This window comes from Bufo bufo, chromosome 6 (assembly GCF_905171765.1).
Source record: "Bufo bufo chromosome 6, aBufBuf1.1, whole genome shotgun sequence".
NCBI classification, from domain to species: Eukaryota; Metazoa; Chordata; class Amphibia; order Anura; family Bufonidae; genus Bufo; species Bufo bufo.
Window position 1 is genome coordinate 159,728,784 of NC_053394.1, and position 72,089 is coordinate 159,800,872.

The following is a 72,089-nucleotide window of genomic DNA, read 5'->3' on the forward strand; positions in this document are numbered from 1 at the left end:
GGCTGTGACAGGCTAGAGCCTAACCAAGGATATAATAGACACGTGAGAGACCTGTCCGACAGACAGACTTGCTATAACCAACTTTGTAAGCGGAATGTAATTACGCACATACAACGCTACTGTACCTGGCAACTGCTACCTTGCTGATGAAATGACTGAACGTAGCTGAACATGTTAAAAATGGAGTATTAGCAACTGTACCGACCCCTAGTCTTAAATCTACTCCCGTGATGCACAATAGCTTACTTTGACCCTGATGCTAAATGTGTCTACTAAGAATAGCTGCGTCTGCTGGTACGAAGCCGTCCATCGGGTGGATAGAAGGAGCCACGAACCTATGGATGAATATATAAAAGAAAAACCTGTAGACAATTGACCCAATAATTGATAAGTAACACACTGCTTGAGATGACCCCACTAGAGAAGATGATGGGCAATCAACTTGCGACACACGCTGCGGAACCTTAGAGTCCCCTTGTATTTGATTTTATTTTATTATTTTTTTATTCTCAACCCAAACTCCCACATTTTTTTTTTTTTAACCACTAACATCTGCTGCCTGGAGGCTGCAGCAGACCAGATTAATCAAGAGCCTACCAGAAGCAAAACAGCCTTGCATGCGCCCCTGCCTCACTACGAGCACGAGAGCGGAGTCGCGCTGACTCCTGCAACCTGAGAGTCTGCCACATGGGGAGCCGATTTTTATTATTTTCTTTTTTTTTTTTTTTCTCAACCCACACCCAATTATTATATATTTTTTTCCTTTGAACCACTATCACCTGCTTCCTGGAGGCTCCAGCAGACCAGATGAATCAAGAACCTACCAGAAGCAAAACAGCCTTGCATGCACCCCTGCCTCACTACGAGCACGGCGGCCTGTACTATACATTACAATGTGTCGAGAGTGGAGTCTCGCTGACCCCTGCAACCTGAGAGACTGCCGCGTGGGGAGCCGATGCTGCCAGGCAGAAACGTTCAGGTGCGGTGGTGCTCCCTTACCTAAAGGAGCCGACACACCGCCGGCCAGACTGAGAGGATGAAAGACCGCAGAAAGTCACTTACATTCATGAATCAGGAAAAGCAATGCAACCAAGGTCCCTGTGCAGACGTAAGCCTGATGGGACTGAATATAGCCTATGTATTGCCCCGTCCTATGATGTAACAATACCGGATATACATATAAAAAACTCCTCATCATTTTTAACCCCTTTAATTTATTAGTATTTTTTTTTTTTCTGTAACACACCTTTTTCCCTTCTTTTTTTTTACCACTGTAATACTACACAACCATAACCAGAATGTATCAAGACATGACAGGCAAATGTAAGCTGTAATAACACCGCCGACCAGCAGATGGCATGCTGGGACAACCTAAGGCAGCAGAGCGCGGCTCTGAACACATGGAAGCCGGCTCTGCCGCCCGCCGAGAAGTGCAGGTAACAACGTGCGGCGTGTCGGTGCCAATCCCTCCCCCCCTGCCCAGGAATGAAACCGCAAGGCCCCGATCTTACCGCTGTAAGACGTGAACGCTGGGATGTAGACATCGATGCCGATGAGAGGCAGAGACCGTATACTCACGTGCGTACAGGCGCCTGGAAGTGACGCAGAAATGAGCCGCCGTTAAGGTGAGGAGGAGGCTGCGGCTTATAAGCAGTATAACCCCGCCTCCCATCACACAAATGCGGCAAATAGCCATTTGCCTATAACTTATTCACTGTATATTCACATTTAGTGGTTTTTCGGGAAAATTGATGGTAATACTTCCTCTACATGTGCCACATTGGAAAAACCCTGCATGCCCACCCACGATTATAGTGACATGGGAGGGGGTGGGGCTCTAACTGTAGGGGCTTTTTGAATAGACAAATTGGGTGCTTTTGTACAGTTGTGGCCAAAAGTTTTCAGAATGACACAAATATTAGTTTTCACAAAGTTTGCTGCTAAACTGCTTTTAGATCTTTGTTTCAGTTGTTTCTGTGATGTAGTGAAATATAATTACACGCACTTCATACATTTCAAAGGCTTTTATCGACAATTACATGACATTTATGCAAAGAGTCAGTATTTGCAATGTTGGCCCTTCTTTTTCAGGACCTCTGCAATTCGACTGGGCATGCTCTCAATCCAATTCTTTCATAATCACTTCTTGGAGTTTGTCAGAATTAGTGGGTTCTTGTTTGTCCACCCGCCTCTTGAGGATTGACCACAAGTTCTCAATGGGATTAAGATCTGGGGAGTTTCCAGGCCATGGACCCAAAATGTCAACGTTTTGGTCCCCGAGCCACCTAGTTATCACTTTTGCCTTATGGCACGGTGCTCCATCGTGCTGGAGAATGCATTGTTCTTCACCAAACTGTTGTTGTATTGTTGGAAGAAGTTGCTGTTGGAGGGTTTTTTGGTACCATTCTTTATTCATGGCTGTGTTTTTGGGCAAAATTGTCAGTGAGCCCTCTCCCTTGGATGAGAAGCAACCCCACACATGAATGGTCTCAGGATGCTTTACTGTTGGCATGACACAGGACTGATGAAGCGCTCACCTTTTCTTCTCCGGACAAGCCTTTTTCCAGATGCCCCAAACAATCGGAAAGAGGCTTCATCGGAGAATATGACTTTGCCCCAGTCCTCAGCAGTCCATTCTCCATACTTTCTGCAGAAGATCAATCTGTCCCTGATGTTTTTTTTGGAGAGAAGTGGCTTCTTTGCTGGCCTTCTTGACACCAGGCCATCTTCTAAAAGTCTTCGCCTCACTGTGCGTGCAGATGCGCTCACACCTGCCTGCTGCCATTCCTGAGCAAGCTCTGCACTGGTGGCACTCCAATCCTGCAGCTGAATCCTCTTTAGGAGACGATCCTGGCGCTTGCTGGACTTTCTTGAATGCCCTGAAGCCTTCTTAACAAGAATTTAACCTCTTTCCTTGAAGTTCTTGATGATCCTATAAATTGTTGATTGAGGTGCAATCTTAGTAGCCACAATATCCTTGCCTGTGAAGCCATTTTTATGCAACGCAATGATGGCTACACGCGTTTCTTTGCAGATCACCATGGTTAACAATGGAAAAACAATGATTTTAAGCATCACCCTCCTTTTAACATGTCAAGTCTGCCATTTTAACCCAATCAGCCTGACATAATGATCTCCAGCCTTGTGCTCGTCAACATTCTCACCTGAGTTAACAAGACGATTACTGAAATGATCTCAGCAGGTCCTTTAATGACAGCAATAAAATGCAATGGATAGGTTTTTTGGGGATTAAGTTAATTTTCATGGCAAAGAAGGTCTATGCAATTCATCTGATCACTCTTCATAACATTCTGGAGTATATGCAAATTGCTATTATAAAAACTTAAGCAGCAACTTTTCCAATTTCCAATATTTATGTAATTCTCAAAACTTTTGGCCACGACTGTACACAATTGGTGATTTAGCAGGTAAATCCATCCCTATTGTTTTATCATCCCTATTAAGTGCTGATGTATATGAATAATCTTTGCAATTTCTTTATATCCCGTACTAAATGGTAGTATAAGTTTGGGTCCTATATCTTTTGTTTGTGGCCTAACTATATCTGCTGTTTTTTCTTCAGAGACCTTACTTTTTCTAATGACCTATGAAGGCCTTGGATGGGATATTTTTTATCAAAAAACTGGGTGAGAACTTGTACTTCCTCTTCAAACTCCCTGGTAAAATGTAGAAGAAGATGTCCTCACACATCTTCAAAGATTAAATCTAGATGTTGTCTTCTTAAAGAAGACTCACTGGAAATAAGGGGATGCATGTATTTTAAAGGGTTTTACCAAGAAATTCAATTTGTTACGAATCACTATAAATTAGGTATACCCGTACTGAGGGAATGTATGCAGCAGGCTGCTGCAGTGAGCCTGCTCCATACGCGGAGGGTGATCCCTCTGAACCCTGTCATTTAACCCCTCAGATGCCAGGATTATAACTGATCACGGCATCTGTGAGATAAGGCAGAGGGATGCGCTCCATCTGCCTTCCAATCAGGGCCCCCGCAGTGAAATCGCCACTAGAGGCTGACTTATTGCTGGAACGTAAACAATGCAGCTTCTCTAGAACATTGCAGCTCGATTTGCAAAAGGGACACTGTACCCAGACCACATCAATGAGCTGAAGTGGTCTGGGTGCCTTTTGTGTCGCTTTAACTTTGAAATCTTATTAAAGATTGTGTAGGGTGTGGCTGGAGGCGGGGCATGGATGCGGGACAAGGGTGGGGCTTGCAGCAGAATATGGGTGGGGCCTGTAAGGGGGCCCTTTATTTATTTTGCCCGGGGGCCCTGAGGGTTCTCAGTCCGCCCCTGACTGCTAGTGTGTTCCTCACAGGTAGTCTCCTCAGTAGCAGACAGTGTACCCCAGCAAAAATGCATACAATGGAGGATGTCTGCAGCGGACCACATGCACCACAAAAGCATCCTACACAAGATGGAATAATGTGTGGATGCGAATATAAAAATACATAAATCACTGCAAAAGGTGCACCTTTCGCAGTGATTTATATATTTTTATATTCGCATCCACACATTATTCCATCTTGTGTAGGATGCTATAGTGGTGCATGTGGTCCGCTGCCGACATCCTCCATTGTATTGCCGTTAGCAATGGATCACATGCGGAGGAATTGCTCCCCCGGTTATAAAAACGCCACAGTGTTTGGGGTTTTTGAGCATTTCCTCCCATTTAGGCCACTTTATTTCAGTTATTTTTCTTGATATGTTTAGAATGTGCCATTGCGTACTGCTGGTAGCATTCTGTTGCACCTGGTAGCCTGTGTCACATGGCCTGTTATAGGTGGGGCTTACAGCCTTATCATCTCTCCCACTACCTGAGTGATTTCACTGTGGAGGTATATGGCAGCTTGGCTGTAAGTTGTATCTTAGCACCTCTCAGACCGTGTTCACACATCGTAGGTAGTCTAGTGGTAGGAACCCATGCCACACTGAGATACCTTGACAGTGGTGCAAAAGGGCTCTGATGTGTTCCTGACTGGAATGCATTGGCTAAAGTCTCAGTTGTTAACATCAGCTTGAGGAATTAGCCAGTGTTGTCAGTTGCATATCATTGTGGTGCACCTTTCGCAGTGATTTAGGGTTTCACTTACTTGCACAACCAAAGTTTAATGGAGGCATACAGTTTCCAGACATTAAAGTGTAACTGTCAGATTTTTTTTGTTATTTGCTAGTTTATTACAGCTAGGCATGAACACCTGAGTTAGTCTGTCAATGATTATCAAAAGATCAGAAATTACCTTATAATAACAACTCTTATTAATGTCCCCTATGCCTTTCATTTGGTCCCTTAATAGAGCATTGCTAGGTCTTCCTGGTCTTCAGCTCAGTGTATACAGAACACAGGGGGGCAGTCCTTCTCACTGCATGCCTGCATTAGGCTTCAGAGTGAAGAGGCGTGTCTCTTAGGAATCCAATCTGATTGGCTGGCAGGAAGCTGGTGGCAAAAGCAAGTTTATAAGTGAGGGAAAGCAGTTTTGGCCGCAGAGAACTGGCAGAGGAGCCATCTGGAGAAGATCCTCATATTGTAGGGGTTAAAACAGCCGTTACTAAGGGAAAAACTCAAGGAAAACAGAGGTATGTGAAGAAACTAAACATTGCTTTATGCATAATGCTACAGCAGCAGTGACATTTGATAAAATAGATTGTTTAGATAAAAACATCTTAATGGACTGGTTAGAAAATATATTTCACTTCTCCCTTGTTGCCCTTGAGACATACCTAATTAATGGTTGTTCACTGCAGAGCCATTGTCTCTTCCTTTTTAGCACTACTACAGCCACGCAAGACAATCTTGCAAACATGACTAGTGTCTAATAGGACAACCCATTATTAATTCTGGAAAAAGCTCACTTATATACTGAAGATGGACTGGATTAATGCATCTCTACAAAAAGAGACCAAGGTTCATTCTTTAAAACTGGTCGCCAGTCATACGACTGCTAAACTTCCACATTGGAAAAACAAAGAAAATAAAAAAGTCAGGTTGAAACCCCAGATGAGATCAGGGGCGGCACCACTGTGAAGGGTAGTATGGTATAAATTGAACTGTAGTGATTGTGAAAAACTAACAAGAGAAAAAAATACAAGTGCTTCTAAAAGAACAAGGATAGCTCACAGTAATTACCCCTCCTGATGGTGTGTATACAGCTGCTCTCGATAAAAATTACCGGTCTCCGCAAGATGTCGAGGGACTGTGTTACATAAGCAGGGAGAAGACAGCGCTCGTATTCATCAACAGATATGGACAATGTAGTAGAGCATGTAGTGTGCCCGCTCTACTCGAGAGGGGGATAAACAAGATGAGCTCAAGACACTCTCGTGCCGGGTTTGCATAGACAAGATAGATCCCTCTGCAGTCCAGGAATGCAACCAGGACAAGAAACAGGATTTTATTCAAACTGAATGCATTTCAGGGTTATGGGAGAATCCCTTCATTAAAGCTCACATAGCAGCTGAACACAAATGTCCTCATATACAGATAGCTATCGTAGTAATGCCATCATTAGGAAACCAGTCCCGACAAGCGCAGGGGCTCCGTGATGTCAGTTCCGGTCATACAACATCCTCTGGCTGAGCTCCTGCACTTGGTGGGACTGGTTTCCTCTTTCCTCTCTCTCCCCTTCCCACCCACACTTTACAGCTTAGCTAACTCACCTGATGGTTTGATCTTCAGACGTTCACCTTCTACAAAAAGGACCCTGTCTATATGAGAGATATGACCCCAACGCTCAAGCTACATCCCCTCATGGGAGACCCAATTTTGAACCACACAAGTGCAACAATAACTTAGTAATAGTGCCGGCTGAGCCCATGCTGTGTACCGCAAATTGCATAAACCATGTGCCCACTGGCGGATGCAGACCCCATTCAAGTGATCCGCATTTAACGGTCCACACCGCAAAAAAGCAGTGCATGCACTATTTTTATGCGGTGTGGAGCCACGGACAGAAAACCCATGGAAGCACTCTGTAGGCTTCTGATCCGTGCCTCTGTTCCGTACCGCACCGTATCATCCAGATTGCAGACCCATTCAAATGAATGGGTCCACATCCGTGATACGCTCTATACATGGCCAGCGCTCATATATTGTGCACCCGCTGTTTGCGGGCCACAATACGGGCACAGCCATGTGCATGAGGCCTTAAACCTAACACTTGTCTAGAAAAGCATCTCCAGTTTTATTATCCACCCTCTTACTGGAGTGAGACTAACTATTTTTTTTTTTTTATAGTTAAGTGTTAAATCTAGAGGGAAACTAATTAACAGAGCCAACCACACCCACTTCCCCAACCATATTTCAAAACTGCAGTGAGTAGTGTAAAAATGCAAAAAGTTGCAAAATTTAGGTCCAAAAAAGTCACAAAAGCCCCATTTGCAACTTTGTAAAGCCAGAATTCTGGAGTGAAGGCATGATAAATCAGGGCCAAAGTGTGAGTTAGTGTCTGAACAGCAAAGGGAGCAGATGCAAAATGTAGACACATAAACCGTCCCTGGACCTAGGTACGTACCAGCCAGTGGAAGGCCAGAAAGAACTTTACCTGGAAAAACAGGGCAGAAGAGAGAGAGAGAGAGAGAGAGGTGTAGCGTAGAAGCTCTGTAGAGATAAGGGGGGGGGGGGGGGGTCATTTACTATCCAGAAATATGCCTACAATAACAAAGTTATTTGCGCCACAATCTGCGACTTTTCCCTGCTCAGGAAATGTCTAAAAAAGTGGGCATGGCATGGGCAGGGAAGTGGACAAGCCATCTCCTTCATCATTCTCTGCGTTTAGGCCTCTTTCACACGGGCGTTGCAGGAAAAGGTGCGGGTGCGTTGCAGGAACATGCGCGATTTTTCCACGAGAGTGCAAAACATTGTAATGCGTTTTGCACTCACGTGAGAAAAATCGGCATGTTTGGTACCCAAACCCAAACTTCTTCACATAAGTTCGAGTTTGGGTTAGGTGCTGGGTAGATTGGATTATTTTCCCTTGTAACATGGTTATAAGGGAAAATAATAGCATTCATAATACAGAATGCATAGTACAATAGCGCTGGAGGGGTTAAAAAAATAATAATAATAATTAAACTCCCCTTAATTCACTTGATCGCGCAGCCCGGCTTCTCTTCTGTCTTTTTTTTTGATGTGCAGGAAAAGGACCTGTGGTGACGTCACTCCGGTCATCACATGATCCATCACCATGGTAAAAGATCATGTGACGGACCATGTGATGACCGGAGTGACGTCACCACAGGTCCTTTTCCTGCGCACAGCAAAAAAGAAGACAAAAGAGAAGCCGGGCTGCGCGAGCAAGTGGATTAAGGTGAGTTTAATATTTTTTTTTTAACCCCTCCATCCCTATTGTACTATGCATTCTGTATTCAGAATGCTATTATTTTCCCTTATAACCATGTTATAAGGGAAAATAATAATGATCGAGTCTCCATCCCGATGGTCTCATAGCAACCGTGCGTGAAAATCGCACAGCATCCGCACTTGCTTGCGGATGCTTGCGATTTTCACGCAGCCCCATTCACTTCTATGGGGCCTGCGTTGCGTGATAAACGCACAATATAGAGCATGCTGCGATTTTCACGCAACGCATAAGTGATGCGTGAAAATCACCTCTCATGTGCACAGCCCCATAGAAATGAATGGGTCAGGATTCAGTGCGGGTGCAATGCGTTCACCTCACGCATTGCACCCGAGCGGAATACTCGCCCGTGTGAAAGGGACCTTAAGGAGCAGAAAATTGTATAAATGTAAGCCAGCAAGGAAGCTAGCTTACATTTAGACTAGTACTGTATACGCTGGCGCCTCATCATAACTTCGGCGGATCCACCACCAGCTATAGGGGTTATTAAGGCCGGCGTCTAAAATGCCGGTCTTAATAAAGGACCCCCAAGGTTTCTAAAGAGGACCTATTGCGTCTACAATATATTTGTTCAGGAGTTTTCTCCCAGTGCCTGAACAAATATTGGAGCAAATTGGCCATCGGCATAAAAGGTTACTGTAGAAGTGTACTGTAAGTAGAGCAACCTGTTAAAAAAAAGTGCAGAGCATAATCTGACATTTAGGGTCCAACCTGTGGTTGTCAGAGTTATTTTTTTGTTCTTTCTATGTTCCTACCTGGGCAAATATAATAGCTTTCCAATTAACTCACTTTAACTCCAGTGGCTGGTTTCTCAGATATAACTGAGGGTCACATGACCTGTGATGTCAGCTTCTCTCCCTGCTCTGATAAACTTAGTTTACAAGCCTGTAAAGGAGAAGTCACTGTGCTGGCCACGCCCCCCTTCACTGCAGTCTGCTCTCTCCTAGCATTCTTAACCCCTTCAGCTGCACATACTGGCTAGCTGCAGCAGTGATAATTCTGGGCACAGGAGCTTAAGGACTAGAGAGAGCATTGCACAAGAAGGTAGGGGGAAGATCCTGTGTGTATTAGCAGTGTCATTATACAGCTGGGACTTGTAGTTCTACACATACAACATGCTGCAGAGTCTCCCAGCAGGCAGACATGTCACTCAGGGCAGCTCTTGTATTCACTCCCTTAGCAGTGTCATTATACAGCTGGGACTTGTAGTACTACACATACAACATGCTGCAGAGTCTCCCAGAAGGCAGACATGTCACTCAGGGCAGCTCTTGTATTCACTCCCTTAGCAGTGTCATTATACAGCTGGGACTTGTAGTTCTACACATACAACATGCTGCAGAGTCTCCCAGCAGGCAGACATGTCACTCAGGGCAGCTCTTGTATTCACTCCCTTAGCAGTGTCATTATACAGCTGGGACTTGTAGTTCTACACATACAACATGCTGCAGAGTCTCCCAGCACGCATACATGTCACTCAGGGCAGCACTTGTATTCAATCCCTTAGCAGTGTCATTATACAGCTGGGATTTGTAGTCCTACACATACAACATGCTGCAGAGTCTCCCAGCAGGCAGACATGTCACTCAGGGCAGCTCTTGTATTCACTCCCTTAGCAGTGTCATTATACAGCTGGGACTTGTAGTTCTACACATACAACATGCTGCAGAGTCTCACAGCAGGCAGAAATGTCACTCAGGGCAGCACTTGTATTCACTCCCTTAGCAGAGCAGGGGGAGGGGCAGAGAGTGTTTTTATTGCATGTAAACAAAGGGCCAGAAGAGAACCAGGGAAATGAGGAAATATATATATTTTTGCATAAAACTTGCTTAGCGAAGTTATATATTGCTGCCTATCAGATTTTCAGTGCTATATATATTTTTTTTTCATAACTCGGACAACCCCTTTAATCCTTCAGTAAAGAATAATTTGTTGTTAACCTGACTTAATTATTCCCTGCACTGCTACACTGCACCAACATCTACAGCTGCACCAAGGAACTCTGCCTTTCACCTCAACCAACATCAGGCAGGAGGACCCAAAACCAGAGTGCCCTGAAAGGAACAACAGGTGTGCCCATCACTACATGGCCCAGGGGAGCAACAGAGTCGGCCACTCCTATCCTCTCCCCTCTCCTGGGCCCACTGCATTCTCTAATCATGGGCTTTTCTGCTTCTTTTGATGCACCAATTATTCTGCTTGCTTTGGAATCATGAGACACCCTACAAAGTAATGAGGTTGACTACGTTCAGTTTACTAAGCTAATAATGTTATGCATTAACTTGTGCTTCTTTCCATTTTAGGTTGAACTGGTTGGGTGAAAAAGAGTTAATTGTATCTCTGTAGTTTAGGGATATTTTTAATGTGCAATGTGATGCAGATGTGTGTTAAAGGTTCAGTGTCAGGATATTGATAGGATATGTCATCAATATCAGATACCTACCCCAATCGGCTCTTGTGAGCACTGCATCCTCTCCAAAATTTACCAGCACGCCATCTCCCTGGTAGCGATGGGACACTTTTCTCTACTGCACTCTTGAATGGGAGAGGAAGGGGGTTAATTACACCTCCTCACCGCTACAAGAGAGATGGCATGCAAGTGAACACTGAAGAGGATGCAGCACTCACACAAGCGCAGTAGCCTCTTCTACCAGCTGATCGGGAGGGGAGTCAGGTCAGACCCCCGCCCCTCTGATATTGGTGAAGTATCCAGTTTGCTTTTCACAAATATCTCAGTCCTTTTAAATGTTGATTTTACCCAGTGGGGCACATTTACTAAAGTGTCTGCGCCATTTTTTGTCATATTCTTTCCTTGATACCCTTGTTTATTTGTGTCTGCACAATTTATTAACAATGTTGCTGCCGTTTTGTTGTGTTTTTGCGACGCCTGCGCCATTTTCTGATTTTACGACAAATTCTTATGGTGCACTTAGGTACGCTAGTTCTGGGGACACATACATGTGTGCATATTTCTTTGTCATTTTTTGGCATACAAAGTGGCTTAAAACTATGACACTCTTGGGGTGGCGTATTTTTTGTCCACATGTATATGATTTTGTTTCGCAATTGCGATTTTTTTTTTACACACTTTTTTTTAGCTGTGTTCTACAATGTAATCTTTGACCTTTTCCAAAGAGCTTTTTGTCTCATAAGCTTAAGGTTGTTAGGCCTCTTTCAGACGGGCGTTGCGGGAAAAGGTGCGGGTGCGTTACAGGAACACCCGCGATTTTTCCGGCGAGTGCAAAAGATTGTAATGCGTTTTGCACTCGCGTGAGAAAAATCGCGCATGTTTGGTACCCAAACCCGAACTTCTTCACAGAAGTTCGGGCTTGGGATCGGTGTTGTGTAGATTGTATTATTTTCCCTTATAACATGGTTATAAGGGAAAATAATAGCATTCTGAATACAGAATGCATAGTACAATAGCGCTGGAGGGGTTAAATAAAAATAAATTATTTAACTCACCTTAGTCCACTTGCTCGCGCAGCCGAGCATCTCCTTCTGTCTCCTTTGCTGAACAGGACCTGTGGTGACGTCACTCCGGTCATCACATGATCTTTTACCATGGTGATGGATCATGTGATGACCGGAGTGACGTCACCACAGGTCCTGTTAAGCAAAGGAGACAGAAGGAGATGCCGGGCTGCACGAGCAAGTGGACTAAGGTGAGTTAAATAATTTTTTATTTATTTTTTTTTAACCCCTCCAGCGCTATTTTACTTTGCATTCTGTATTCAGAATGCCATTTTCCCTTATAACCATGTTATAAGGGGAAATAATAATGATCGGGTCCCCATTCCGATCGTCTCCTAGCAACAGTGCGTGAAAATCGCACCGCATCCGCACTTGCTTGCGATTTTCACGCAACCCCATTCACTTCTATGGGGCCTGCGTTGCGTGAAAAACACAGAATATAGAGCGTGATGCGTGAAAATCACCGCTCATGTGAAAAGCCCCATAGAAGTGAATGGGTCGGTATTCAGTCCGGGTGCAATGCGTTCAACTCACGCATCGCATCCGTGCGGAATACTCGCCCGTGTGAAAGGGGCCTTAGTCATATTTTTTTTTTTTTTTTTTTTGTAGGGATAGGAAACATTTTTCTAATATACTTTATTTAGGCAGAACCTTTATTTTTAGGAGAAAACTAGGGCTGAGATGCCCCTAAGGCCTCATGCACACGACCGTCGTTTTGGTCCGCATCCAAGCCGCAGTATTTGTGGCTCAGATGCATACCCATTCTCTTCAATGGGGCCACAAAAGATGCGGACAGCACTCAGTGTTGCCCCGTTCCGTGGTCCGCAAAAAAAAAATATAACCTGTCCTATTCTTGTCCGTTTTGCGGATCTGCAATTTGCAGACCCATTCACTTTAATGGGTCCGCGATCCGCCCATTCCGCAAAAAAGATAGGACATGTTTTATCTTTTTGCAGGACGGAAGTACAGGATGAAACCCCACGGAAGCACACCGTCGTACTTCCGTAGGGTACCGTTCCGTGCTTCCGTTCCGGATCTCCAGATTCGCAGACCAATTGAAGTGAATGCGGTCCGCAATACGACAACAGGACACCTACGGTCGGGTGCAGGAGGCCTAAGGGACATCCATCTTTCGAACAGGGAAGTGCTGCACTGACTAGGATGACAGACTGGGATCTGGCAGGCATCTGCATATAGTAGCGGGGCAATTCAGTTATTATAGAAGAAATATATATTAATACAGAAAAAATTTCCTTTCTTCGTGGCCAGTGCTGTCCATGAGCCCGCCCCCCCCTGGACTGGTGATTTCAAATGGAGTGTTGTGGGCCAAATGTATCCCATAAATGATGGAATTACGACAGTTCCTCTGGAGACAGTACTTCATAAAGGATTCACCTCTCAATAGCAATGGGGAAGGGAACCAACCTGAGCAGGGTCCCCTCTCTCTGTAAAGGCCCTATAGCAGCTGTAACTGCTGCATGTATACTACATTTGTCCTCGACTCCACCCATCATTAATTAAGAGTTGAACTCCTGGTTCCTGAGATGGGCCTTTTGCAGTGGGAAGTTTTCTACAGAAGGTGCCGTTGTATTACAATGAGGGAACAACCAAAATCTTTTCACTCCAGAAGAAAACCCTCACATTCCTCCAAACAAGATTGGGTGTAGGGGTGGGTAAATCATTGTATTATTTTTCATTTTGGCCATAGTTTGTTGACTAATGTTCCTCTACTTGTGGCAGAGAAGACAGCGTATGCCATCCCTGCACTGTTTTCTGTGGAGCTCCTACACAGGTTCCAGGGAACGCCAGTAGAAAAATCACTGAAATAGACTATTATAATCAAGGCTTCAATAGCCAGTTCTATAACGTATGAAGGCAATGTTTCAGTCCAGAATGCTACTGTTTTAAGTGGGCTCCCCTGCTGTTGGCCCTTCTCAGCATTTTTTCCCTCCTGGCATCAGCTTTCCATTGCCCTTTTCCTCTGTTTGGGTCATTAACACATTATAGGAACTTAGATGCCGGTCTTAATTAAAATCGCCAAATAAAACGTAAAAATGTACTTAAGTACGTGTACATGGGACACCATTCTATAACGGCGAGTAAGAGGACGACGAGGCACTAGAGGTCCAGTCAATTCACATGGACCCCCCACTTCTACAGCGTATGAAATTCACAGCGCTGTATCATGAGGTCCCATAGCAACCAGCTGCTTTCTCTCTATTGTATCATAAGTGTATCAGGGGTCTGTTACCTCCCTCAAGCTAAGGAGCAGTAATACATGAACAGTACTATGCCTGCCGTGTCCAGATCACACATTTTTACGTGTCTACTCCTCCTGCTATGTGTCAATAAACCAGTGCTGTAATACATTGAGAGGACTGTCAAGCTCATGCTCAGGAGTCCTCTCCACTATCGGTGTGCGTAGCAGAAGTCCTAGCAATGCATTACAGCACATCAGGGAAATGGGAGGGAGTACCCACATAACATATTCATGTAGTACTACATCTAATAGTGTTTGAGGGAGGTGACAGACTTCAACATGGAGATCTCTGTCAGAAATGATTAGAAGCTCGTGAAAAGAATGAAAGCTGTAATAAAGGGAACGAATGGAAGTATGAAAGTGTGTGTATAGATGATGGAAGAGTTCAGCTTCAGCGGACACACGGTGGCAGTTGATGGTCAATTCATTTTATCCCACCTGCCATCCAAGCTCCATAGAGATGTAGCAATAAACCAGTCCTTCCCAGTTCTCATGCAAAGAAGAATAAGGTCCAGACATTTCTCCCATTATACAGCACTGGAAATTATTTTTGAGGTGTAAAAAAAATAGTAATGAAACTGCTCAGTTAAAGTGGATGCATGTTTTTTTATTGTTCCAATGTATCCAAAGTGGAAATGAGGCAACTCTGCAATAGGCCTTGATATAAAACAATTCTACTACAGTATTCTGTGTACACAGCTTCCACTCAGCCCTATGCATCTCCATAGTAACAAACAACCCTGGTATTAGTCTGATACTGCAGTCATACTTCCGTATATCTGCCGCCTACATACAGCTGGTATATTAGTAAGAACTAGGGGACAGAATACTACAAGAACACCTGTTAGAGTAGCGACTAGACTGGGGATTTCTATAGAATATTTAGGGGCTGTGACTGAGGTACTACGGTTGCAAATATTTACTATTCTCTTATTTTTTTTCCTTATTTACTAGGTCGGTTGTTTCGAGCGTCAGATTTCAGGTATTCGCTTAGTTTAGGACGGGCAGTGATGCGATCAATATATGCATTAATGAGGGGATATGATGAAAAGCATGAAGGGAATACTTCAAGGTGTGACTGCAGGAGGTCCAGGAAGTTGTAATCCGCATAGGAGATCTGTAGGGATAAGAAGAACAAGTCAATAAACCAACAGTCAGGCAGCCAATGCCCACACTTTCATGTAAAGGGTTACTATCATTTCAAAACCTCTTTGACGTATCAGTGATTTCTGTCGATCACTGGAAAGAAGGGGAAAGCTAAGTGTTAGGTTTCTTCGGCTGGCTTTAAGTTGCTCTGATAGAGCTGGGTTTATCGGTGTAAGGGGCATTTCTATGAGCTCCTACTCTACACATCTCCCCTAGGAGCAGGCCCATAGTATGCCATATAGATCATGCAGCTACTATGGGGAGGCCTGGGCTTAGTTTTTGGCTACTGTGCTCCACAAAGCATCTTACACTTCATCTGGAGGATTCTTGGAGTCTTCTTACAAGTTGTATTTCCTGGGTGAATTTAGGTGGAACTCAGTCCCCAAGAAAGCATGTCCTTAATGAAACTGGTGCACACTTTACCCATGTGGCTATACCAATGCCAGTCCCATTCCCTTTGTTAGCGTCTAACAAAAAAACCTGTGAAGTACTCACCTCAGAGGAACTGCAGTTTTAGCAAACAAGTCAGAAAAATTGGTCCAAGGGTATATAAAGGGTGTGGAGAGAGAAACCTGGGCCTAGTTTGACATTTATTATTGTGCTTAATATTTTTTATAGAAGTTACTGGCCAGAACAACCAAAATAAATCTGATGACGAATGAAGGGGCATAGTACTTAGTTGTGAGCCTCTACTCTTTAGATCCTCATTGTTGGATAAAAAATTTGATTCGCACCGAATCCGAATTTCCTCACGCTTTGTGGTAACAAATCTCATTTTTTGCTAAAGTGGCTGCTGCACGAGTGAGCACATGGAGCAAGGAACTCTGGGAAGGCAGGGTCACCCATAATGCCATGCATGCAGCCAATCAGCAGCCAGCCCTGTGATGTCACAGCCCTATAAATAGCCTCAGCCACCTTGGATTTTGACAGTTTCCAGTGTACTTAGTGCAGGGAGAGACATCAGCAGGCGCTAGGGACAGTGCTAGAAAAAAAATTCATTGTACTAAAAAAAAAAAAAAACTATTCACAAGTTCAGGGAAAGATTATTCAAGTTGTAGGGAAAGGATAGGGAGGAATCATTCCACAGCATTTATGTTGAACAGGGTTCAGTAGGGGTGTGTACAGCCTGGGCAATAGGCATTAACAGGGTTTATTACAAGGAAATATTTCTACGTCTTATTTGCCCTTGTGCGGTGCAGTTATATGTTCTAAAGAATTTTTTGGCTTGTATTAGTGGGGAAAAGGGGCTTATTAGCCGTTGTGTGGTGAAGTGCGAAAATTACAGCCCTTTTTGCCGTGTATTAGTGGCAAAAGTAAAATATATTTGCCGTTCAGCCGTATTTATCTGATCTAACAGTATGTCAGACAAAGAAGTGGCAGGCCCTGCACAGGGGAGTGGCAGAGGCCTAAATGTTTCTGGTGCAGGCACAGGTCACAGAAGAGTAAGGGGGCGTGGCAGCAGGAGTCGCAGCGGTTCTTGAATGGTTGACTGTCATCTCTGTTTTGGATCCACTCCTGTTTTTTTTTGGCATTAGCAATACTGATGGATTTCTGACCAAATGCTGACCGAATGAAGGCAGATGCTCAACAGACAGGATCCATTTTTTGGGGGTTATTGTTCTGACGGATCAGAGGAAGGGCAAAATAATCAGTGACGTCAACACAAACTTACTGCTGGCACCCTCTCCACTCTGTCGGAGGGGCTCTACTTGTATAAGTGTTTATTAGAACTGGTTCTGTAGACAGCTATGTGAAATCCGCTGACTAAAGTGTAAAAGGAGTGCGCTTCTTCTTGGCGCTAACATCGACCTGTAAGGCTGAGTTCATACTTGAGTTATTTGGTCAGTTTTGGCCTCGTGACTGCCCAAATAAGTGAAGTGTGCATCTAAGAGACGCCGGTCATCTGCATGTCATACGGACTCACAGTATTATTTCACTACCACGGCAGACTCCCTATGCGTGTTACTGCAAGGCACAGTGTTCTACACCACTATAGAGGCTCTCTGCAGCCAGGAAATAGGCGTTTTTTAAAGTGATTCGCCGCAAACAAATTCAGATCGAACAGTTTTCAAACAATTTGGCGAACCAGCCGAATCAAATCTTTGACAAATTCGCTCATCTCTAATACTAGCCCAAAGAACCTGTTTTAGAGACTTTCTGACAAACTCTCCAAGCAAGTGCCAATTACCTTATCTCCAACCAGATATTTGGTTCCATTAGAATTCCGGGAAAGAATCCTCTCGAATGCTGCCACTTGGTTGGGAAGCTCATTTTCATACTTCTCTTTACCAGTCTCCTGTGAAATAAAAATTATTCTTAAGCAAATGATAGATATTTGTCCATCTTAGTGTATATCTGTCTATGTGAAGCTATACACAGGGGTAAATGTACAACTGCATCCTCTAAAGCATGAATTAAAGTAAACCTGCCACACTGCACAGGAGCAGATTGAAATACTGTATTGTCTTGTTGAAAAAGATTCAATAATTTTTATTTTAACCACTTAATGACCAGACCCTCACCACCTCCCCCCAGGGGCAGGGCTAGAAGCTGTGGTTTGGTTTGCAGTAGCTCTATTAGGCTGGGTTCACATCAGGTTTTTCCCATCCGTTTAATGTATACAAAAAACATACGTTAAACGAAAGCCTCAGACTGATGCCATACAGTGGCATCCGTTCACCATAGAGTTCCATTGTAAAAAAATGTTTAAAAAAAAGAAATTTAAAAAAGTTTTACCGGACTCTGCAGGATACAAGAACGTGGTGTGTGCTGCGTTTTTGTATCTTTTTTTTCTAACGTGATGTGAACCCAGCCTTACTTTGCCCCTTTTTTTATTTTACACATTGTGTCCTCCATGTGGAGCCATGCGGTCATCATCCCAGCAGCTGCGTGATTAGCATGCTGCTCCTGTCTCTGCAAAGATGTTTTAAAGCATCCATGCAAAGCCGCCCAGATGTATGTAGCCCAGCGGTCTCCCATGACTGGGCCGTGGAAGATCGTTTGCCGGGCCGTGGCGATCAGGGCAGTCTAACGCGGTACTAATGAAGCGCTTCCATTATGGAAGCGCTTCATTACTACAGGAGGACAAGGAAGCAGTGAAGGATCTGTACTCACCGCTTCCTGGATCTCGGCTCAGCTATCCGCTGTGCACAGGGTAAGGTCACTCTGACCTCACACTGTGCGACGCGATAGACAGCAGGATGAAGAGGATCGTGATGGTGACCAGGAGCAGGAGAGGTAAGTGTTTTTTTTTTATTGGGGCTGACATATGGCTGACATGGGGGGCTGATAGAGGGCTAAAGGTTGGGGGGGTTGATCTGAGGCATTGGGGTACTGATCTGAGGTCTGATCAACATTGGGGGTCTGATTGCTGGTCTGACCTGAGGTGTAATGAAAAATATTTTTTCCTTATTGTTCTACTCTAAAACCTAGGTGCATTTTATAGGGCGAAAAATACGGTACAGTGCAGCAGAGACGAGTGCAGCAGAGACCCTAGTCAGTTTATATAGTGCTGCACCTGAGGGGTTAACTGCTGCCGCTGATCGCAGCTCCCTTTGAGACAGGGTGCCGGTTATTTGATTTTGCGCCGACACACCCGCCTCCTGTATTAAATGTTAATTATCACCCCCCCAGTATTAAAGCCATTGGTGGCAGTGGCCACAGGGTCCCCTCTTCATTGGTGGCAGTAACAGCTTCTGATCGGAGCCCCAGCAGTGTAATCCTGGTGCTCCGATCGGTTACCATGGCAGCCAGGATGCTACAGAAGCCCTGGCTGCCATGGTAATCTCTCTGCTGCTGTGTATACTATGCACAGGGCAGCAGGGAGAGTGTGAAGTCCTATTCACCCTAATAGAGCTCTATCAGGGTGAATAGGACAAGGGATTAAAAGATCCCAGGTTCTAGCCCCTAAGGGGGGGAAAATAGTTATTAAATATAAAGTAAAAAATATAAATAAATAATATTAAAGGGGTTCTGTAGTTTGTTTAAACTGATGATGTATCCTCGCTGCCTTCTCAAACAGCTAATCGGCGGGGGTCCCGGGTGTCGGACCCCTGCCGATCAGATGCTGATTATCTATCCTCTGGAGAACCCCTTTAATTTTTTTATTTTCACTTTTTATTTAATAGAAACCTGGGATCTTTTAACCCCTTCCAGATACATGATGTACTAGTAAGTCATGAAAGTCGGTGACTTACCGCATCGTGACGTAATAGTACGTCATGGATAACTCCAGTCACCGCGGCGAATCGTGCAGTGACCGGAGTAAGCTGACTGCACTAATCAGCAGTCAGCCATCTTAGATGAAGGCGAGGAGGAGTTTTTCCACCCCCTGCAGCCCGATCGCTGCGATGGGCTGGTCTTCACTAGCCAGCCAATCGCAGTGCTGGCAATGAATGGAGCTGCAGGGGAGCTTGGCTAGAGGTGGGAGGGGCTGACGACATCAGCCCATGTCTCCTCCTAGGTCAGGGAGGGGACACCAGACACAGGTGTCCCATCCCAGCGCTGCGATTGGCTGGAGCAACGCTCCAGCCTATGGCAGCGCTATACAAGTATTAGCCAATCTGTGGTGCTGCTGGTGGCTGGGACGGAGGTGATTGGGGCTGATTACACTGATGTCCCCTCCCAGCGCTGCAATTGGCTGGAACAACGCTCCAGCCAATGGCAGCGCTATGCAGCAGAAAGAACAGTTGGTGCCTCTCTGCAGGCAGCCATTCTAGCTTGGTGACTGCTTGCAGAGAGGACCTGTGCCCTTCTGTGCTGCTCGTTGTCGGCTGGGACTTGTGGTACTACCACATAAATCAGTGCTTTCCATTCAGTGCTTTGAAGAATAATAAGAAAAAGAACATCTGGAACAGCTGTAGTGATCTTTGGCTCATCTGCAGCCGTTTCAGATCCCCATTCCCTGTCCCCCCCCTCCCCGGTCCTTTTTTTGGGGGGTTTTGGGCATTTTTTGGCTTTTTGGGCTCTGCACCACTTTTTCAGTGTGCGAGCTGTGACTGGCAAGTGCTGATCAGCATTTGGTTTTTTTTTGGAAATAGATGGAGATAGATAGATATTTAGTTAGTACTAGTTTAGATTTTTGAACCCACATGGCACATCTGCATGCGTGGGTCCTGCTGAGCGCCGTCAGTACTGTCAATTACTGACTGCGTCTGCTCAGGTTTAGTGCCTTTTTTTCAAAATTTTTATCTAATTCTTTCATTTATCTTTTTCTCTTATCTTTCTTTATCATAAATTTTATTTTAATTAATTCATTACAAGTCCCCTCACGTGTTAAATCACTACATACACCCCCCTGACACTTTTCACTTTACATACACCAATAAAAATAAAAATGTCCAATTCATCCCAGAGAATGTACTCCGCTGAAGAGGCATACGCCATCCTTGCCTCTGAAACGGAGTCTGCAAGTGAGGGAGAAGAGGATGCCACATTCCTCTACTCCATCATCATCATATGATGAGGGACCCTCAAGGAGACGCCCCAGGAGAGATGAAGTAGCCCCCCCCCCCCCCCCCAAGTGATCCCCTATGGTCCACAACGCCTGAGGATTATGAGCCCCAATTTGCAGAGTTTGTGGGAAAATCTGGAATCCAGATTGACTGCACGGGCTTCTCAGAAATAGATTTTCTCAAAATCTATTTCTCTGACGATCTCATCAATTTGATCGTGACCCAAACAAATTTGTACGCCCAGCAGTTTATTTCTCAAAACCCAACATCCTCATATGCTAGACCCCTAGGTTGGACCCCTGTAAATGCAGCAGACATTATGAAGTTTTGGGGGCTGATGCTGCATATGGGCCTTGTACAAAAAAAACTGAAATGAGACAATATTGGAGTTCAGATGTCTTGTACAACACTCCAATTTACAATATGATCATGTCCCCGCTCAAGATTTGAATCCATTTTGAAATTCCTACATTACAATGATAATGCACAGTGACCCCCCCCCCCCCCCCAGCCCTCCCAAATTTTGACCGTCTATTCAAAATAAGACCCCTTCTGGAGCACCTCAACTCAAAATTTACATAGGTGTTCACCCCAGCAAAAGAAATGAGCATAGACGAGTCCCTTGTACATTTTAAAAGAAAGGGTTAAATTTCGCCAGTACCTGCCCAGAAAGCGGGCATGGTACGGAATAAAAATGTACAAGCTGTGCGAGAATACCTCTGGGTATACCTACAGGTTCCGGGTTTATGAGGGGAAAGATTCCCGGATACAACCCCCTGAATGCTGCCCCCCCCTGTCCCCGTCCTAGTAGTTACTGGCAAGATTGTGTGGGACTTACTGAACCCACTGCTGGATGATGGTTATCACCTCTATGTAGATTACTATTACACCAGCATACCCCTATTTATGTCCATAAAAACCCGAGGTACTGTGGCTTGCGGCACAGTGCGAAAAAAAAAAAAATCAGAGAGGGCTCCCTAGATCCCTGGTAGGGCAACTACTCCGAAAAGGCGACAGTACGGCTGTCCGCCATGAGAACATGCTGGCCGTTAAGTACAAGGACAAGGAGGGATGTCCTTGTACTAACCACCATTCACACCAACACCAGTTCTCCTGCCCAAGTGCGAGGTACCACTACCGCTGTCAACAAGCCAGACTGCATCCTTGATTACAACAGGCACATGGGAGGGGTTTATCTGTCCGATCAAGTTCTGAAGCCCTACAGTGCCATGCGTAAAACTAACGTGTGGTACAAAAAGCTTGCCGTATACACTGTACAGATGGCAATGTACAATGCATACATTTTACATAGAACTGCCCGAGAACTTCAGGAGGTCATGGTGCCCGTGTTGTACCAGGACAAAATTTTCCTGGTGAAGTCCCACAAGAGCTGCTGCTCATTACCAAATCCCCACCCTCCTCTCTGTACTTCATGTCTCCGTTCCTACAGAGATTCAGCTGAAGATTTTATCATCTGTATTCAGGATCATAATCCTGACAAGTAGACAGTAGGATGAGGCAGCTCTTTACCTCAGTGTTGTGAAGTAACGTGTCCTTCTGTGTAACTAGGACATGTTTTGTGTGTACTAGTTGTATGGGGGCCATTTTATTTCTCCTAATGATTGCTTCCTAGGCAAAATGAGCCATTATAACTAATGAAAAGTATTCATACTATTTCTAGACCGGGGCAACCCCTTTAGTTAGAATTTGAGTTTTTCTTACAATTTTTTTCTATACTTACAAACTCATAGAAGAACATAATGCTGAACTTCAGTCTTAGGTCCTCCACACCATCATTCACCATGTCAATGAGTGCACTCTCTTCATTACTGCTCCCAGAAATACCTAGTAGGAAAAAATATGTAGATAATGTTGTAAATGTAAGGACAAATCAATATCATACATTAATTCTTTTAATGTATTTGAGTTTCTTTAAAAGAATGCTAGATCTACATTCTACACAAGCTAAAGAATAAGTAATTTATTTTATAGAAAAGCAAAAAAAAAAAAAAAAAAAAAGTACCATATTTACGTCCAAGATATCTCAGAATGCTATTGCTCTGATACAGAACAAAATCTCCATCTTTAAACTGTGGCAGCTGACCAAAAACCTGTAAAAGATCCCAAAGATTGGTAAAAAGGATAACAAAGACTGTCACACATGTCCCATATTCTTAGCATACTGTATTATGGGGTTCAATGAATAACCAGCAAGCAGTAAAATCCATAGCTCCCTCCAGTGGTGGCCTCCAGCAGCCACAATGTCACACTGGATTTAATCCTATGTCTAAGGCCCCAAGCACACGACCGTAGTTTTAGTCAACTTCCAATCCACATATTTTGCAGATCACATGCACATCCATTCTTTTCTACAGTTCCGGAAAAAATGCGGACAGTACACGTATGTCCGTTTTCAGTCTGCATCTGTGTAGCTGTTCCACAAATCATAGAACATGTCCTATTTTTGTCTGCTTTGGGGACAAGAATAGGCAGTTCTCGTGAAGGGAGAGAGAGATTTTGCCTGCATCAGTATTTTAAAGCTCTGTATTGGAGTTCTGCAGGCTATTAATATACATATTTAGAAACAGATCAGTACAAAAGTTTGGATCTGCGTCAGAATAAAACCCATCAGTCTAAATGATCATATAGCAAAGAGACCCATACAGCAGAAGAGACCAGCATATGATCACTGGTATCAAAACTGCCTCACCAGTTATTTTCAGACTGGCCACTAAGGAGGCCTAGATGCAATAATGGTCCAAGCCTGACCCCAGGGACATACAACTTGCTTTTCAGGATGTTTGGTGGGCTCTAGTCTCATCTCGCCTGTTGGGTTTGACATAATCAGACTGGATTATATAGGAAGTACTGGGAAGCACTTTGTAAGAGTTGGAGGGAATCCCTTCTGGACTTGAGATCGTTGCTACTTGTAGGAGTCCAAAGAACTGTGGAACAGTGTGCTTCATTATTATGTGCCGAAAATATATATATATATATCTCTCTTTCACCTCACAGGGTTATGAGGGGGAATAGTTAAGAGTATTTTGCTGTGACAGTTGGCCTTGTTCTGTTTAATGTAAGCCATGTATAGAGACCAACCAACATGATGCTGGTGAATTCCTAGCCCCAGCGTCATGAATGGTAGTGAGCAACACAAGTACTGGTCGGCTAAGGCATGAGAATGTATAGGTGTCAGCACTTCACATTCATCAAGCTGATCTCATGGCAAGAATTTAGGTTCCATCTTTTCAGCTGGCACCATGCATCTCTAACAGGTAAGGACCATGTATAATATACCTTTACTCATATTTGCCACTCCTAAAGGAAACCCAACCATGACCGACTTGACTGCGGACTGTTCCTAACTTACTGTACAGTATCAACAAAGCAACTCACCGCCTGTTTCTTAAGGTCAATTTTTCCTGAAAACCAGTCTGCCAATGGCACCTCATCCTCTGTCCATGAAGCTCCTTGATCACCAAGGAGCAGACGTATGGGCTCGGCTCTACCTACAAGTCAACATTTTCTATGTGTCAGTAAAGCAGAGAAGTAAACATGACTACTGAACAGGTTATCTAGGGTTAAAGAAAGGGTCTGGTCATTTTCAAGAAACTGCGCCACTCTTGTCTGTGTCTGGTACTGCAGGTCAGCTCCATTTGCTTGTTTGCTGCAATATCAGGTACAGCCAGTGGATAAGGAGGGGGAAAGAGCAGATCCTTTTCCTTAAGCCTCGGCAATTTCTTTAGCAATCATAAGGCTGCATTCACATGGAACATGCTTGATATTGAATGTCAATGAACTGAAATGCAATGTTAGTGAATGGGTGCCCTATTCATACATATGATGGCCAAGGCAGTTTATAGACTACTTTCTAGATGTGACATTTCTTCTCTGCTGATTTCTATCATGTAAAAACTGCATATATGCTTCCATCATGTCAGCAAAAACCATGGCCACCAATATTCCTGTGTAACTACAAGGGTAGAAGACAGTTTGTAGACAATGGGATTAGCTATAAAGGGTGCAGTGTTAGAAGTTGCACAAGGGGCCTTGTGCCTGAGGCGGCCCCTCTACCACATAAGACGACATGAGCATTATAAATGGCACCTGGTTGGTGGGAAGCCTGTTTAAAAGTATGCATGGTGGTCCGGGAGAATCAGTCTGATGGGGTTATGTATGGACTAGAGTACAAGAAAGTAGGCAAATAGGCTAAGGGTGGGTTCACATCACATTTTAGGCCTTTGTTTGACGTATACGTTACAAAATAAAAAAAATACAGAAACGGCACACTATAATATAATATATTATATATCTCCAGAAAATAAACGGCACTCCGATAGATCATGGACAAATAACTCCTTTATTCACCCGTGCGGTGCAACGTTTCGGCTCAGTACTAGAGCCTTTTTCAAGAGATAGACTAGATAGACTAGATAGACTAGATAGACTAGATAGACTAGATAGACTAGATAGACTAGATAGACTAGATAGACTAGATAGACTAGATAGACTAGATAGACTAGATAGACTAGATAGACTAGATAGACTAGATAGACTAGATAGACTAGATAGACTAGATAGACTAGATAGACTAGATTCACATCAAGATCATGTGATCCATTCAAATCAGTGGGTGTTGACAAAATTAGCATACAGTGCAATTAAAAAGAGAACTGCATAAAAAAATATACATTACATAGTAAAAACATGGTCATATACAGTGATTGTGATGTATGTCATATTATCATTATACCAAAAAACCTGTGATCCATAGTGATTGACATCTCCAGTGCTGACCATGTTAAGTGTTAAACCAAAATCAAATGTAAGGGGAGGAGTCAAAAGACAGAGACTGCAAACATACCCATCGGGTGAGGCACACTATCCATACACCATCTCGGCGTTGTGTACATTCTACTGCGCCTGCTCCGGGGAGTGCCAATCAGGTAGTGCACAGGCAGCTGAGTACGCCATGCGTCAGAAACAAATGTTGGCGCAGGCGCATTCCCATTCCACCGTTCCGCTTTCCTGCCTGGTGTATTAGATATTCAGCACATGCCCAGTGTGATCCAGGCACACGCGCGCCATCTTGGCTACTGGTCAGCTGCCCTAACTCTGCATATCAATGCTAGTGTCAAAAGAAACTAGCCTTATAAATCGAGTATAATACCGCAAGACGACAGGGACAGTCCCCTTCACAGGGCTGCAACCCTACCATACAGGGTAACACCCTGAAGACCACCACAAATCACATGGCTATCTAGGGGGGGTAACCTGAAAATTTATGCGGACATCATTCAACTCAAGAGGGATTTCCTCAGGCCGGTAGGCAAATATACATAGAGGGCAGGTGAATTAAAATCCTAAAAATAAAGACTGCACCACCAGGGCTAATGAGGAGTGCCAGGAGTGTTATATGAGCCCTGGTGGTGCAGTATTTTTAGGATTTTAATTCACCTGCCCTCTATGTATATTTGCCTACCGGCCTGAGGAGATCCCTCTTGAGTTGAATGATGTCCGCATAATTTTCAGGGTACCCCCCCTAGATAGCCATGTGATTTGTGGTGGTCTTCGGGGTGTTACCCTGTATGGTCGGGTTGCAGCCCTGTGAAGGGGACTGTCCCTGTCTTGCGGTATTATACTCGATTTATAAGGCTGGTTTCTGGGGACTACTTACTATGTTACTATGACCATGTTTTTACTATGTAATGTATATTTTTTATGCAGTTCTTTTTAATTGCACTGTATACCAATTTTGTCAACACCCACTGATTTGATTGGATCACATGACCTTGATGTGTGTTTTTTTTACCTATATATACTCACCACATGTATGTGTTCATTGCTTGAAAAAGGCTCTAGTACTGAGCCGAAACGTTGCACTGCACGGGTGAATAAAGGAGTTATTTGTCCATGATCTATCGGAGTGCCGTTCATTTTCTGGACTATTACTGGGGTAAGAAGTCTATTCCCTTAAGAACGTGCACCCACATTTTCATCTATTTGCCTGTGCGAAATATAGAGATAGAGATTCTCAGGTCCATAAATATTGGGACATCGACATAATTCTAACTTTTTGGCTCTATACACCACCACAATGGATTTGAAATGAAACGAACAAGATGTGCTTTACCTGCAGACTGTCAGCTTTAATTTGAGGGTATTTACATCCAAATCAGGTGAACGGTGTAGGAATTACAACAGTTTGCATATGTGCCTCCCACTTGTTAAGGAACCAAAAGTAATGGGACAGAATAATAATCATAAATCACACTTTCACTTTTTAATACTTGGTTGTAAATCCTTTGCAGTCAATTACAGCCTGAAGTCTGGAACACAGACATCACCAGACGCTGGGTTTCATCCCTGGTGATGCTCTGCCAGGCATCTACTGCAACTGTCTTCAGTTCCTACTTGTTTTTGGGGCATTTTCCCTTCAGTTTTGTCTTCAGCAAGTGAAATGCATGCTCAAATCGGATTCGGGTCAGGTGATTGACTTGGCCATTGCATAACATTCCACTTCTTTCCCTTAAAGTCTTTGGTTGCTTTTGCAGTATGCTTTGGGTCATTGTCCATCTGCACTGTGAAGCGCGTCCAATGAGTTCTGAAGCATTTGGCTGAATATGAGCAGATAATATTGCCCAAAACACTTCAGAATTCATCCTGCTGCTTTTGTCAGCAGTCACATCAATAAATACAAGAGAACCAGTTCCATTGGCAGCCATACATGCCCACGCCATGAGAACTACCACCACCATGCTTCACGGATGAGGTGGTATGCTTAGGATCATGAGCAGTTCCTTTCCTTCTCCATGCTCTTCTCTTCCCATCACTCTGGTACAAGTTGATCTTGGTCTCATCTGTCCATAAGATGTTGTTCCAGAACTGTGAAGGCGTTTAGATGTCATTTGACAAACTAATCTGGCCTTCCTGTTTTTGAGGCTCACCAATGATTTACATCTTGTGGTGAACCCTCTGTATTCTCTCTGGTGAAGTCTTCTCTTGATTGTTGACTTTGACACACATATACCTACCTCCTGGAGAGTGTACTTGATCTGGCCAACTGTTGTGAAGGGTGTTTTTTTTCACCAGGGAAAGAATTCTTCGGTCATCCACCACAGTTGTTTTCTGTGGTCTTCCGGGTCTTTTGGTGTTGCTGAGCTCACCGGTGCGTTTCTTCTTTTTAAGAATGTTCCAAACAGTTGTTTTGGCCACGCCTAATGTTTTTGCTGCTCTCTCTCTGATGGGGTTGTTTTGTTTTTTTAGTCCAATGATGGCTTGCTTCACTGATCGTGACAGCTCTTTGGATCTCATCTTGAGTTGACAGCAACAGATTCCAGATGCAAATAGCAGACTTGAAATGAACTCTGGACCTTTTATCTGCTCATTGTAGTTGGGATAATGAAGGAATAACACACACCTGGCCATGGAAAACCTGAGAAGCCAATTGTCCCATTACTTTTGGTCCCTTAACAAGTGGGAGGCACATATGCAAACTGTTGTAATTCCTACACCGCTCACCTGATTTGGATGTAAATACCCTCAAATTAAAGCTGACAGTCTGCAGGTAAAGCACATCTTGTTAGTTTCATTTCAAACCCATTGTGGTGTTGTATAGATCCAAAAATGTTAGAATTGTGTTGATTTCCTAATATTTATGGACCTGACTGTATAGATTTCTTATATTTTTTTATAGAACTCTATGGCGAAGAATGCCACTGTATGACATCAGTCTGATGCATCCGTTTAAGGCTACTTTCACACTCGCGTTTAGTGCGGATCTGTCATGGATCTGCAGAAACGCTTCAGTTCAGATAATACAACTGCATGCATCCGTTCAGAACGGATCCGTTTGTATTAACTGCCACATAGCCAAAACAGATCCGTCTTGAACACCATTGACAGTCAAGGGGGAGGGATTCGTTTTCTATTGTGCCATATTGTGTCAGTGAAAACAGATCCGGATCTCACAAACGGAAACCAAAACGTTAATGTGAAAGTAGCCTAACGTATACGTTTTTTGTATATGCGGATGGGAAAAAACGTGATGTGAACCCAGCCTAAAAATATAAAAAAAGATTTTAAAAACAATGCAAGTAATAAAAATTGGAACATCCAGAGAGTAGGAATAAAAATAGACAAATTCTGCGCATTATATATGGTATAATATGGATCACATACTTACCCCTTAGTGGGAAATAGGTTATAACGTATCCACTCACTACAAAAGAAAAAAAGAAAAATGTTAAAATGGAACTGGTCACCTAGAAAATGCATTTTAAACCGCCAGCAGTACCTTATTGCAGCCTGTAGCATGATTATAAACCGGTATGTGTCTTTACTGTACAATGTGCCAAAAGTCTGAAAAAAAAGACTTTTATTCAACTGGGTGCGCTATGTAAACGATAGTCTTGAAGTCAAGTGGGCAGCGACTTTCTCGCCTGAAGTCAAGCGTGCCCTGCCCCCTTGCCCGCCCCTTAGTATTTGATTGATAGGATGTCCCAATTCCTTCACTGCTGGGCGCTTGAGCATAGTCTCGCGCATGTGCAGGCTCTCATGTGCGAGTGCCTGATCATTAAGCCTACCTCACAGCGGAGTGGAACAGTGCGCAGGCGCCGGCACTGCAGGGACACAGCACACGCGCAAGACTACATGTGAGCATCCAGTGTTGAAGAAATTGGAATTCCTATCAAACGCTAAGGGGCCAGAAACGGGGCGGGGCACACTTGACTTCAGGCGAGAAAGCCGATGCCCCCTTGACTTCAAGACTATCGTTTACATAGCGAACCCAGTTGAATAAAAGTCTTTTTTTTAGACTTTTGGTGCATTGTACAGAAAAGACAGACACCTTTATAATCATGCTGCAATAAGGTACTGATGGCGGTTTAATATACATTTTCTAGGTGACAGGTTCCCTTTAAAGGGAGTCTGTCACCAAAAATATGACATTGTACACCACTTACATAGCTCTAGCACACCTATCCATGATTCAAATGGTACCTTTATAATTTTCTTCTGAATTTCACCAGCAGGAAAAACGCACTTTAATGCATATGCAAATGAGGGCTCGCAAGTGCCCGGGGCAGCGTTCTGTGTGTAGGAGCCCAGGCTGCTCTGCCTTCTTTTTACATTACTCCTCCCCAGCCTGTTCCTTGGCCTGCCCTGCAAATCCCTTGCGTCATCCACAGGACCAGCCGATATCCCGTGCGTGCGCAGTTCACCGCCGGCACGGACATGCGCACTGTGATACCAATTGTGGGCACGGCATCACTACATGTAGTACGCATGTGCCGGCCTCCAGTCCTTCTGTTTGCTTCTGGTCCGCCCTCTAGTCACTGGTTTCATGCCTGTGCTGGCGCATGCTCACTACATGTAGCGATGCCGTGCCCACAATTGGCATCACAGTGCGCATGCCGGCGGTGCACTGCGCACGCACGGGATATCGGCCGGTCCTGTGGATGACGCAAGGGACTTGCAGGGCGGGCCAAGGAAGAGGCTGGGGAGGAGTAATGTAAAAAGAAGGCAGAGCAGCCTGGTGTCACGGTGGAGAGTGGGGGAAACCCCCTACCGTGCGGTATCAAAGGGAAAAAGGGGATCAGCCTGGCCAAAATAATAAATAAGTGAGCAGGTGTCCTCCTACCGCGTCCCTAATCCTCTCCCTGACTCCTCACCGTATGAGCCGGCCTCGATGGTGGGACGGCTCATACACTGGATACCTAATATCCTGAGTCGCCCTGGAAAGCCCTCACTTAGGAGCAGGGGAGAGACGACCTGTTCCTCCACAACACGGACGAACAGGAGTCTCCACTGGCCAAGCTGCAAGGAGAGGGGAACACATACAGCATATGGGGATGGCAGGTAAGCAAAACCAATAACACTTACCTGCCCCACACACACTGACTGGAACCCGTGCACAAGTGCTGGTGTCCACACCAACATTAAGGGACATAGCACACACAACAAACCACACAGGAACCCAGGACACCATAGCTGCAAAAAAAAAAAAAGACAGGGAGATGTCTAGAAAACATGACACCAAACACCAACAGACATGTAACACCAAACTAGACATACAAACACCCTGAATATAACCCACTCCATACAAAAGGGACAGGAAGGGAAGGAGACACCGAGATGACAAAGAACATCTATGACCACAAGGGTGGCCCTCACTGGAAGGATGGTAAAGCCAGGAGCAGTGAACCACCAGCACACACCAAGCCTGGAGGAACACATCAGCTACAGGCTTCCAGCAGAGACTAAATAACCCAAGCAGCCACAAACCCAGTGTTCACAAAACACTAGGAAGGGAGTTAACCCTTCCAACACCAGACAGAGGAAGGAAGCCACTAAAAAGGGGAAGTGCACACACAAGCAAACTAAGCCACACGTTACCACCGGCAACAGCATGCGTGGCAACCATGTCACGGCACACACCACAAAGGCCGTGACACAGCCCACGCATGCTGAAACAGCAACACGTTGCTGCGGGCAACTGCAAGTGTGAGAACAGTGTAACAGCGCAAACCAAAGGCTGTGACACCTGGGCACCTACACACAGAACGCCACCCCCGGGCACTTGCGAGCCCTCATTTGCATATGGATTAAAGTACGTTTTTCCTGCTGGTGAAACTCAGCAGAAAATTATAAAGGTACCATTTGAATCCTTGATAGGTGTGCTAGAGAGCCATGTAAGTGGTGTACAATGTCATATTTTGGTGACAGACTCCCTTTAAGGACTTCTTTTTAATAGGCGTATACCAGAGAGGCTAAGCAGATACTTTGAGGACCCCAGAGAGAGGGAGTCCAATCCTGGTTGTCTGAATCTTTCATTTTAATAGGTGCTAAATTCCCCTTTCCAGAGGTCCCACAATACAAAAGTGTGGGTGTACCAACCAGCCCAGGAGGAAGGAGCGGAGCAGAGGATGGGAGTGGTAGTGGCTCTGACTGCAATACTTATTCACAGTGGTAGTCCTCAAACCGATGCTCTTTAGAGCCAGAGCAGTGAAAGGAGGGCGAACCTTTTCTTCCCTCAGGGCACACCCTGATGTTGGGGCTCCTAGCTAATAGTAGTTGGGGTGCCCTTGATGTTGTGGGTTTGGTACTGAAGTGCACAATGGGAGTTGTAGTACATCTAACGGTATCAAAACACAGCTCCAAATAATTCACAGAGAAAATCTTCCCAGATAGTAATGTATAGATTTGAGCAAGGATGGGGGCTGTAGTACTCTTTCCGTCTGTCTCTCTCTGCAGAATCTTGAGCTGGCACTATTTATCTTGCAATGGTGGCTGTAAGTCCCAGCTAAGGGATATAGGATTAAGATACGGTGGGCCAGACTGTGTCTGGGTGTGAAGGGTGTAGCAATGTTCCTCTCACTGCAGTAAAGTCTTGTTAAAAGGGTTTTCCGAGATTGTGTGTGAAATGCAGAAACAACTGACATGCCGCAGATTACAAAATCCGCATAGCAGGTCAATTTCCACATGGAAGAAAAAAGCAAAGTGTACACAAGATTTGTGAAATTTCATTCACTGCGCTGTGGTTTTTCAGCACAAAAGTTGAGTGGAAAAACTGCGTAATCCGCAGGTAGCTTTCAGGTGAGCACCTTAATGATCAGCAACCTTCAGCACTCCAGCTGTGGTGAAACTACGACTCCCAGCATGCACACCTCCTTGGCTGTTCTTAGAACTCCCAAAGGAGTGAATGGAGCATGCTGGAGTTGTAGTTTCACAACAGCTGGCGTGCCGGAGGTTGCCGATTCCTGCTGTAGAGGGTGGCACGTCTGCAGAATGTTGTGATATCATGGGTGCAAAAGTTCAACACAGCAGGAGACCAGAAGGGCACCTCAGAAGAGCTAAGATAGGAGCCCTGGAGGTCTCTTCTTCCCATCTCCAGCATATGAATGGGGGCGATGCTTCCAGCAAGAGTGAGATGCGGGTATGGGGAAAATTGCTGCTATCATTGGGATATACAGTGGAAAGTCTAGCTGCCAGTGGGAGAAGGGGGGCGAATGCTGCTATTGAGGAGGCATGGGAATGCAGAGTTTGGAGAATGGAGGAGGAGTAGAGCTGGGGGTGGGGGAGAGATAGAAAGAGGAAGAATGCTGCTGCAAGAGGGGAAAGGGTGGGTAAGGGGGGAATGCCACAGCCTCTACTGTAACTGCTGGAGAAAGTCAACCTGATCACAGCATTTACTGTGTAACTGTATTTGGTTACTTATTCTGAAACTGGACTTCTACATCTGCATGTCCTACTTGTTTATTCACACCTCACGCCTGCATACACACTGCACATCTATAGTAGTGCCTTGCAAAAGTATTCACCCCTCGACTTTTTTCATGTTTTGTTACATTACAGCCTTAAATTAGATGTTTTGTTAATCAGATTTTATCTGATGGATCAGAACACAATAGTCTAAGTTGGTGAAGTGAAATGAGAAAAATATGTAAATAAAACTATTGTTTGGAAATAGAAAACAGAAAATTGGCATGTGTGTATGTATCAGAAAGCCCATAAAAAGCTCTGGTGCAACCAATTACCTTCACAAGTCACATAATTAGTGAAATGATGTACACCTGTGTGCAATCTAAGTGTCACATAATCTGTCATTACATATACACACCTTTTTTGAAAGGCCCCAGAGGCTGCAACACCTAAGCAAGAGGCATCACTAACCAAACACTGCCATGAAGACTAAGGAACTCTCCAAACAAGTAAGGGACAATGTTGTTGAGAAGCACAAGTCAGGGTTAGGTTATAAAAAAATATCCAAATATCTTTGATGATCCCCAGGAGCACCATCAAATCTATCATAACCAAATGGAAAGAACATGGCACAACAGCAAACCTGCCAAGAGACGGCCGCCTACCAAAACTCACGGACCGGGCAAGGAAGGCATTAATCTGAGAGGCAGCACAGAGACCTAAGGTAACCCTGGAGGAGCTGCAGAGTTCCGCAGCAGAGACTGGAGTATCTGTACACAGGACGACAATAAGCCGTACGCTCCATAGAGCTGGGCTTTATGGTAGAGAGGCCAGAAGAAAGCCATTACTTTCAGCTAAAAACTAAAAGGCACGTTGTGAGTTTGTGAAAAGGCACGTGAGAGACTCCCAAAATGTATGGAGGAAGGTGCTCTGGTCTGATGAGACTAAAATTTAACATTTCAGCCAAAGAAAACGCTATGTCTGGCGCAAACCCAACACATCACCCAAAGAACACCATCCCCACAGTGAAACATGGTGGTGGCAGCATCATGCTGTGGGGATGGGACTGGGAAACTGGTCAGAGTTGAGGCAAAGATGGATGGTGCTAAATACAGGGATATTCTTGAGCAAAACCTGTACCACTGTGTGTGATTTGAGGCTAGGACGGAGGTTCTCCTTCCAGCAGGACAATGACCCCAAACACACTGCTAAAGCAAGACTTGAGAGGTTTAAGGGGGAACATGTAAGTGTGTTGGAAAGGCCTAGTCAAAGCCCAGATCTCAATCCAATAGAAAATGTGGGGTCAGACTTAAAGATTGCTGTTCACAAGCGCAAACATCCAACTTGAAGGAGCTGGAGCAGTTTTGCAAGGAGTAATGGGCAAAAATCACAGTGGTAAGATGTGGCAAGCTCATAGAGACTTATCCAAAGCGAGTTGGAGCTGTGATTGCCGCAAAAGGTGGCTCTACAAAGTATTGACTTTAGGGGGGTGAACAGTTATGCACATTGACTTTCTGTTATTTTGTCCTATTTGTCTTTTACTTCACAATAAAAATAAAACAAACATCTTCAAAGTTGTGGGCATGTTCTGTTAATTAAATGATGCAAATCTTTAAACAATACATGTTAATTCCAGGTTATGAGACACCAAAAACACAAAGTCAAGGGGTGAATACTTTTGCAAAGCACTGTACATGTCCTGCTCGTTTAGTCACACTGCACACTGGTATACACACTGCACGTCTTACTCATTTATTCACACCTGCATACACTCACTGCACATCTGTATATCTAGGGCTACTTTCACACTCGCGTTTTGGCTTTGTTTGTGAGCTCCGTCATGGGCTCTCACAAGTGGTCCAAAACTGATGTTACCCTAATGCATTCTGAATGGAAAAGGATCCGCTCAGAATGCATCAGTTTGACTCCGATCAGTCTCCCTTCCTCTCTGGAGGCGGACACCAAACGGATCCGTCCTGGCACACAATGTAAGTCAATGGGGACGGATCAGTTTTCTCTGACAATAGAAAACAGTCTCCCACTGACTTTCAATGGAGTTCATGACGGATCCGTCTTGGCTATGTTACAGATAATACAAATGGATCCATTCATGATGGATGCATGTGGTTGTATTATTGTAACGGATCAGTTTTTTACAGATCCGCCCAAAATATGAGTGTGAAAGTAGCCTTACTCATTTATTCACACCTGCATACACTCACTGCAGACTGGTATACACTGCACATCTGCATGTCTTACTCGTTTATTCACACCTGCATACACTCACTGCTGTGGGGGGAGCAGGCACAGCGTACATTTGCATGGTGGTGCAGCTCCTAACAAACAGCAGTCTCAGTCTTCCCTCACCTGCCATTACTAATAATGGAGCTGTTCAGCACTCGGGGGGTTGGGAAGCATTTTGAGGATCCGGCAGCAGTTAGTAGGACAGGCAGTGTGCACTTACTTGTCTTATTGCTGTGCTCCGTCCTCCTCGAACCACTGAAGTGAAGTGCTACTTCTGCTGCAGGCGGGACTATTCCCCCTGAACTGAAAGCATCTGATTGGATGCAGCAGGTGCCTGTCACAAGTAGGGTGGCCACTGGCTTCACCCCAGAAAGCCGGACCTCACCGACACGCCCCTAAACTGATAAACCACGCCTCATTCGTGAAGCCACGCCCCATAGTAGTCTTTTTCCTTTTTTTTTTTTTTTTTTTTTTTGTGGGGCGGATGGAAGGAGAGGGAAGAACTTGTGGAGGGGCCACAGGGGTGTCCTGGAGCCAGCCAGTCCCCCCTTCACAGTAGTTATTAACCCCTCAGCAGTCCCCAATTCACAGTATTTATTAACCTATTTTAGTCCCCTCTTCACACTTATTTATTCCCCCCTTTCAGCTGTTCCCAGGACCCACACAGTAGTTATCATTAACCCCTTTCAAAATCAGCAGTGCCTGCCTTTCCCCCCTTTCAGCAATCCCTGGCTGCCCTCAGCGCAGCTGCAGTCATCAGAGTCTGCTCTTCCACTTCCCGCCTCGCCTGCACAAACCAGAATTGACTGGCGGCGTGATGCAGGCGCTGCCGGACGTGTGACGTGACGTCAGTGCGCTCTGCGTTGTATTGTGAGTGATACTTATGGTGCCTGTACTCGCTGAGTCTAGAGTCGCCGATAACCACAAAAAAGGAGGACTTCTGTCCGTCCTGGCCTTGTGCCAGACGAAAGAGCAGGAGTCTAAAAACCGGACTGTCTGGCCTAGAACCGGACGTCTGGCCACCCTAGTCACAAGTACTAATCTGTGATAGGTTCTGCTCAATGAGAACAGGTTCAGGGGAATCTCTGCTCACACCGTCCGTGTCTGCAGCTCGTATATAGAGCAGAAAGGCTGAAGTCACATTTAGGCCTCTTTCACACGAGCGAGTTTACCCTCAGGGTGCGAATGCATCACGCAAACGCCTAGCATCCGGACTGAATCCTGACCCTTTCATTTCAATGGGTCTGTGCACGTTTTTCTTGCATCATTTCTGCGTTAAGGAAAAATCGCAGAATGTTCTATGGCTACTTTCACACTTGCGTTTTTCTTTTCTGGCATAGAGTTCCGTCACAGGGGCTCTATACCGGAAAAGAACTGATCAGGCATATCCCCATGCATTCTGAATGGAGAGTAATCCGTTCAGGATGTCTTCAGTTCAGTCATTTTGACTGATCAGGCAAAAGATAAAACCGTAGCATGCTACGGTTTTATCTCCGGCAAAAAAAAACGGAAGACTTGCCTGAATGCCGGATCTGGCATTTTTCCCCCTAGGAATGTATTTAGTGCCGGAACTGTCCTTCCGGCTTGCTTATGCGCAGACCGGTAAAAATGTGAAAAAAGATACAAGACGGATCCGTCTGCATGACAAGCGGAGAGATGGATTCGTTCTTGCAATGCATTTGTGAGACGGATCCGCATCCAGATGAGTCTCACAAATGCTTTCAGTCACATCCAGATCGGCGGATCCGGCAGGCAGTTCCGACGATGGAACTGCTTGCCGGATCACACTGCCGCAAGTGTGAAAGTAGCCTATATTCTGCACTTTTCAAGCAGCTCTGATTCCATAGAAGTGAATGGGGCTTCCATTAAAAACAGTTTGCGTTTTTTCACCGATGGTTGCTAGGATATGTAGATTGTTATTATTCCGTTTTTTTCACGCACGTGAAAAACTTATCAAAAACTGATTGCACCTGCGTGGAAAAAACTAAAACACTGAACGCAACTGTATTTTGCTTGCAAAACTATCTTTTCTTTTTCCGGAACAGACCCTGAGAGAATCTGTATTGTTCGTGTTTAAGAGACCTTACGGTGCCTTCACACGCGGCAGATTTTCTGGCAGAAAATTCAGCAACAGAAAATCAGCTCCATTCATTTGAATAGGTCAGCAAGCACTTGGGTTTCCTCAAGCCCCATTAAAGTGAATGGAACCGATTTTCAGTTGTGGAATTTTCTGCCACAAAATCTGCCGCGTGTCAGGATACCCTGTACACTGGTGTGTGTTTAAAAAAGATATTTTTTTTTTTGTACTGATAATGTCTTGTGGATTTCGCTGCATTTCTGCACTAAAATCCAATTGTGTTTCTAGCAGATTTTGTTCCGGATTTTAATGCAGTTTTGCCCCAGTCTCACTCTTTGCATCACAAAAAGGATGAAATCCACACTAAAATAAAGTATGGGAAAATCCTATTAGGGTCCATTCACACATCCGTGGAGTATTGCAGATCCGCAATACACCCGGCCCCACATGACTAAATAGAGAAGTCCTATTCTTGTCTGCAGCTGCGGACAAGCATAGGACATGCTCTATTTTCTTGCGGAGCTAGATCGGGTCTGCGCTCTGGAAATGCGGATGCAGAGAGCACATAGTGTGCTCTCCGCATCCATTCCGTCCCCATAGAGAATGAATGGGTCCTCACCCGTTCCGCAATTTGCAAAACGGATGCTGACCCATTCTACGGACATGTGAATGGAGCCTTAAAGAGACATTTCCACCACAAACATATGGCATATAACTTAAAGGGGTTCTGCAGCTTTTTTAAACTGATGATCTATCCTCTGGATAGATCATCAGCATCTGATCGGCGGGGGTCCGACAGCCGGGACCCCTGCCGATCAGCTGTTTGAGAAGGCAGCGGCACTGGCAGTAGTGCCGCTGCCTTCTCGCTGTTTACCACAGGCCCAGTGACGTCATGACTAGTATCAATTGTCTGGGCGGGGCTAAGCTCTGTTCACTTGAATGGAACTTAGCCCCGCCCAGGCCATTGATACTAGTCGTGAAGTCACTGGGCCTGCGGTAAACAGCGAGAAGGCCGCGGCGCTACTGCCAGCGCCGCTGCCTTCTCAAGCTGCTGATCGGCAGGGGTCCTGTGTGTCGGACCCCCGCCGATCAGATGCTGATGATCTATCCAGAGGATAGATCATCAGTTTAAAAAAACTGCAGAACCCCTTTATGCTAAGGGCTCATGCACACGGCCTTATGTATTTTGTGGTCCGCAAAACATGGATCCGCAAAAGTAAAAGGATGACATCCGTGTGACATCCGTGTTACATCCGTATTTTTAGCAGATCCACTGTAACAATGCCTGTCCTTGTCCGCAAAACGGACAAGAATAGGACATATTCTATTTTTTAGCGGAACAGACTTGCAGACATATGGATACGGAATGCAAACTGAGCCATTTCCATTTTTTGTGGCCCCATTAAAATAAATGTTTCCGCATACGGGCGGCAAAAAAAGGGAGATGTGGAAACAGTGGGCATGCTCATCTACGGGAGATGTGGAAACAGTGGGCATGCTCATCTACAGGAAATGGGGAAACAGTGGGCATGCTCATCTACGGGAGGCCAGGGGCAACACGTTGTTGTCGCAGCATGTATGTGCTTTGCTCCCCTTCTCCTGGTTCTTCCCCTGTTTGGTGTCTTTGGGGTTAACTATCTGGCTGGATGTGGCCACTGGGTTCATATTGCCTGTGGCTTCCAGGCTGGAGTCTGTTGTCCTCCAGTGTTGGTGTGTGCTGGAGTTGCTCCTGTTCTGGATATGTCATCGATCCAGTTTGAGGGCCACCTAGTTGGACATCGATGTCACCTTGATGTCTTCCCTTTGTTCCCTCTGTTCTGTACCCTGCCTTACATGTTTTGTATGTTTGGTGTGGGTTTATGTCTAGTTTGGTGTTCCATGTCTGGTATTGTTATCCAGCATGGTTGCTGGACATTTCCTTTGTCTGTTGTACCTTCGGAAGGGGGTGTCAGGGTTCCCTGGAGGGGGAATCACAAGTCAGTGTGTAGTTCTGCTGGGGCCGATATGCATCCTGTCCGCATGAGGGTCCGTTCTTCATTGTTGCCACGGCAGGTAAGTACGAGTTGTTTCAGGGCTCTTACCTGCCGATGCAGTAGCTGTGCACTGCCTGCCTTTACCTGCATCTAGGCCAGGTGAGACTCCTGATCATCTATGTCTGGGATGAACAGGTCATCTCAGCCCTTTCCTTAATTTAAAGTATTATTAGGGTGACTCAGTGTGCTAGGTTTCCTGGGTATGAGCCGTCCTCCCATCCAGATCCACTCACACGGTGAGGAGTTAGGGCGAGGATTAAGGATGCAATAGGAGGTGACCTGCTTCCTTAACCCGGCCCCAGGCCTAGTTGTTTTCTTGTATACCCACCTTACTGTCACAATGGGGAGTGGGGGAAACTCCCCACCATACAATAAGGTGGGTACACAAGAATACTACAGGGGGCATTATAAATACTGGAGGCACTTCAGGGTGAGCATTATAACAATAGGGGCAGTATAAATACTAGGAGCACTGTAGGAGTATTATAAATCCAGGGGACATTATAGGTATTCTAATTACTCTTGGGGGCTCTATAGGAGTGACTTATAGATCTGCCTTATTTCTACTAAGAGCACTATGGGGGTCCTTATTACTACTCGGGGCCTGTACAGAGCTTTATTACCACTGGGGGAGAAATAGGGGGCCTTATTTCTACTGGGTATTATTAATACTGGAGAGCTCTTCTATAGAGTTGAGCGGGTTCGTACCGAACTTTAGGTTTTTCGGCACCCGAACATTTACGTAAAAGTTCGGGTTCGGCGATTTTTATGGCGCTTTTTGAAAGGCTGCAAAGCAGCCAATCAACAAGTGTCATACTACTTGCCCCAAAAGGCCATCACAGCCATGCCTACTATTGGCAAGGCTGTGATTGGCCAACTGCAGCATGTGACCCAGCCTCTATTTAAGCTGGAGTCACTTAGCGCCGCCCGTCACTCTGCTCGGATTAGTGTAGGGAGAGGCTGCAGCTGCTGTGAGGGAGAGATCAGGGAGCGATCTTATCAAGAACTGGTTTATGTACTCAGCGATCTACAGAAAAAGTGTTTTGTGGGTGCAGTGCACAGTTTTTTTAAGCCTGCCCTGAGCCAACTACTGCTGAAAACGAACTTTTTTTTCCCTTCATTTCATCAATATCAATACCTGATCGGCAGCCATTTTATGTAACGATAGTGCACCAGCATAGGCTATCTGCAAGTCCAGAAATACAGCTTTGGCATACTGGGGTGAAAAAACCCTCTAATATACTGCACATCTGGGATTACACGTGCATAAGTCACTGTCACATTTAGGACAGAAATACAGCTTTTTGGTTAGGGTGAAAAAAGCCTCTAATATGCTTGTCTAATCCCAGATGTGCAGTATAAGTGACTGTCACATTTAGGCTATAAATACGGCTTTTTGGTTACAGGGGGGAAAAAAGCCTCTAATATATTGCACATCTGGATTTACACGTGCATAAGTCACTGTCACATTTAGGACAGAAATACAGCTTTTTGGTTAGGGTGAAAAAACCCTCTAATATACTGCACATCTGGGATTATACGTGCATAAGTGACTGTCACATTTAGGCCATAAATGCGGCTTTTTGGTTACTGGGGTGAAAAAAGCCTCTGATATACTGCACATCTAGGATTAGACATGCATAAGTGAGTGTTATATTTAGGCCACAAATACCGCTGTCATATAGAGTTTAAAAAAAAATAATAGAGTGCAATACCGTACATCAGGGTTTATATTGGCAGTTAATTATTTTTAACATACTTAACCACTTTTTACTTTGCTTTTGTGAACGCTAACTATGAGGCAAACATCTAATAAGGGACGCGGTCGTGGTGGTGTTGGTGGGGCCTCTGGTGCAGGGAGAGGACGTGGCCGTTCTGCCACAGCTACACGTCCTATTGAACCTACTACCTCAGGTCCCAGTAGCCGCCAGAATCTACAGCGATATTTGGTCGGGCCTAATGCCGTTCTAAGGATGGTAATGCCTGAGCAGGTACAGGCGCTAGTTAATTGGGTGGCCGACACTGGATCTAGCACGTTCACATTATCTCCCACCCAGTTTTCTGCAGAAAGCGCACAGGTGGCGCCTGACACCCATGCCCATCAGTCTGTCACATCACCCCAGTGCATATCGGGGAACCTGTCTGAGCCTCAAGTCATGCAGCAGTCTCTTATGCTGTTTGAAAACTCTGCTGGCAGGGTTTCCCAAGGGCATCCACCTAGCCCTTCCCCAGGGGTGGAAGACATAGAATGCACTGACGCACAACCACTTATGTTTCCTGATGAGGACATGGGAATACCACCTCAGCACGTCTCTGATGATGACGAAACACAGGTGCCAACTGCTGCATCTTTCTGCAGTGTGCAGACCGAAAAGGAGGTCAGGGAGGAAGACTGGGTGGAAGACGATGCAGGGGACGATGAGGTCCTAGACCCCACATGGAATGAAGGTCGTGCCACTGACTTTCAGAGTTCTGAGGAAGAGGCAGTGGTGAGACCGAGCCAACAGCGTAGCAAAAGCGGGAGCAGGGTGCAAAAGCAGAGCAGCCGTCGCCAAAACAGTTCGCCTGCTACTGGCCACCGTCAACAGGGAGCTTCAAGGAGTTCACTGGCATGGCACTTCTTCACACAATGTGCTGACGACAAGACCCGAGTGGTTTGCACGCTGTGCCGTCAGAGCCTGAAGCGAGGCATTCACGTTCTGAACCTTAGCACAACCTGCATGACCAGGCATCTACATGCGAGACACGGGCTGCAGTGGAGTAAGCACCTTCAAAACCAAGAAAGGGCTCAGGCCCCTCCTGCTGCCTCTTCCTCCGCCTCTGGAGGAACGTTGGCACCTGCCGCCCAGCAAACAGAGGATGTGCCACCAACAACACCACCTCCATCACCAAGCATCTCCACCATGTCACACGGAAGCGTTCAGCTCTCCATCTCACAAACCTTTGAGAGAAAGCGTAAATTCCCACCTAGCCACCCTCGATCCCTGGCCCTGAATACCAGCATTTCTAAACTGCTGGCCTTTAAAATGCTGTCATTCAGGCTGGTGGAGACGGACAGCTTCAAACAGCTCATGTCGCTTGCTGTCCCACAGTACATCGTTCCCAGTCGCCACTACTTCTCCAGGAGAGCCGTGCCCTCCCTGCACAACCAAGTATCGGATAAAATCAAGTGTGCACTGCGCAGCGCCATCTGTGGCAAGGTCCACCTAACCACAGATACGTGGACCAGTAAGCACGGCCAGGGACGCTATATCTCCCTAACTGCACACTGGGTAAGGGAGAGCTGTTTGGCGCACGTCCTTCTGCCGCCAAGGATCGCAGGGCATCATTCTTTGCTTCCTGTTGTCTCCTCTTCCTACTCGGATTCCTCCTCCTCTTCTTCCACCTCCTCATCCGGTCAGCGACAGACCTTCACCACCAACTTCAGCACAGCCAGGGGTAAACGTTAGCAGGCCGTTCTGAAACTGATTTGTTTGGGGGACAGGCCCCACACTGCGCAGGAGTTGTGGCGGGGTATAGAACAACAGACCGACGAGTGGTTGCTGCCAGTGGGCCTCAAGCCCGGCATGGTGGTGTGCGATAATGGGCGAAATCTCGTTGCAGCTCTGGGACTAGCCGGTTTGACGCACATCCCTTGCCTGGTACATGTGCTGAATTTGGTGGTGCAGAAATTCATTCACAACTACCCCGACATGTCTGAGCTGCTGCATAAAGTGCGGGCCGTCTGTGCGCGCTTCCGGCGTTCACATCCTGCCGCTGCTCGCCTGTCAGCGCTGCAGCGTAACTTTGGCCTCACCGCCTCATATGTGACGTGCCCACCAGGTGGAACTCCACCTTGCACATGCTGGAGAGACTGTGCGAGCAGCAGCAGGCCATAGTGGAGTTTCAGCTGCAGCACGCACGGGTGAGTCTCACTATGGAACAGCACCACTTCACCACCAATGACTGGGCCTCCATGCGAGACCTGTGTGCCCTGTTGCGCTGTTTCGAGTACTCGCTGTTATCAGCGTTACAATACCACTTCTATGTCTCCTTGAAAAAACACTTAGGGCGATGATGGAAGAGGATGTGGCCCAGGACGAGGAGGAGGAAGAGGGGTCATCTCTAACACTTTCAGGCCAGTCTTTTAGAAGTGGCTCAGAAAGAGAGTATTTTTGCAACAGCAGAGGCCAGGTACAAATTTGGCCAGCATGGGCCCACTACTGGAGGACGAGGATAGGGATGAAGCATGTTCACAGCGGGGTGGCATCCAACGCAGCTCGGGACCATCACTGGTGCGTGGCTGGGGGGATACGGAGGACGCAGACGATACGCCTCCCACAGAGGACAGCTTGTCCTTACCTCTGGGCAGCCTGGCACACATGAGCGACTACATGCTGCAGTGCCTGCGCAACGACTGCAGAGTTGCCCACATTTTAACGTGTGCTGACTACTGGGTGGCCACCCTGCTGGATCCCTGTTACAAAGACAATGTGCCATCCTTAATTCCCTCACTGGAGCGTGATCGGAAGATGCGCGACTACAGGCGCACGCTGGTAGACGCGCTCCTGAGAGCATTCCCGACTGACGCCGGGGGACATGTGGAAGCACAAGGCCAAGGCAAGGGAGGAGGAAGAGGTCGCCAACGCAGCTGTGTCAGCGCCAGCACCTCAGAAGGCAGGGTTAGCATGGCCGACATATGGAAAAGCTTTGTCACCTCGCCGCAACAACCGGCCCCAACTGCTGATATGGAGCGTGTTAGCAGGAGGCAGCATTTGAACCAGGGCTGTGGAGTCGGTAGATAAATGCTCCGACTCGAACTCTGACTCCGACTCCTCAGTTTTTGGTACTTCCAACTCCGACTCCTCTGTATTTAATATGCAAATGTATTTTATACATTCCTTGAAGGAAAGAAAGGCAACATACATGTCATTACCACAGAACTACTGGCTAGGAAGCTGCTGCCTTCTCCTTTTGTGTGCTGATCTTCTGCTGAAGATAGGGCAGTGGGAGGATCCAGGAAGGGGCATTTATTTTAAAACATGATTTCCCTAGTAGAATCCCATAGTCATGTTTAAAGTTTAAGCTAACAATCTGAGTTTACAAGTTTTTATAGCCTTATCTGAATGACAGCAGTTTTTCAAATGGTTTACAGCTTCTGTCTTGAACTATTGACTACCCATTCCCTTCACTTATACAAGTGTCTAGTCCTGCAAAAAACATATTTACTTAATCAGTTATCAGTGAGAGGCTAGGTTAACCATGGGCGTTGCGTTCCCTGTAACAGTGGAACACAACACAATGGAAAGTATAAGTATTGCCGCTCCTTAACTTTGCGTTGCGTGCCATATAGTGACGCATATAAAAAGCATGCTTCTTCATGGTCATTTTACATGTTCGTTTTGCGGTAACGTGACGCACTGCATGCATTGGCCTTTATTCTTACAGTAGAGAAGTACCGTATTTTTCGCAAAAGTGGGGGGAAAATAGCAGTGCGTCTTATGGGGCGAATGCTGCGACCGTCCGGTGAATAGGCTGAGAGGGAGGAGGGGCTGGGGGCCGGCATCTGTTTCTGTAATGGCAGCGGGGCCCGGTGCAGTCACTGTATTCTACTACACCGGGCCCCGCTCACTGTAGTATACGGTAATCATATCTAACTTGTGGGTATTGTTAAAGTATTCCAATCATCTTAAATCTAGCGCTGTACTACTTACTACTAACTCCTTGGCAGTCAGGAGGCCGGGTGGGCGCTGTTAGTGTAGCTCACTACGTCACGCGCCTGCTCCGCCCACTTTATGAATTAAGCAGGCACCGTGCCCCGCTGCCATTACAGAAACAGATGCCGGCCCCCATTTACTTCACAGGGACACTGTTATGGGGGGGGAGGGATCTGTGGATGACACATAAGATAAGATGCTATATATGTGTCATCCACAGATGCCCCCATAACAGTGCCATCCACAGATGCCCCCATAACAGTGCCATCCACAGATGCCCCCATAACAGTGCCATCCACAGATGCCCCCATAACAGTGCCATCCACAGACCACCATTAGTTCAAAACCCACCAAACGCACAGCTTTTGGTTCAAAATATATTTTTTCTTATTTTCCTCCTCAAAAACCTAGGTGCGTCTTATGGGCAGGTGCGTCTTATAGGGTAATTAATTATAACTTTTTGTGAATTGGGACATTTAAACTTGCTTTTTTAATTTATTTTAATTTAAATCTAGTAGGAGTCTGTTAATTTTTTGCCGACTCCTACTCCAGGTACCCAAAATTGCCTCCGACTCTGACTCTCCGACTCCACAGCCCTGATTTGAATAACATGGTGGAACAGTATCTGTGCACACGACTACACGTACTGACTGATGGTTCTGCCCCCTTCAACTTCTGGGTCTCCAAATTGTCCACATGGCCATAGCTTGCCCTGTATGCCTTGGAGGTGCTGGTCTGCCCTGCAGCCAGTGTACTCTCTGAACGTGTATTTAGCACGGCAGGAGGCGTCATTACAGACAGACGCAGCCGCCTGTCCACAGCCAACGTGGACAAGCTCACGTTCATTAAAATGATCCAGGCTTGGATCCCACAAGACTTGTCTGTACCTTGTGCAGAATAGACATTTATACCACCATCAAACATACATTCTTGTACTCAAGTCAAGTGCAATGATTCTTTGTTTAATTTTGTTTTTATTTGGCCCAATATTTTGGGGGCTACCTACCAAATAAAAAAAACATTGTTGGCTACCTCCTCCTCCTCCATTGCTGCCTTCACCTACAACACCACATTCACCGCCTCCTCAACCTCAGACTCCATATCCACCTCCTTCTCTGAGTTGCAGGTTAATAATTTGTAATTTTTTGTTATTTTATTTCATTTTAAGTTATTTCCCTATCCACATTTGTTTGCAGAGCAGTTGCCATGCTCTTAAGTACATTTTACTGCCTTTTACATCCCTCTAGCCTTTTCAAAGACTATTTGAGAGCCATTTTAATTAAAAAATTTAGTGCCCTAAATTGAAAAAATTCTTATTTTCAATTGTCGGGTGACATTTTACCATTTTTGCCGTATACAAACCCCTGCTGTGCCTGGGTGACAGGGGCCTTAATCTCTCAAAATCCTCTGTTGTATTGCTGGGTGACATGAACCCCCTTTTGCCGTGAATGAACCCCTGCTCTGCATTGGTGACAGGGGCCTAAATCTCTCAAAATCGTCTGTTCTATTGCTGGGTGACATGAACCCCATTTTGCCGTGAATAAACCCCTGCTCTGCATTGCTGACAGGGAACTAAATTTAGTGAAAACATTACTGATCGGAAGATGCGCGACTACAAGCGCACGCTGATGATAGCATTCCCACCTGACAGCGGGGGCACAGTGGAAGCACAAGGCGAAGGCAGAGGAGGAGGAAGAGGTCGCCAACGCAGCTGGGGCACCACCAGCACATGAGAAGGCAGGGTTAGCATGGCCCAAATGTGGAAAAGCTTTGTCAGCCTTGGAGGTGCTGACCTGCCCTGCAGCCAGTGTATAGTGTGAACGTGTGTTTAGCACGGCAGAGAGCATTATCACAGGCCACAGCCAATGTGGACAAGCTTACGTTTATTAAAATGAACCAGGCATGGATCCCACAGGACTTGTCCGTACCTTGTGCAGAATAGACATTTATACCAGCCTCAACCATCCATTCTTGTACTCAAGTGCACTTATTCTTAGTTTTATTTTGTAATATGTCCCAATATTTTGGGGGATACCCCAATTAAAAAATAACACAAATCAGTGTTGGCTACCTATTCCTCCTCCACCGCCATGTCAACCCATCCACCGCCTCCTCAACCTCCTACTCCTAGATCCAGATTATTTTAAATTTTTCTGTATTTTATGTTATTTTAAGTCATTTTCCTATCCACATTTGTTTGCAGAACAGTTGCCATGCTCTTAAGCACATTTTGATGCCTTTTGCAGCCCTCTAGCCCTTTCCAGGACTATTTTAGAGCCATTTTAGTGCCCAAAAGTTCGGGTCCCCATTGACTTCAATGGGGTTCGGGGGTCAAGTTCGGGTCCCGAACCCGAACTTTTTTTCAAGTTCGGCTGAACCTGCCGAACCCAAACATCCAGGTGTCCACTCAACTCTACTCTTCTACTAATGGGGCACTCTTGGGGAGCGTTATCACGGTTGTAGGCACTGTAGGGGGCTCTGTGAGGAATATGGATTATCATTTAGTCCTGATTGTCAGTTTATTCACCTTTTGGGCATGTACATGCAAAGTATGTTCCCACCCCCCAGCCATCTGATTGTCAGCTAGCAAAGGAGAAAGCCCCAGGGGTCCAGGCTTCAAGGAGGCCCCAGGTGGATAAAGTCACACCTCAGGCAGCCAGTTTGGAGGCAAGCTAATCCTGCAGGAAAACCCCCAGCAAGAGGTCTCAGCCATTGCCCAGGATCAATGATACATCCCAGACATGTTGGCACCTACATTTCATAAGGAATTATGAATCGTCCATCCATCCCAGGCATAATTCGGTTATATTTTTCCGATCCTGGGGCAAAGCCAAACATCCACGTAGTCCTGGCTTGATGCTAGGATGCCCAGGAGGGGAGATATACATATCTCCCCACAGAAACCAAATAACGGTACCATGCTTGGACTCTAGTTGTAGCCGGAACCCAGGCGGATCAATTGGGCCCGGAACCATCTTCCTGCTCTATGAGCCCTAAGGGGTTTTATGGGTCATTTGCTGCCAGCACCAGAGAAGGAGGAGGGGACCCTACCCCTAGGCGGGGAGGGGAGCGGCGAGCTACAGGTCATAAGCCTATGCAAGCCAGCGGGTGATGTCTTTTATGAAGGGGGTCACATCGTGCCAATGTGTTTAGAGAGACCGGGAACCAGCTGATCTCACTGCCCCCACATGACTGCAGCCAAGGACTATTCCACCAATATAACCCCAAAGGAACTTTCATCTTACCCGGTAACTGACTATTGCTCTTCTTAACCCTGTTGTACCTATATCACCTGTATCTTTAACCTCAGACCACTGTATATATTCTGTGTGTATAGTGTTTTATCTAGTGTGCCCTTAAGGCGATTAAATATATAATTTAATCTTGTGCTGTCTTGTATCTCTATCCCCACGTCCGTTTTTCAGCCTAGTTATAAGCTACCGTGGGTTGGTTTCTCACCCTATATAATCCCGTTAGCTGACCGGGCTTATATCAAACGAGAAGCTGGTGGCAGTTACCCGGGCTGAGAAGGTGCTGTTTTCACTGCGGCAGTGAAAAGGCCCTCTCAGCTTGTTGCCTCTCTGTGCCCGCGTGGACAGGAGGTGTCTGTGTAAACTGTACCAAGCTGACCTTACCTGCTCCCCTGGAGGGCGTAACGTCACGCTATTGGTAACACATACCTCGTGTTGTGAGCTCGACGTAGGTGACGTCAAGTGGGCACGAGGCGTGGTATTCGTCACAGGCTCTATTACTAATGGGGGCATTCTAGAAGGGAATTACTATTGGTGGGACTATGAGGAGCACTATTACTATGGGGGGCACTAATTTTTCTTCAGGATAGTATTTGGGAGGGGAACAGCGAGCAGCAGGATAACACTGGAGGACTTCAGGTTGGGAGATGATAATAGAAATGTGAGGAAGCTAAGATGTCTGTGTGTCACACTCTGCAGAGACGAGACGCGGCTGACAGAACTTATACCGACCAAATGTAGAAGATGACAGAGAAGATCTACATTGGAGGAGATGTCATCTGGAGCCACTGGATGTGACCGGTATGTGCTGCTGAATAGCAAGTACCGGAAAATGCAGTGTGCGGCGGGGGGGGGTTGATTTAGAGAACTGGGCCATATTCATTGGAGCTTGGGCCCTGGATCTTTTGAGACCTTAGCAACACCCCTGGTGAAGATACAGACAACATTTATAGATGCAGGAAACTATAGAAGTTCCAAGAATCAAAAATACACAAGTGTCCTTTTCATTTTCTCAGTCATAAAAAAAGAGAGAAAACTGTGTTTTGTTTTTTTTTTAAGTGATTTTCTACAGGAATAGGACTAAACTGCAATAGCCGACACAGGCCACGGACAAGAGAGGCACTGTTCCTGGAAAGTGTGAGATTATTCTCTGATGTTTGTCATTTGCATATTATAATTAACTAAATGTAATTGAAAAGAAACAACATTAAGCATCAAAGAACCAGAGAGAGTGGATCAGAAGATGAAGCCTTACTTGTTTTCTCACTGGTCCAGGAACTGATAACTCCAGAAGCTGATTTGGACTAGGCAGTTTCAGCTGATGCTTCCCGTTTATATGGAAAGCTGCTTTTGCCGAGTCACCATGACAATTTTTACTGGGGGAGGGATCACAATTCCATAGTACATAAGGCAGATAGACATAAAGGAAAGATGACAAGGGCAGTATGGGGGAGGTACGGTGATGAGAACACGTATATACTGAAATCTGAGATGTGGTAAAAGGTCAACCAGACTTTCAGATAGATAAAGCTAATAAAATCTATGAGATGTTGGAGAACATTATCCAGACTTTTGCATGCAGTGGTATTTCTCTGCCAGGATGCCAACATTTATGCTGGAAACCCAACAGATCCCTGCCGGATCCCATTATAGTGGACATGAATCTGGTGATGTCCGGCTATGCCAGATACTACGTAGGGATGAGCGCTCACTCCGTACAGTATTCAAAGTTTTATGCGAATTGACTTCGGATGAAAGATTCGCTCATCCCTACCGGATACTATCATACCTCACAACTTTTTGGACGGTCAAAGAGGGAAATTTATGGTTCATTGTGTGAAAGATCCATTTTTCCTACATATTTATATAGTTCAATAGTTTTTTCTTACGAAATAGAGCCCAAGTAATCTGAATGTAGAAATTTCAAAAATTCCATTTGCATCAAATAATATACAAGACGGTGCTCAAATATACATGGAGGAACCAGACAAACACTTTCTGGGTCAAAATTGTGACTGTACTAATGCGAATCAATACTTCAGGTCAAAAAGAGGGACACTTGGGCGGTCTGTACTGTAAGGGCTTGTTCACACAAACTTAAAGGCTCTGTGCCCATGCTGCGGACCGCAAACTGGGCCAGTTGCATGCGGATCGCGGACCCATTCACTTGAATGGGGTCCACGATTTGTCAGTTTCGCAAAAAGATAGAGCAAGTTCTATCTTTTTGCGGTGCGGAGGCACAGAACGGAACCCCAGGAAGTACTCCGTAGTGCTTCCGTTCCGCACCGCATCTCCGGATTTGCGGACCCATTCAAGTGAATGGGTCCGCATCCGTGATGCAGAATGCACACAGCCGGTGCTCCGTTTATTCTGGTGAATGAGCCTTAACTCTGATAGTCTGTTCCTCTGCCAAAACAGACTACTGGATTTACAAAACGTAGATCTGAATGAACCCTAATGGTCCTTTTACATGGACTAATGATCAGACAGATTGTCGGGCATGATCGTTTGTATAAACGCTTGTTCCCAATAACTGCCCTGTGTAAAAGGTGCCAGGAATCCCCCGTTGAACAAACAGTTGTTCATTCATAAGGTGATTGTGTTGTTTTGCCGGTACCAAAAATCATTAGGGTCATTAATTATAGTGTTTTGTGCCTGTGTTAAGGCTTATGCACTCAGCCATTGCCGTTTTTCCAGTCCACAAATTGTGGATCCGCAAAAAAGCACGGATACCAGCCATTTGTGTTCCACATTTTGCGGAACAGAATGTCCTGCCCTCTACAGAATTGCCCTATCCTTCTCTGTAAAGTGGACAAGAATAGGAAATTTTCTATTTTTTTGCGGGGCCGCAGAACCGACATACGGATGTGGACAGCACACGGGCCTATTTATGTGAGTGCGCCTTTTTTTTTTTTTTTTTTTTTACGCATTCAAATTTTTACTCCACTCCAGGGGTGGCATAGTTCTGTTTGTCTGCTTTGTGTTGGGCTGTGTGACAATTTAGTTAAAATAGCTGCATGATCGGGTAGACATGCGCCTTTTCACAAACAGATGTGTATATGGCTGCAACTTTTTATCTAATATGCAATTTTTTAAAATCTAATATACAACATTTTTGCTACACTTTTCCATCTAATTTGTGAACCAACCACCAGTAGTCTTATTGCACACGATCCACCTTCGTCCTGACGATTACAAAGATGCATCGCCTAATTAATTACCTGCTGTGTGACTCTTTATAAATACTATGCAAAATACTGACAGGCTAATCCACTACGCCGCTATTTTTGGTCCGCAACATGGGCACCGCGGCCATACGTTTGTCTGAATGGGGCCTAAATATAAGTCACAAGTGTCCCTCACAGGACAGTGCAACCCATATCTTTGTTTACCAGCCACAGGTTCCCCAATACCAGAATCTGGAAGTTACAGGTGCACCGATAAAGGAGTCTGTCCCGTAACACTACTACTGCTACTTATTGCTTTGTCTTCTTCCTCCTGACGCCAGTGATATCACCTCAAAACCGTTTGACAACGAGAAAGAATGGGGGGAGCATAACACAACAAAACTTTAAAAGGGGGTTGTACAGTGTCGTCATGGCCCAATAGAACACAAATGGCTATATGGCCACCACTGACTTACTGTTTGTGGTGACATTAAGGTTTCAGACTGAGACAGTTTTGGAGAATCGGGATTAGATCTGAATGTCTGCCATGTTGTCTTAGGCTACTGTCACACTCGCGTTTCACGGATCCGTTTGAAACGGATCTGTCACACAAATGACAAAACGGAGGCGAACAGAACCCATTCAAACGGATTTGTCTGTAAAGCAGATCTGTTCGTCACGTTTGTTTCCGTTTTGGCTTCCGTTTAGGGGATCTGTTTTTAAGTAGGAGACCTGTCTCAAAGTGTCCACTCACTTTTAGGCCTCATGCACACGACAGTATTTTTTTGCGATCTGCAAAAAGCTGTTCCGTGATCCGTTTGTGTCTTCCTTGATTTTTGGAGGATCACCAGACATGAAAAGTGAAAAAAAAATTTAAGTCAAGTTTGCCTTGCAAATGATAGGAAAAAAATGGACGCGGACGCGGATGACAATCTTGTGTGCCTCCGTGTTTTTTCACGGACCCATTGACTTGAATGGGTCCGTAAACCGTTGTCCGTGAAAAAAATAGGACAGGTCAAATTTTTTTGACGGACTGGAAACACTGATCACGGACGCGGATGACAAACGGTGCAATATCCGATTTTTCAACGGACCCATTGAAAGTCAATGGGTCCGCAGAAAATCACGGAAAACGGAACAACGGACACGGATGCACACAACGGTCGTGTGCATGAGGCCTTACAGTGTATTTAAGCAGGGAAACCTCCATTCAGGCTCTTGGTGTTTTGGGACCATGTTGCCTGCACACTTATGTCTGTGATTAAGGTTACTAATCCTGAAAGCGAGATGGAGAACACATGCCCAGGAAAGAAGATGCCGGTAATGGGTCCACCCGATAAGTTCCAAACGGATGACCAGAGTAGTTTTTTCTTTCCTGTATTTGGAGCTTCGTGCTCATCCATTATATGCGCTTGACTGTCAAGAGTTATGACCAGCTACTGCAGCGCATTTCGACACGCATCGAAAGACAGGATACCCGCTACAGAAGGGCAATTTCTCCTGAAGAGTGGCTAATGGTGACAATATCTCAAGGATTGTCCTAATGTTTTTTTGGTACAGCTGTATATATGATTTTTTTATTAACATATTTTTTCACAGGTTTCTTGCTACGGTAGAAAGTCGTCTCTACATAACCAATATCGGATGGGAATTTCGACGATTTCCGGTATAGTCCGCGATACTTGTCGTGCCTTGTGGGAGGTATTGCACGAGGATTACATCCCACATCCAACTACAGAACAGTTAGTCATAATCCTCACTTTCCTCACAATCCTGACACCATAATTCCAGCTGGCCTCACCGCTGAGATGGAACTTTTTGGATTCTTGTGATTTCGGGACGGGTGCCAATCTGGGATGAAACATCGAGGTCCGGCTGTATACCAGCACCTTGATCTTCCCTCCTGGGTAGGCCCCTGCCCCTTTTAAGCACCTCCAGGATCCCGACTTCCATCTCTGAAAAAAGAACGGTTTAAAAAGTTCAAAAGAATAAAAGTAAAAAAAATTAAAAATAATCAAATAGAAAAAATAGTATAGAAATACTTACATGTAGCTGTTGTCATCCCTATAGATAGGATATGGAAGTCATATTTAATGTGGACATATAATGTGTTGGTATCGCATCAAAAATGCATCAAAGACGCAGGTGCATTTTTGAGGAAAATTTAGGATTTTTAATTTGTCTATCATTGGAGATATCCAATATTGGGTTTGATGTGTATACTGTCGGACCCTGTTTATTGTTGTTGAATTTTTATATGGATACTAAGTTATTGGCGCTTATATAGATATGTTATCTGAGCAGTTCAGTTCAGGTTTTTCACCTATATACCATTATTTATACCCCCACCTTCAATTAATGGATTTTCCTCTAAAAGGGTCAGAAAAATGTTTGCTGCCTACCACTGAGGAAGGAGCAAGAAGCTCCGAAACGTGTTTGGTGTATTATCTTATTGGCAGCCACAAATTGGAGTAGTCAGAGACTAACTAATTATATACCTTTACATCGGGTGTATATCTACTTCGATTGTGCGATTACAAGCCTGAAATCCTGCTCCGCTATATCTGAAAACTTCATGCTGAGCCGTGTCTGGGACATTGCGCGGTGAATCAAAGTATCAGCTCCCGATCACGTGGGACGCTGCATCAGCGCACTGACTATACCCAGCTACCGGGGAGAAGCGTCTTCAACTTAGACGCCAACATAATGGATACCCCTGGGGAGTAGTAATGTAACCATTTACACCATTGAGTGTTACTATAAAATATATAGCTATCAAGCACTGCTATATATATATACTGCCACAACTATCGCTCAATTAATATAATAGTGACTGCAACTAATATTGACTCGATATAACAGTGACCGTAATCCTTACATACAATGGTCCTTTATACAACGATCTGTCGTATACAGGTCACCATCAAGACTATATGGAACAATAAGTTATTTTACCGCGGCCATGTTATAGACACACTAATGAACTGCACTGCTGCTCCATATTAATTACTTATGTATATTAATTACGACTATATATTATAAGAGCTACAATTCAGTGGAACTCTAATCGGCATTATTGGGATTGCTATTTAGGAATGCAATTTATACGCAATATCTGACCTTATATGCATCAAGCTGAATGGATGACCTCCCACTATTCTGTTTGATTTTAATGTTTGTTTTATAATTTTATTTATTCCTTTTGTATTTTATTTTATATGAATCAGCTATACTACCATGAAGGATTCACTAACCAATATTAGGAACGTCAATACAAAGAACTGAGTATTTGCTCTTGAATCCGAGACACCATAAAAATTAAATGTGTTTGTTTGAATAGGAACCTCAGTCTGCTGCTACAGCATTGTGTTTTATGTACATTTATGAATTTTTATTTGTCAATCAATCAAATGTGTCTATATTGATAAATACTGAAGTACTCTACAGTTGTGGCCAAAAGTTTTGAGAATGACACAAATATTAGTTTTCACAAAGTTTGCTGCTAAACTGCTTTTAGATCTTTGTTTCAGTTGTTTCTGTGATGTAGTGAAATATAATTACATGCACTTCATACGTTTCAAAGGCTTTTATCGACAATTACATGACATTTATGCAAAGAGTCAGTATTTGCAGTGTTGGCCCTTCTTTTTCAGGACCTCTGCAATTTGACTGGGCATGCTCTCAATCAACTTCTGGGCCAATTCCTGACTGATAGCAACCCATTCTTTCATAATCACTTCTTGGAGTTTGTCAGAATTAGTAGGTTTTTGTTTGTCCACCCGCCTCTTGAGGATTGACCACAAGTTCTCAATGGGATTAAGATCTGGGGAGTTTCCAGGCCATGGACCCAACATGTCAACGTTTTGGTCCCCGAGCCACTTAGTTATCACTTTTGCCTTATGGCACGGTGCTCCATCGTGCTGGAAAATGCATTGTTCTTCACCAAACTGTTGTTGGATGGTTGGAAGAAGTTGCTGTTGGAGGGTGTTTTGGTACCATTCTTTATTCATGGCTGTGTTTTTGGGCAAAATTGTGAGTGAGCCCACTCCCTTGGATGAGAAGCAACCCCACACATGAATGGTCTCAGGATGCTTTACTGTTGGCATGACACAGGACTAATGGTAGCGCTCACCTTTTCTTCTCCGGACAAGCCTTTTTCCAGATGCCCCAAACAATCGGAAAGAGGCTTCATCGGAGAATATGACTTTGCCCCAGTCCTCAGCAGTCCATTCACCATACTTTCTGCAGAAGATCAATCTGTCCCTGATGTTATTTTTTTGGAGAGAAGTGTCTTCTTTGCTGCCCTTCTTGACACCAGGCTATCTTCCAAAAGTGCAGATGCGCTCACACCTGCCTGCTGCCATTCCTGAGCAAGCTCTGCACTGGTGGCCCTCCGATCCCGCAGCTAAATCCTCTTTAGGAGACGATCCTGGCGCTTGCTGGACTTTCTTGGACGCCCTGAAGCCTTCTTAACAAGAATTTAACCTCTTTCCTTAAAGTTCTTGATGATCCCATAAATTGTTGATTGAGGTGCAATCTTAGTAGCCACAATATCCTTGCCTGTGAAGCCATTTTTATGCAACGCAATGATGGCTGCACACGTTTCTTTGCAGGTCACCATGGTTAACAATGGAAGGACAATGATTTCAAGCATCGCCCTCCTTTTAACATGTCAAGTCTGCCATTTTAACCCAATCAGCCTGACATAATGATCTCCAGCCTTGTGCTCGTTAACATTCTCACCTGAGTTAACAAGACGATTACTGAAATGATCTCAGCAGGTCCTTTAATGACAGCAATGAAATGCAGTGGAAAGTTTTTTTTGGGATTAAGTTAATTTTCATGGCAAAGAAGGACTATGCAATTCATCTGATCACTCTTCATAACATTCTGGAGTATATGCAAATTGCTATTATAAAAACCTAAGCAGCAACTTTTCCAATTTCCAATATTTATGTAATTCTCAAAACTTTTGGCCACGACTGTATATGACACCAGATAAGTGAGTGCCCTCCAATTTCCAATATATATCATTTTATTCACTTATCGACGGTGGGTGCTCCGAGAAGTGTGCACCTATACTATAGATACAGTAGGTGGAGCCACTGTCATTCTTCCAATTTATTTTAAGTTGCTGGAAACCTGCCATTTCCCTAATTGTGTCGGAGCTGTGGATGGGAAACATATACGGATTGTAAAACCTTCCGGAAGTGGCTCAGAATTCTTCAACTACAAAAAATATTTCTCAATAATCTTGATGGCCATTGCGGATGCTGATTACCGGTTTGTTGCCGTTGACATTGGAGCTTATGGGCAGACAAATGACTTGATGGCTTTCCTAAACTCAGCAATGGGACGCCTCCTGTATTCGAAGGACTTTGGATTGCCACCTCTGAGACCTTTGCCAGGTACTGATGGACCTCCATTGCCATTTGTGGTAGTTGTGGATGAGGCCTTCCAAATGTGCGAGAACCTCATCAAGCCATGACTTGAACACTGTAACGTTTATTTTTTTTTTAAAGTTTTTATTTGTCATTTTAAGAAGTTAACATTTAGAATAGTTTAGGGTACTTTCACACTTGCGGCAGGACGGATCCGACATCCTGACTATAATGGGGACGGGGGCGGAGCTCCGGCGCAGCACGGCGGTGCACGGCGAAAGGCCGCCGGACTAAAATTACTGCATGTCAGTGGGGACGGAGCGGCGGTCGGGCGGCACGGCGAAATAGCCGCAGGACGGATCCGACATGGTGAACAGCATGTCGGATCCGTCCTGCCGCAAGTGTGAAAGTAGCCTTAAAGAATCAGATTTACACAAATCAGTGAAACATGTTGGCAACAGTTTCGTACATTAAACAAATGTCATAAAAGTCTGGCAGTGTGATTCCTTCAGGGCTGCCTTTTTGCCGTTGATAAAGCGCGTGTTTAACTACAGACTGACACGTGCTAGACTGGTGGAGTGCGCCTTTGGCATTTTGGTTGCCAAATGGCGTAGTCTCACCAAAGCAATGCGGACATGCTAGCTGCGATCTAGCGAATCTCCTCCTTGCTCACAAAGTCAGATCGCCGTAATCTCGCAGTTACCGAGCTCGCGCATGCGCAGTTCTTTTCCTGAGGCTGATACCAGCACAAGGAAGGAACACTATGCCGGCACTCCGCATGCGCGAGCTCGCGCATTGCGAAATTACAGCGATCTGACTTCGTGAGCAAGGAGGAGATTCGTGAATATAGGCGGTGCTGGACTCCTTACCAGGTTAGTACAGCCCCTTTGGCTCCTTACCAGGCTGATTTACATATATATAAAATCTTTTACACTTAATAAAACCACTCAGAGATATGGGACAGCTATATGTCCGCATCTCTATAGGGTAAAAAGAGGTGACAGAATCCCTTTTAAAGCCTGTGTAGTTCTACATAACTATCTTTTATCAGAGGAACCACTGCGCCTGGACCCGCAAGAGGTTGATTGCACACTCACCAGGCTGCAACATCTGGTGTATCGTTCAGCCCTTGCCGTGGCCCGAATGAGGGACCGTTTCGCCAATTATTTTGTTTCTGAAGCAGGCAGAGTGAGTTGTCATGATAATGTTGTTTAATTGTTCTTTAAACTGTTTGATCTTCTATTAAATCAAAGTTTTTTTTTTGGTATACACCTTGTGTCGTCTTCTTTTTTACTCAGCCCCACAAATGCTGCTGCTACACTGGTGTTATATTGAATTTTTTTCACACAAGCTAATGACACCCATGACTTCTGGATTTTGTACATGGCATTGTTCACGTTGCAGCATCACTCTTGTGAACATGCACACGGTCCAGATCCTCATGGGTGGCATTCGCTTTTGTGAAACAAACATGAAGGGTAGTAGCCACAAATACGTTTATTAAAGGGGGTGTCTCTTAGACATTGGGTGCATATTGCTAGGATATTCCCTCTGTATGGGTGCGGGTCCCAATGTTGGGATCCGCACCTATATCGGTGACATAGCCACACAAGGCAAGTTTGGTGGTTAGAGTCCGGTCCGGCCACCACCAAGCGCTTTCTTCATAGAAGTGAATGGGAGTGCACCACACATGACCGGCCACTGCTCCCATTAACTTCTATTGGCCCAATGGAAACAGCCTATCCAGCGCTCAGCTATTTTTGGAGGACCCATAGAAAAGCAATGGAGGGGATAATGTGCCTGCGCAGTGCGCTCACCAGCACTTTCATGTTCTCGATATAGGTGCGTGTACATGCGCTGGTACGCAACTATAAGCTATAAGCCAATGGTGGCATATCCTAACGATATGCCCCCATCGTCTTTGTTGAGACAACCCCTTTAAGCTATTGGCCCTTCCTCAATATTGCAAGGCACCATTGTGTTTTTGTTTGACAACATCACACAATCTGCCTTGTCACGACAAATAATGCTTGTTAAAGGGGTTATCCGGGTTCAGAGGTGAACCCGGACTTACCCATATTTGCACCCAGACTACCCCACTAAGCTGAGCTCAATCGCGCAGGGCAGAGGCATTTTGTAGAGGTTCTGTGACGTACTGGGGTCTCCATAGCGCTGCCAGGTGGAGGCTTGCGCCCATCAGTGAGCCCCGTGGCGTCACCAGCACTGATGGGCCGGCTTTAGAGCTGCCCTAGCCTGTAAAGCTGCTAGGGCAGCGCTAAAGCCTGCCAATTAGAGCCGGTGATGTCACCGAACACACTGTTTGGCTGAATTCTCCGCCTAGCAGTGTGTTATTGTAACCCTTGCCCTGCCCGATCCTGTGCAGGGCATGGTAGAGCATTGGAGCTTGAAATGCTCCGTTGCTAACATCAGGGCAGCTGCCCGGGTGAAATTCTGTGTAGGTCCGGCTTCAGATCTGAACCCGGACAACAACTTTAACATCAGCATGTCCCTTGCGTGTCCCTTGTGCTAATCACGCTAGTTATATGAGAGCATTATCTGGAAATCATTAACTAAAGAGTGAAATTTAAATTTAGCGCTCTGTAGTTAATGAATTTGTGATAATGCTGATTCACATGGACCGTGACTCCCACAAGGGCTCATGTAAAAGATCACAAGATTGACCGATGAACAAGGAGCTAATAGATAACCCATTATTGATCGTGCAACATGACATGTTCAGGGTTCATCCACCTTTGGCACTACTGCTGTTTTGAAACTACAACGCCCAAGGGCGTTATAATAAATGCAGAGTAGTGAGCCGATGGGAGTTTTACTTTAACAGCAGCTGGAGTGCCCCAGGTTGCTGATCCCCTGTACTGGACAATTAAAACACACACACAGTCAAGTAAACAAATTTTTTTTTATTAGAGAAAAACATAACAATATAGATATATATAAATAACAAAACCCAAAAAAATACAACTGTTGAAACGTTGAAGGGGAGGTGGACCGTCTAGGGCTGGCAATGTAACCCCCCTGTCCTCCGTGTAGGCTTAATAAAAATGACAGGCCCCAGGGAAGGATGCAGGGAGAATTTGTGGGGTGTGGAGAGAGGAAGGGTCTGAACTGGAGGGTTCCCGAGCATGTGTGGAGGAGGAAGTTTGGATAGAAGTGGGAGGGAAATAGTGTGAAAGAGAAGAAGAAAATGAGGCAGAAGGGAACACATGCTCATGGGGGGTGGGAATGGGATAGTGTTCGGGACTGGGAAGGTTGCTGGAAAGGGAATGGGGCATAGGTGTAGGATGGGGGGGCGGTACAAAATTTCCCATGACCCGTTCTCATCCATGTTCTTGAACTCATGCACCTGCTTGGGCGACATTTGGTCCATCACAGGGACTAAGGTTAGCGCATAAAGTTGGTGAGGGCTGAGTTAACGCGCCGACTCCGCCCCCTCCCAGCGGCGTATCAAGTCATCCCTCATTACCATTATTTATTCCGCAAAACCTTCTAGAGTGCCAGACACGACCCCTACAAGGTTCACAAAATCACTGCGACGGCACTCTGGCTGTTCAACACGGCTCTCAAATTCTGGCAGACATTTAAGAGCCTCTGTTGAACATAGGGACTTGGTAGGGGAACGGGATTGTCCTGACCAGGTGCATGACGGACAGGAGGGCTGCGGGTGGCGATCAGTTCCGGGTCCGCCTCAAGAGGTGGGTCAGGCACCTAAGTGCTGCTGGCAGTTCTGTAGAAAAAAAATGTAAATAGTTGGCCTACAAATACTGCATCCAGGTCAGTGGCGTAGGGATCGCCATAGTAATGGCTATGCGGCCCTACGCCACTGGGAGCCCGGGCCGCCTGCTGAGGATTATTTTTTTTTAAATTCATGTGGCGAGTGGCGTACAGGCGTAGCGTTGCATGCCTCTCCAGCAGGACAGACCGAGAAAGCGATATCTCTGCAGCGCTGTTGGCGGTGCGATAGCGGGCGGCCAGAGGCAAAGAGGCGTACCTGCAGTTAGGAGAGGGAGTGGTCCCGCTCGCAGTCTGGGCGGCAGTCCTGACTCCTGCTGGCCGGAAGTGCAAACAGGGCCCCCTCCCAGACTCCTAGAAGCTCCATGTGGCCCTGGATGTGACCGTCCACGCGCCTGCCCGCCTGTCTCTCTTACCTGCCCACCCGCCTCACTTGTAGCCTGCCTGCCAACCAATGCTGCCTACCATCAGACTCACTGCCAGCCTGACCAACAATGGTGAGTTTGTGCCCCCTGCCCTGTACTATGCCCCGTATGCTGTATTCTGCCTCCTGCCCTGTACTATGTCCCCTATGCTGTATTCTGCCCCCTATGTTTCACTGTGCCCCCTATGCTGCAATGTGTGTGCCCCCATGCCCTGTACCGTACCCACTATGCTATATTGTGCCCCCTGCCCTGTACTGTGCCCCCTATGCTGTACTGTGCCCCCTATGCTGTGCCCCTTATACTGTACTGTGCCGCCTGTCCTGTACCCCCTGCCCTGTACCGTGCCCTATACCCTGCTCTATGCCCCATTATAATACCCTGTAGGAGGCATATTACAGGAGCATAAGGGTATATCACTGTACTATGCCTCCTAACCTCTACTATGCCCTCTTATACACTATACTGTGCCTACTAACTGGTACTATGCCCTTATACCCTGCAATGTGCCCCCTTACCATAGCCTGTACAGTGCCCCTAATCATACCATGCACTGTGCCCTCTTATACTCTATACTGTGCCCCGGTCACATACTGTACTGTGTCTCCTTATACCCTGTTATCCAGTCACTGTATGGTGGCGTTATCCAGTCACTCTATGGCGGCGTTATCCAGTCACTGTACGGCGACGTTATCCAGTCACTGTACGACGGTCTTATCCAGTCACTGTACGGCGGTGTTATCCAGTCACTGTACGGCGGTGTTATCCAGTCATTCTATTGCGGTGTTATCCAGTCATTCTATTGCGGTGTTATCCAGTCATTCTATCGCGGTGTTATCCAGTCATTGTATGGCACTGTTATCCAGTCACTGTATGGCCGTGTTGTCCAGTCATTGTATGGCACTGTTATCCAGTCACTGTACGGCTGTGTTATTCAGTCATTGTATGGCGGTTATCAAGTCACTGTATGGCGGTTATTCAGTCGCTGTATGGTGGTGTTATCCAGTCATGATATGGAGCTATAACGTTACAGTGTTTTGTTATCCAGTCATGGTATAAGCTATTATCCAATATGGTGGTATTATTTAGTCTCTATATGTTGGTGATTATATAGTCACTAAATCTATTATTATTCGTGGGTAGGGCTAACATCTTTACAGTATTTACTGTAGATTCCAGTACATGATACTGTGGAGTGAGCCTTGTAGAATACAGTCCACACCACTGATCACCAGGACCAGGCTGTGCGCTCCGCCAGCATTCTGTACTAGAGCATGCAGTACATTGCAGCCTCCCTTCTCTGCCTCTAGCACTTGGCACTATCATGGCACACTAAGGCCGGTTTCACATCATGTTTTGCCATTCGTCTAATGTATACATAAAATGTATATGTTAACAAATGCCTCAGACTGACACCATACAGTGGCATCCGTCACCATAGAGTCCCATTGTAAAAAAATAATAATAATAATTATACGTTAACTTATACGTTTTTTTTTTAAAAAGACTTTGCAGGATACAAAAGCAAAGTGTGCTGCGCTTTTTTTGTATCCTTTTTTCCAATGTATACCTCAAATGGAAGGCAAAAATGTGATGTGAACCCTCCCTTACATATGCACACATATGATGCCAGGATAGTCATGGAGGGGGGCCCATACAAAATTTTGCTATGGGGCCCAGTGAGTTCTAGCTACGCCCCTGAGCCAGGTTATACAGGGAGTGCAGAATTATTAGGCAAGTTGTATTTTTGAGGATTAATTTTATTATTGAACAACAACCATGTTCTCAATGAACCCAAAAAACTCATTAATATCAAAGCTGAATATTTTTGGAAGTAGTTTTTAGTTTGTTTTTAGTTTTAGCTATTTTAGGGGGATATCTGTGTGTGCAGGTGACTATTACTGTGCATAATTATTAGGCAACTTAACAAAAAACAAATATATACCCATTTAAATTATTTATTTTTACCAGTGAAACCAATATAACATCTCAACATTCACAAATATACATTTCTGACATTCAAAAACAAAACAAAAACAAATCAGTGACCAATATAGCCACCTTTCTTTGCAAGGACACTCAAAAGCCTGCCATCCATGGATTCTGTCAGTGTTTTGATCTGTTCACCATCAACATTGCGTGCAGCAGCAACCACAGCCTCCCAGACACTGTTCAGAGAGGTGTACTGTTTTCCCTCCTTGTAAATCTGACATTTGATGATGGACCACAGGTTCTCAATGGGGTTCAGATCAGGTGAACAAGGAGGCCATGTCATTAGATTTTCTTCTTTTATACCCTTTCTTGCCAGCCACGCTGTGGAGTACTTGGACGCGTGTGATGGAGCATTGTCCTGCATGAAAATCATGGTTTTTCTTGAAGGATGCAGACTTCTTCCTGTACCACTGCTTGAAGAAGGTGTCTTCCAGAAACTGGCAGTAGGACTGGGAGTTGAGCTTGACTCCATCCTCAATCCGAAAAGGCCCCACAAGCTCATCTTTGATACCAGCCCAAACCAGTACTCCACCTCCACCTCGCTGGCGTCTGAGTCGGACTGGAGCTCTCTGCCCTTTACCAATCCAGCCACGGGCCCATCCATCTGGCCCATCAAGACTCACTCTCATTTCATCAGTCCATAAAACCTTAGAAAAATCAGTCTTGAGATATTTCTTGGCCCAGTCTTGACGTTTCAGCTTGTGTGTCTTGTTCAGTGGTGGTCGTCTTTCAGCTTTTCTTACCTTGGCCATGTCTCTGAATATTGCACACCTTGTGCTTTTGGGCACTCCAGTGATGTTGCAGCTCTGAAATATGGCCAAACTGGTGGCAAGTGGCATCTTGGCAGCTGCACGCTTGACTTTTCTCAGTTCATGGGCAGTTATTTTGCGCCTTGGTTTTTCCACACGCTTCTTGCGACCCTGTTGACTATTTTGAATGAAACGCTTGATTGTTCGATGATCACGCTTCAGAAGCTTTGCAATTTTAAGAGTGCTGCATCCCTCTGCAAGATATCTCACTATTTTTGACTTTTCTGAGCCTGTCAAGTCCTTCTTTTGACCCATTTTGCCAAAGGAAAGGAAGTTGCCTAATAATTATGCACACCTAATATAGGGTGTTGATGTCATTAGACCACACCCCTTCTCATTACAGAGATGCACATCACCTAATATGCTTAATTGGTAGTAGGCTTTCGAGCCTATACAGCTTGGAGTAAGACAACATGCATAAAGAGGATGATGTGGTCAAAATACTCATTTGCCTAATAATTCTGCACTCCCTGTATGCTATGGCTTCCTCCACCCGTAGGGGGCTGCCTTAAAAAGAGGGGCCAAATGCTCCTCTGTCTCACACAGCCCCTTGCACTCATAGGGAGAGAACAGTTGTCCCTCCAACCGTAGGGGGCTGCCTGAAACAGAGGGGCCAAACACTCCTCTGTCTCAGACAGCCTTTTGCACTCAGAGGGAGAGAAAAGAAAACGTGTTTTCCAGTCCTTAAAAAGAAAAAAAATACTTCTTAGTGCCAGCGTCCGTCTTAGGAACCCCAAGGCTGCACTATACATACACTCACCTAAAGAATTATTAGGAACACCTGTTCTATTTCTCATTAATGCAATTATCTAGTCAACCAATCACATGGCAGTTGCTTCAATGCATTTAGGGGGGTGGTCCTGGTCAAGACAATCTCCTGAACTCCAAACTGAATGTCAGAATGGGAAAGAAAGGTGATTTAAGCAATTTTGAGCGTGGCATGGTTGTTGGTGCCAGACGGGCCGGTCTGAGTATTTCACAATCTGCTCAGTTACTGGGATTTTCATGCACAACCATTCCTAGGGTTTACAAAGAATGGTGTGAAAAGGGAAAAACATCCAGTATGCGGCAGTCCTGTGGGCGAAAATGCCTTGTGGATGCTAGAGGTCAGAGGAGAATGGGCCGACTGATTCAAGCTGATAGAAGAGCAACGTTGACTGAAATAACCACTCGTTACAACCGAGGTATGCAGCAAAGCATTTGTGAAGCCACAACACGCACAACCTTGAGGCGGATGGGCTACAACAGCAGAAGACCCCACCGGGTACCACTCATCTCCACTACAAATAGGAAAAAGAGGCTACAATTTGCACGAGCTCACCAAAATTGGACTGTTGAAGACTGGAAAAATGTTGCCTGGTCTGATGAGTCTCGATTTCTGTTGAGACATTCAAATAGTAGAGTCCGAATTTGGCGTAAACAGAATGAGAACATGTATCCATCCTCTGATGGCTACTTCCAGCAGGATAATGCACCATGTCACAAAGCTCCAATCATTTCAAATTGGTTTCTTGAACATGACAATGAGTTCACTGTACTAAAATGGCCCCCACAGTCACCAGATCTCAACCCAATAGAGCATCTTTGGGATGTGGTGGAACGGGAGCTTCGTGCCCTGGATGTGCATCCCTCAAATCTCCATCAACTGCAAGATGCTATCCTATCAATATGGGCCAACATTTCTAAAGAATGCTATCAGCACCTTGTGGAATCAATGCCACGTAGAATTAAGGCAGTTCTGAAGGCAAAAGGGGGTCTAACACCGGATTAGTATGGTGTTCCTAATAATTCTTTAGGTGAGTGTATATGGCGGCCTTGAGGTTGCTGTGAATTCACTCGGGGCCTGATCCCTCTTAAAGTGGTCCCAGATTGACCATCACCGGCTGAGAACCCTTTGAACTGTGAAAGTGCCTGCGCACTGAGGAGAGACTGAAAGGAAGGGAAAGAATCCGCAAAAGCAAGCAGAGGACGGCACAGCAGACGACTGAATAGCTTCTTTTTTAAGTAAATTGTTTTATTATAAATGGAGTTTAATATCTGTTTTTGTCTTTTATTATATTCTGGCTTTTGCTTAAAGGGGTTCTGCACTTTGTTTAAACTGATGATCTATCCTCTGGATAGATCATCAGCTTCTGATCGGTGGGGGTCCGACACCTGGGACCCCCGCCGATCAGCTGTTTGAGAAGGCAGCGGTGCTCCAGGAGCGCCGCTGCCTTCTCACTGTTTACCGTAGGCCCAGTGACATCACGACTAATATCACTGGCCTGGGCGGGGCTAAGCTCTGTTCACTTGAATGGAGCTTAGCCCCGCCCAGGCCAGTGATACTAGTCATGACGTCACTGGGCCTGCGGTAAATAGTGATAAGGTCGCGGCACTGCTGGAGCGCCGCTGCCTTCTCAAATAGCTGATCGGCAGGGGTCCCGGGTGTCGGACCCCCGCCGATCAGATGCTGATGATCTATCAAGAGGATAGATCATCAGTTTAAACAAAGTGCAGAACCCCTTTAAAGTGACAGTTTTTTGCTATGTATGATGCTTTTTGATAATAAATGAATGTAAATGTAGTGGTGCTATAATGTGGACCCCAGACCTCTCTGATATCCTGAAGGCTGGGATGGCGCTGTGGAAGCATACGATTAGGACAGAGCAAAACGGAATGCCTCTTAAAGGCTTACGTTTTGCATTCAATCTGGCCATTCTATTATATTCCGTTTGAAACGGAAACTATAACGAAATGGCATAACGCAGATGTGAACCCACCCTTAGGAATAGATTGTTTCTGAATACTCAAGCGTAGAGGAAGAAAGGAAAACTCTTGAAAGCTTGTCTTTTAAGTATTAGGTCGGGTACAATAAAAAGGTATCCCTACATACCGCAATACTCTCGTATTTTGTAATTTTATTTATATATACTTATTTAGTTTTTTTCAGTAGTATGATTAAGTGGTGAAAATTATTAGTGCCCCCCCCATTTTTGATTGTGGTATCTTATGTGCCCCCCCCCCCCTATATATTGTTCCTAGAGTCACCACTGGTGGTGAATATCGCCTCACTGATCTCCCTCCAGAGCCGTTGGGTGCGCTGATTGTCGGCGTGGTCCCATAAAGTGGGACGTGCCTCCACCAGTTGGATGAAGAGTTCGTTATCGATGTGAGGGACAACGAACTCCTCATCTTCCCTGGTGGAGACTTTGGAACCCTAGAAGAAAAAGAAAAAAAAAATTAATTGAAAGTCCAAAAACCAAATGCAAATTAGAACTACTTATTCGATACTTACACGTCCCCGACCGCCACGAGCTCTCCCACGAACTCTGGAGGAGACTTGGGGATCCTGCCTGGCAGCTCTAGGTGCAGGTTCCTGACAAAAAAAAAAAAGTTAAACCATAATTATATTTTTTTAAAGCCCCGGTCCGTGCTTGTTCCACCTTCCCTTGGTGACGCCGAGGCCCCAGCAGGTGAGCCAGAGGATGATGATGAAGAAGACTAGAATAAGGCTGGTTTCACACTTGCGTTGTCCGGATCCGGCGTGTACTCCATTTGCCGGAATTACACGCCGGATCCTGAAAAACGCAAGTGAACTGAAAGCATTTGAAGACGGATCCGTCTTCAAAATGCGTTCAGTGTTACTATGGCACCCAGGACGCTATTAAAGTCCTGGCTGCCATAGTAGTAGTGGGGAGCGGGGGAGCAGTATACTTACAGTCCGTGCGGCTCCCGGGGCGCTCCAGAATGACGTCAGGGCGCCTCATGCGCATGGATGACGTGATCCATGCGACACGTCATCCATGAGCGTGGGGCGCCCTGACGTCACTCTGGAGCGCCCGGGGAGCCGCACGGACTGTAAGTATACTGCTCCCCCGCTCCCCACTACACTTTACCATGGCTGCCAGGACTTTAGCGTCTTGGCAGCCATGGTAACCATTCAGAAAAAGCTAAACGTCGGATCCGGCAATGCGCTGAAACTAGCTTAAGGCCGGATCCGGATTAATGCCTTTCAATGGGCATTAATTCCGGATCCAGCCTTGCGGCAAGTGTTCAGGATTTTTGGCCAGAGCAAAAAGCGCAGCATGCTGCGTTATTTTCTCTGGCCAAAAAACGTTCCGGTCCGGAACTGAAGACATCCTAATGCATCCTGAACGGATTTCTCTCCATTCAGAATGCATTAGGATAAAACTGATCAGGATTCTTCCGGCATAGAGCCCCGACGACGAAACTCTATGCCGGAAGAAAAGAACGCAAGTGTGAAAGAGCCCTAAGGCCTCATGCACACGACAGTGTTTTTTCACTGTCAGTGATTTGGTTTCAGTGGTCCGTGTCCGATTTAGCTTCAGTTGTGTTTCCTTGTGTCTTCCTTTTTTTTTGTCTGACAGGGGAAAAAAAAGGAAGGTTAATGAAAAGTGTAATTTTATTGCACCAAGGTCTTGTAGAAAAAAACGGACACGGATGACATACCAGTTGTGCATCCGTTTTTTTTTACGGACCCATTGATTTGAATGGGTCCGTCCTCCGTTTTCCACTGACAAGAATAGGACAGGTTATATTTTTTGACGGACTGGAATCACGGACGCGGAGAAAAAACGGAGGACTATCAGTTTTTTTTCACAGCTCCATAGAAATGAATGGGACCTCTGCTAAACTGTGAAAAATGACGGAATGGACGCGGATGCACACAACGGTAGTGTGCATGCGGCCTAAAGCACATACTGATTAATGCAATGAATCAAACAGTATTCCAAACTCCCAGCATTGCTTGTTATACTTACCGGCTGCCGAATTCGACGCAGCCTTTTGGGTGGGGTTCTCTGCTCTGATTCAGATGGTGAAGACATCTGTACGAGACATAATACAAGACCAAATGCAGATTAAAAATGGTATATGAACATGTTTAGAGCACCATTGACAGAGATATCACATTTATAAAATATTTATTTCAAGAACTTAATTTTGAGTAGATAAGGTTGTGCTTGCCCACCACAGAAAATCCTTCCAAAATACTTTTATTTTTTTGTTTTTTGAAAATGCTAAAAAAAAAAACATTATTCCCAAGATCATGTTTTTAAAGCTCCCCCCCTCAGTGCCATCATCTACCCCCTCGGTGCCATCAGCCGCCCCCCCCCCCCCCCCCCAGTGCCATATGTCACAGTCCCTCAGGTGACTGGTGTCAGGAGATCAGAGAGACTGGCTGAGCATGGAGGAGTCTAACTGCTTCCTTGATTTCTCTTTATTCAGTGTTGATAGGGTTAATGACCACTTAGCTGTTGCTCAGTGGTCATCACTTCTACCCTTTATAGTCTGACCCCGCCCTTCTTACTATGCGGTAGATAGCTTCATTTGGGTTTGGCTGAGCTGGTGTGAGGTCATCTCTGGTTTTCCTGTTCTTCCATCTCTACAGAAATTAAGTGTCACGTTTGTTTGTATTTGTTATATTCCCTGTTGTTGTATCTGGGCCTGAGACAAAGACTTCCATTTGTCCATCTGGGGAGGAATGTGTTGTCTCTGGTCCTAAACTTATTCCAGGGTCTTATAGGGAAATCAGGGCATAGGTATCCTGCTTATTAATATTCCTACCTTCAAGGTCTATTAATATTGATAGGTAGTCAGGGCCTGGATTAGGGTTGTCTAGGAGGTGACCTGTTTCTTCCCTAGTTTCCAGGCCCAGTTACTGTTCCCCTTCCCTCCTGTGTTCAGTGTGGAGTCCCCCCCCCACACTGATCGTGACACCATAATCTCCCCCATGCCATCAGCCTTCCCCCAGTCCCATAATCTCCCCCAATGCCATTAGCCCCCCTCAGTGTCATCAGCCCCCTCTCAGTGCCATCAGCCCCCCCAGTGCCATAATCTCTCCCCATGCCATCAGCCCCCCTCAGTGCCATAATCTCCCCCATGTCATCAGTCCCCCTCTCTGTGCCATCAGCCCCGCCTCAGTGCCATCAGCCCCCACCCCAGTGCCATAATCTCCCCCCAGTGATAGATATTAAAACTTTCTATACTTACCAGGTTGTTTGCCAAGTCTAGCTTGTTTGCCAAGTTGATCCAAGATGGCCGCTGGGGGGGGGGGGACAATTCTTGAGCTTGCTCAGTGAGCAAAACGGTTTGAAATGGATCCGCCTCAAACTGAGCCATTATAAACGGATCCGTCCCCATTGACTTACATTGTTTGCCAGTCCGGATCCGTTAGGCTTCGCTTCGTCAGCTGGACAGAAAAATGCTGCAGGCAGCGTTTTTGGTGTCCGCCTACAGAGTGGAATGGTGACTGAACTGAGGCAAACTAATGCATTCTGAGCGGATCCTTTTCCATTCAGAATGCATTAGGGCAAAACTCATTTTGGACTGCTTTTGAGAGCCCTGAACATATCTCACAAACGGAAAGCCAAAACGCTAGTGTGAAAGTAGTCTTAGATGGATTGGTGTGGGGAATAAAAGGGATGTATACAGACAGGTAAGTTAGAACACCTGTATGAAGAGTATGGGAATACCTTTCCTCCTGCCCATAAGCTAAAATAGAGGCCACTCATCTGTGGGTGGACGTGTGCTGGTTAGGCAGGTCCCCATGGGTTGGTCAGATATAGTTATGGAAGTTGGAGGACTGGTGATTTCAAATGGAGTGTTGTGGGCCAAATGTATCCCATAAATTATGGAATTACGACATTTCCTCTGAACAGTTATGTGCAGTTCCTCTGGAGACAGGAGTACTTCATAAGGACTCACCACTCAATAGCAATGGGGAAAGGAACCAACCTGAGCAGGGTCCCCTCTCTCTGTAAAGGCCCTATAGCAGTTGTAACTGCTGCATGTATACTACATTTGTCCTCGACTCCACCCATCATTAATTAAGAGTTCAACTCCCTGGTTCCTGAGATGAGCCTTTTGCAGTGGGAAGTTTTCTACAGAAGGTGCTGTCGTATTACAATGAGGGAACAACCAAAATCTTTTCACTCCAGAGGAATAACCACTCACATTCCTCCAAACAGGATTGAGTGTAGGGGTGGATAAATCATTGTATTATTTTTCATTTTGGCCATAGTTTGTTGACTAATGTTCCACTACTTGTGGCAGAGAAGACAGAGTATGCCATCCCTACACTGTTTTCTGTGGAGCTCCTACACAGGCAATGTTTCAGTCCAGAATGCTACTGTTTTAAGTGGGCTCCCCTGCTGTTGGCCCTTCTCAGCATTTTTTCCCTCCTGGCATCAGCTTTCCATTGCCCTTTTCCTCGCTTTGGGTCATTAACACATTATAGGAACTTAGATGCCCGTCCTAATTAATCCCTGCATGGTAGGTAGACCATGAGACTGCTAGGGGGCCGGAGAGGGAAGATGGGCCCACCACTGAGCTGATTTCAATGCTGCCATACATAGTCATGCATTTCCTGCAGCCACCACTAGGGGGAGCATAGAGATGTATACTGTAGTAATAAATATGATACTGCGCTATTGGGACTAAGAGCGTGTGGCGAAACCAACCTCGCCACTGGGTTTTGGAGGGCCCTGGCTGCTGGCCTCTTGCCTCAGGATTATGGCCCATACTAACTTTTAAACCCCTGAACCTATTCAAGTGAATTTTGGATAGGTTTGTCCCCAGGTTATACTGGTTAAATTGATCTAAGTTATATGTATGGACAATGTAAACTCACAAAGTTGTAATAATTTATAATAAGTATAGCTTGTCAGCTTGGGAGATAGTTGAGTGGATAGACAGAGGGGAGGAATATGCTGGGTGTGTTTCTATTGTCCCATTGTGCCATTGTGAGATGTTAAATGTCTGTGTATTGAAAAGGGTTGTGACATTGTATGTTTAAATGGTGATTTCTGTTCTGTTGTCCCCACATGTGTATTGGTGATTTCTCTTTGTCTTGAGAGATAATTGGATTACTCCTCGGGTGTCTCCAGGGCAGAGAGGAGGAAACCATGATGCATTGTGGGGATGTATTGTCTCTGTATATCCTGAATTGCTACATATCTGTCCTGTGTCGCAGTCTCCCTTCTGGTCCCCTAGGGGCGTGAACGATTGATTGGTCTCCATTCCCCAGCGGCCGTGTGATTTATTGGGAATTGGGAGCCCAGTCTCCATTCCCCAGCGGCCGTGTGATGTACAGGGAATTGGGAGCCCAGTCTCCATTCCCCAGCAGCCGTGTGATTTATTGGGAATTGGGAGCCCAGTCTCCAATCCCCAGCGGCAGGCGGAGTTACAGGGGGGAGAGACAGTCGGTCCTGTCCCCCAGCGGCAGAGTGTCCAGCAGGGAATAGAGAGCCCAGTCTCCTTTCCCCAGCAGCAGGACACTGTATTGGGAGCGGAGACAGTCGGTCGCCCTCCCCAGCGGCTGGAAGTATGTATGGGAGAGGAGCTCGTTACCCCC

The 72,089-nt window shown here is 45.5% G+C and overlaps 1 protein-coding gene across 2 annotated transcripts; it reads right to left on the reverse strand.

Annotated features, from left to right (window-relative positions):
- Positions 1 to 15,054: 15,054 nt before the first annotated feature.
- LOC121003448 (glutathione S-transferase P 1-like) lies at positions 15,055 to 49,546 on the reverse strand. Of its 2 annotated transcripts, none has more exons than XM_040435306.1 (7): positions 49,471 to 49,546; positions 28,899 to 28,934; positions 24,110 to 24,222; positions 22,737 to 22,824; positions 22,455 to 22,558; positions 17,449 to 17,556; positions 15,055 to 15,231 (listed from the first exon to the last, which is right to left on the reverse strand). In XM_040435306.1, coding segments are annotated over exons 1-7 (624 nt in total). In that variant the 5' UTR covers positions 49,472 to 49,546; the 3' UTR covers positions 15,055 to 15,057. The 2 variants fall into 2 exon arrangements, with proteins under 2 accessions (XP_040291240.1, XP_040291238.1); XM_040435304.1 differs by lacking the exon at positions 49,471 to 49,546 and adding an exon at positions 35,379 to 35,551.
- Positions 49,547 to 72,089: the final 22,543 nt, after the last annotated feature.

Excerpts from the sequence above, each read along its gene's own strand:
- LOC121003448 (XM_040435306.1), bottom strand. Across the intron at positions 24,223-28,898 it reads AACCTATTTCCCACTAAGGG|GTAGAGCCGAGCCCATACGT; the intron begins GTAAGTATGTGA and ends GTTGACTTGTAG. Across the intron at positions 22,559-22,736 it reads ATATCTTGGACGTAAATATG|GTATTTCTGGGAGCAGTAAT; the intron begins GTACTTTTTTTT and ends TTTTCCTACTAG.